This window comes from Gordionus sp. m RMFG-2023, chromosome 3 (assembly GCF_954871325.1).
Source record: "Gordionus sp. m RMFG-2023 chromosome 3, tfGorSpeb1-WG-v2, whole genome shotgun sequence".
Classification (NCBI taxonomy): domain Eukaryota; kingdom Metazoa; phylum Nematomorpha; class Gordioida; order Chordodea; family Parachordodidae; genus Gordionus; species Gordionus sp. m RMFG-2023.
Window position 1 is genome coordinate 45,606,493 of NC_088777.1, and position 60,948 is coordinate 45,667,440.

The following is a 60,948-nucleotide window of genomic DNA, read 5'->3' on the forward strand; positions in this document are numbered from 1 at the left end:
ATTTATATTTTTCTTTGTTTGTACAATATTCGCATATTACCATTTATATTTTTCTTTGTTCACTTACACCGAGCCTGTTTTGATTTCATCATCAAAACTGGTTCTAGCCAGTTTTCAAGATGGACAAGGATGAAATTAATATTTGTTTATTATCGTTTAATTGAAAGAAATGGGACTATATAAAGACCTCAGAAAAATGAATTGGAGGATTAAAATATTTGATTTTGTTTTGCTGTTAAAAATATGACATGAAATTGATGTTTTACTGTTTGATTACCAATGAAAATAAATTCGTGTTCCATTATTTTCCCGTCTTAGTTACTGGGATTTCATGACTAAAATGATATCCAAATCCCGTCCCCCCGTTCCCATTATCGACCCTCCCGGACCCCCAACTCGGACAATATCTTCCTTTCCCTGACGGTGGGACCTGTCTGTTCCTTAATAATAACAGTAATAAAAAGAAAATAAATTTGAATTAAAGACTCCCACCGTAGCTTTCCCCGGAATACACTCTGATCTTACATTAATTTTTTATAAATAATGAACCTTTTCCTGAAAACAATTATAAACATTCTTATGATAAATTACATGTGATATGCAATCTTATTAATTACAATTCTCGTTTTTTAAATATTTTATATCTTAAAAAATAGATCCCGACAAACGTGCCCTAATTTTAGAAAAGAGATTTAATATTAAAAAAAATTTTTTATCATTAATTTTTTCCCATAAATTAGGACATTTTAGGGGTCTTTGTGGGTAATTTTATACAGTGTCTTTATATTTTGGGCACTTTTATCCAAATTTATTCTCATGAAATTTTTGGTACGGGATTTGTATTACCTATTGATAATTATTAGGAGTTTTCATTATAGAAAAATGGTAATTATAAACTAGTTCAAAGGCTTAACCAATATTTTCCTAAAGGGGGATTAATAAATTTATGGGATCTTCGCCCACAGGCCAACTTTTACATTATTTTTTAAAAATTATATACATGGATTTTTGGGGGATGATGGCGAGGAAAGGGAGACTAAAGAGCATGGGCATCGCTAGCCTTTACAATCTCAGGGGGCTCAACTAAAAAAAATTTTATGGGGGGCGAATTTGCGGGCCTTCGGCCAGGTTTTATATTAATATATTATACTTTTTAAAATTAGTTAACTCTGAACAATTATTCTTATTTCCATATTTTGTCATTTATTATATTATGCATACAAAATAAACTGGCATATAAATAACCTCATAATGCAATAATATAAATCTTAGCAACTTACATTGACCAAAGGTTATCAAAGTAGTATAACTCTCTGTTACCATTTTAGATAATTTATTATACAATAAACTAATAAGGAAAAATTTTATAGGCCTCTTCCAAATCAACAATTTTTGAAGAAAAGTGTATAAACGACCAATCCAAATCATAAAACTATATGGTGATTAGAGCTTCCTTTTAGATGACATGATGGAAGCTAGATAAGTAATCGATAAAATTATCGTGAGATATTAAATTTCTAAAAGATTATCTTCCATTTTAAATGATATATAAACGACTACACAGTTGACCATTATTGTTTATCTAAAATATGCAATCATATTCTCTCAGCCGTTGTTGTAATAATCTTAAATTACATCGCAACATAAATAATATACACTGGTTAATTTGCAGAAATAGCCATGACACTCACGATGTAAACTTATATCAGAATTTATTATGTTGGATAAATTGATAAAATAAAAACATTAAAAATCTTTGAAATAAATAATTATGCAAATATATTGCAACCTGGAGTTATTTACACACAGCAATGCCATAGAAATGAAACATTTTCTAACTATAAAATAAAGACAGATTGATATGATGAAACAGATTTTATATATTGTCGATATTATATTTTAAAATAATAGTAGTTTGTAATAATATCAAAAATATACTTGTATTAAAAATTTAATTCAAAACTGTTTTTCGAAAAAGAAAAAAATAGAAAAGAGAAGAAAAGATATCAAATTTATTACATCTATTGCAGGATGAATAATAAAATGTTTAATTTTTAAAATTATTTATATCTAAATAAATGGCGTTAAATACTTGTATGCATATTGTTACTATATTTAATATCAAAACCATTTATTAGTAAAATTTATTATAATATTAACTGTAATATATTATATAGTTGTCAAATAAGTCTATAAAAGTGGCATTTTATCTACTATTTTATAACCAACTGTATATAATAGAGGATTATAAACTGTATCTCTATTTATTAACTTTTTATAAAGTAATATCTTATACTTATTTGGATCTTGAAAATATTTTTAGGAATAGGTATGATAATTAAATTTAAAAATATATATACAGTTGATTAGTCATTTTGAACTCGGCTAATTACAATATTAAATTTGTTAATTTTGAAATAATATATGATTATTATTTAATTAGGGTTATATAATAATTTAAATAATAAAAGTCAATTAAACTTCAACTGTTAAAGCTAAATTAATATTTAGTGAGTTCTTGATATTATATTTTTAATACAGAATTTGATTGCAAGCTGACTTAGTGAAAATATAATTTATCTATATTATAATTTTCCGATGTCCTCACTACGCATCGTGACGTCATGACATCGTTACGTCATGTTATTACGTATTTTTTTTTATTTGTTGATTTTATTTATTTATTTTATACAAACAGATGATCCTGTAACTTATTTTTTTATACAACTGTAGGAGGCCATATTAAAACCAATTGTCAAAGTAATACATTATTTACTAAATATTACAAATTCTTAATATTTTACATAGAAATTCAATTTTCTTGTGAGGTGGGCTTGAGAAAATCTTTTTATTATTAAGATCTTGGATGCTTGGAAAAAGTAATACATTATTTACAAAATATTACAAGTTATTAATATTGATTGGGATTTTGAATGTTAAATGTTAGTCTTATGCATAGGCGTAGCCAGGATTTTCATAAAGGGGGGGGGGGGGGGAATTAAAAAATTACTTTTCAGCCTTCGGCCGGGTTACTTAAGTCTATATATAGTCATAAAATATTTTTAAAAATTTTAATAAAAAAAATAAGCCTGGAACAAATATGAAATATATTTTTATTAGTTTATAAAATAAAAATATAATAAATTACTTGTATTGTATATACCTTAATATAAAAGCATGGTAATAATTTATTCCAAACAATTATAAGAAATTTATTTATAAAAAGTAAGTAGACATATAGTTGATTTTACTCTATTATATAGAATTAGTTATAAAATACTAGGTAAAATTCCACTTTTACAGACATATTTGACAGTTAGAGAATATATTACAGTTAATAATTTAACAAATCTTCATATTATTCATCCCACAATGTATTTAAAAGATATTTTCTGACTTATCAATATTTTATAGTTTTTTAAATTATAATTCGCTATATTGGTAAAAATTACTTGATTGTCATTTGATAATTAGATATACTGTAAATCTACGACATATAACATTCCACTGTTTGTATTGTGCTTTAATATTTTTTTAATTTATGATTTAATTTTATCAATAGTTTTATAATTTTATTTTACTTCTATTAAGATAAATAAATTAAAATTACTCACTTTATAAAAAATTATATTTGATATATTATATTATTTAGTAATTTTATGGATCTATATTATTAATAATTATAACACATTTCACTTCTGTCTTAAGACTTATCTTTGGCTTATATTTCATTTATTAAAAAATATTTTTGGTTCATTTTATAAATATTTATAAATTTATTTTCCCCAAAATCTATAAATTATGATAAATAGTTTTATAAATAATATCAATTTTTACATTCTTTTTTTCAAATTATTATTTAAGATATATGCATACATATTTGAGGGTCAGGGAGTGGGGGGAGGACTAAGGGGGATATTTTTTATTAGCTAAAAATGATATTTACAAAAAGTGATAAATTTCTGAAGGGAGGGGGATTTCCTCTGCCCCCCCCTGGCTACGCCTATGGTCTTATGTTAATATACATTAAATATATCTATTTACATAATATTACAAATTATTAATATTTTATATAGAAATTCAATTTAACTTGTACTTCAGAGATTTTTTATCCATAACTTATTTTTTGGAGTTATCTCCAATAATACGAGGTAATATTTTTTATTTCTTATAATAATATTAGGGCAGACCTTATTTTGTAATGATTCTCTAATAAGTGGTTTGCCCAGGCTTTTTTCTCATTCATTAATTATAAATTTAATATCTCTGGGCTTGGGAAAATTTTGTCAAAATTATTATGGGTTGGACTGGGCTTAAAAAATATTTCTAAAAATTAATAATGGCTTGATTTTAAAAATTATTAGGGATTGAAATGGGCTTGAAAAAATCTTTTTAAATTATTAAGATCTTGAATGCTTGGAAATTTTTTCCAAATATTGTGGGCTTGAACCTAGATTGGGATTTTTGATGTTAAATGTTAGTCTTATGTTAATATTTTTATAAATAAATATATTTTACCCGTAGACTAATTGGTAAATCAGAGATTTCCCCTTCATTAATTATAAATTTAATATATCTGGGCTTGGTTAATATTGACCCATCTACTGGTTTGCATTATTTTTATGTTTGTTTAATTTCAACAATAATTTATTTAAATTTTTGCCTGATTTCTTTATTTGCCTAGGCTAACCCAAACTTAATCCCTCACATTGCTACAAAACATGATGAATCTATTAAAGATAAGCAAATAAAATATTGAAGAATAAACAAACGCCTTGCCCGTTCTAGAGTTACTGGTAGCCAAAATAATAAAGAACTACGCTTGAAATTAACTCTGAAGGTTTATTTTATTTTTTTATCTTATGTTTTATATTTATATTTATATGTTTATTTTATTTTCACCCAGTTGCCTCCAAATGATATTTCTATCACCACTATCAGGGTTGGGCAGTATCGCGGATATTTGTATCTTTTTTAAAATTTTGGAAAGTATCTTGTATCCAGTATCTAACTTCCACCTGTTACAAATCCCTTTTTTTTTATTATTAGTCGTTTTTAAATCCGCTCTGAACCAGCGGTGCGGCGAATACCGTTTTAGTTATTTTATTGACTTAAGGTAGGGATTACCTTTGTTTTTAAATCCGCTCTAAACCAGCGGTGCGGCGAATGCCGTTTTAGTTATTTTATTGACTTAAGGTAGGGTTTACCTTTGTTTTTAAATCCGCTCTAAACCAGCGGTGCGGCGAATGCCGTTTTAGTTATTTTATTGACTTAAGGTAGGGTTTACCTTTGTTTTTAAATCCGCTCTAAACCAGCGGTGCGGCGAATGCCGTTTTGGTTTATTTATGGTAGGAATTAAAAATGAAATCGGCGCCGACGGCCGGGTAGCCATATTTAAGAGGGGAGGAGTGTTATGTTCTATCCCCCCTTATTTCTTTTATTTTTGTTTCTCCTTGTTTCTTTTGTTTTCCCATCTTCTTTTATTTTGTTATGAAATTAATATATTATACCTTATTTTTATATTGCATTTGAAACTGGTTCTTACCAGTTTCATGAATGATTATATCGCGATTAAATAACAACTTTTTCTTTCCCCCTTTGTTTTAAAAATTATAAAGGTGGAAAACAAAACACCATTAATCATTAAATATTTTTTTTTGTAATAGAATTTCATTTTTTTAATTGTAATTTCTCTGATTCGAATAAACTTTAAAACTTACGTTGTCCAAGTGATTCCATGACTAAAAGGGGAATAATACAGTCCGTGATCGGGGGTCCGGGATGGTCAATGACTGGATCCAGGGGGCCGGGTTTTATCGATTTAGTCATGGAATCACTTGGACAACGTAAGTTTTAAAGTTTATTCGAATCAGAGAAATTACAATTAAAAAAAAGAAATTCTATTACAAAAAAAAATATTTAATGATTAATGGTGTTTTGTTTTCCACCTTTATAATTTTTAAAACAAAGGGGGAAAGAAAAAGTTGTTATTTAATCGCGATATAATCATTCATGAAACTGGTAAGAACCAGTTTCAAATGCAATATAAAAATAAGGTATAATATATTAATTTCATTACAAAATAAAAGAAGATGGGAAAACAAAAGAAACAAGGAGAAACAAAAATAAAAGAAATAAGGGGGGGGATAGAACATAACACTAAGATACATATTATTTAAAAGTATTTGTATCTTAACCAACTTTGTATTCAAAAAGATACAGATACTTTAAAAAAAATTATATTGGTTAATTTAAATAGTATTAAAATTTAAAATGATATTGTTTTAAGATTTAAAAGAAAAAATTTAGATATTTTAAGATAATTTTTGATATATGACGTTGGTCGTCATATAGCAATTTGCTAACAATTAAAACTACCATATTTGAATCTTTTTATATCTGTCTATTTTAAAATTATGGAAGAAGAAAATAGAATAATATGTTTATCTTCGTCTTCAGATGATTCTTTAACCGAAAATTGTAACAATAAATTTAAACTAAGCATACTTAATGGCAAATTTTTTGAAGTACTTCAAGATGATCATAATAAAGAAATTCAACGTGACTTTGGTATTGACGAAAAAGTTATAGCAACTGTTACAGATAACGGCTCTAACTTTAAGAAAGCTTTCAAGGAGTTTGGATATTCTATGGAAGCTGTAGAGAATGACTTTGACATCAATGATGATGAATGTATAGAATTCGAAATCATTGAAAGTATTATTTAATACTTCTTTAAAATTTATTATGATATTGTAAATTTTGTAAAAAATTTTATTCAAATAAAATTATTCATTTGTTTATTTAAGGGTCTAAAGAAGCCTCAATAACATTGCCTCAACACATTCGTTGTTTGTGCCATACGATAAAATTGCCACAACAGATGTCGAGAGAGCTATTAAGGATTCTCCTAACATTTCTAACATCCTGCAATAGCTAAATGTACTAAGCTATGGAATGCAAATAATAGGCCTAAAACTGCAGAACTTATCAAAGCAGTTTTAGGAAAACAATTAGTTACACCTTGTTGCACTAGATGGAATTGTTTGTATGATAGTCTTCATAGTTTATTAAAATTTAAAGGCGAACTTCCTAAATTATGTCAAAAATTAGAATTTCCTAAATTAAGAGATATTGAAATTCAATATTTAGAAGAATATTGCAATATAATGGCCCCATTGGCTATAGCGATTGACAAAATACAGAGTGAAATCAACTGCTATTATGGAGAATCAGCTCCAATTTTAAATGTCGTTAAAATAAAATTACAAATTTAATTCAAACCAATCTACAATTTTGCAAACTATTAGCTGTTGCCATAGAAAATTTTTTAAATAAAAGATTTAAAAATATATATGATTTTGATAACAATGTTAAAAGTGCATTTTTGGCAACTATTTCTCATCCCTATTTTAAAAATCGTTGGATTGATGGTGAAAAAGAAAAAAATACCTTCAGGATTTGTTATTACATGAAGTTTTAATTGTTTTTAGAAATAATATTGAAATTAATACTTCAACAAAATCTTCAATTGATGAAGATGATGATTACTTTTGCCTTAAAAGTACCACATCCAATTCTAATAATTCAATAAATGATATTGAAATAGAGGTACTAAATTATATGAAAGATGACATGCGGAGTATAAATATATTAAATAGTTATAAATATATAAAAGAAATATTTTATTAAATATAACACAATATTACCCTCCTCAGCCCCCGTTGAAAGATTATTTAGCTTTGCTAATATGGTTAATAGATCAAATCGTCAAAGATTGAACGATAAATCATTTGAAAAATTAATAATATTAAAAAATAATGCTGATTTATGATGCTGATTTATGATGCTGATTTATGATGCTGATTTATTATTATTTACTAATTATATAATTATTAAATGGAATATCGCATTATCTTTTATAATAAATTTGTTATTTTCAACAATTTATTTTAAATATTTTTTTTATAAATTTATATTATAGATAAGAAATAAAGCTTTATACATTTTGATTTTGACTATTTAAAGTTTTTTAAAAAAGTATCTTGTATCTTAGATACTTTTTTTAAAAAAAATACAAGTATCTTGTATCTTATATCTTATTGAAATTTTTCTAAAGTATCTAGTATCTTGTATCTTAAATACAAAATTTTATAAAGTATCTGTATCTGTATCCGAATACAATTTTCTGAAATTTGCCCAACCCTGACCACTATCACAATCCCTATGCCACCTCTGCCTATTTTTTAACAAATATAAGCATTCAATTCCATACTATCATTCACTTTACTAGGAGTTAGTATAAATATTACTTTATCCGATTCTCTGAGAAACTTTCATGAATATTTAGAGGAATGTTCAAACTTGAATGTGCAGTACGGTTATTTTCATCAACTTTATTAATGGAAAAATATGCAGTAGTTCTGTCGTGGCCTTTATAACAATTCTTACTACCTTTTTATGGTTGAGTTAACATTATCGTTCATGATTCTATTTTAGAGGGGGGTACCAATGCTGACATTGACAGAAATATCATTTTGCGTTCTTCTTTTACCAGTATCCCAACCCCAAGGCATAGGCATATGCCTCATCTTTATCAGGACGTAAAGTATTTTGTACACTGCTTGGTAATCCGTCATTAATTTCATCTACAACCCTAAATGATATGAAATTGTACATTTATTATTTCCTCCATAGACGACCGCCCAGATTGATTTTGTCGCTTTTTCCATCAAAAATAAAAATGTCAACAAGGATTTTCTCTTAATTTTATCAAATAGACAACATAATAATTATTCCTCATTATTTTTTAAAAAAAATAGCCTAAATTTATATGTCAATAAAAAATATATAAATAATTTGCATATAAGTTTCATTAGTGTTTAATGGCATTTTTGTAATTTAAATAGATAGCATTTTTTTTAACTTAACATAAAAATATAGACAAATAATTTGGGAAATGCAAGACATACATTAAATTTATCCGAAAAGCTACAATAACCCTATATAATAAACAATAATTTTTTTATATATAATTTTATTTGTTCATATTACCAAAAAGTATAAGAGTCGGTTATTTTTATTTTATTTGTCATGATTCTCTAATAAGTGGTTTGCCCAGGCCTTCCCAGTTTCCCTTAATAGGGAATTCACATGTTTTTTTTAACATCTTAAACTAATTGGTAAATCAGATATTTCCCCTTCATGTGATGATAAATCAATTAAAAATTTAATCTCCGAGGTGGGAAAAATTTTTCAAAATTATATTGGATACGACTGGGCTTGGAACTCAGAATTAATATTAGCTTGCACTTGACATGGGAATATCTTTTACAAATTATTAAGGGTTGAGCTGGGCTTGATAAACTTTTTTATAATTATATGCTTCCAAATATTGTGAGCTTGGACCTGGCATGACATCTATCGTAAAAAATGAATAAAAATCTTATTCCCCGTCATTTTTGACGGGCTTTCTACTAGTATGTATTAATCTACTAATATCGAAAATAGTATTCATTTAATAAAAATTTAAATTATTAATTTCTAAATAATAAAAAAGAAATCATTCAGGGCGCTATCAAAAAAATTCATTTTTAGTTAAAGGGGATATTAAGGAGCCATTAAAAAAAATATTTTTGCCTCAAGGGACTCTTCAAATTTTTCAGGGGGCTCAAGCCCCTGCGCACCCCCTCCTCCTAGCGACGCCACTACTAAAGAGGATGTTTTTTATTAGGTTAAATTGATATTCCCAAAAGATGATATATTTATGAAGGCGTGAAATTCCACCCCCTCCATATCGGCATATATGAACTACTCATTATAATGAGGTAATTAATAACGGACACTTAAAACCAAATTGATTTTGTTATATTTTAAAGAAAAAAAAATATCAGTGGAATATTTCTTTAAATAAATTGTCTCATATAACCATTTATTTCCTCCTATTTTGTAAAAATATATATTGTGTAAAATTTGAATATAATAAATAATATATTGTTTAAACCTAATCACTTATGATAATATTTAAGATAATTGTGCCTTTTAGAAATTATTAATATTTTCAATATATAAAAGTCTTATATAGTTTATTGGTCTGATTTATTTTTTTTACTTTTCCGACATTTTTTCATACATAAATGGAACGTGAAGTATTTATTCTCAGTTTGTATAATATTGTTTTGTTATTAGCAAAAAGACCGTGAAATATACTGCAAATTATTTGTTGGAAATCTAAAATTTTCTACAACTACAGATGACTTGAAAGAATTTTACTCTAAATTTGGTGAGATAGTGGATTGTGTAGTGATGAAAGATGGGACTGGAAAATCTCGCGGTTTCGGTTTTGTAACATATCAGGATCCTGATAGTGTTGATGAAGCACAAAAGAATAGACCACATTATATTGGTGGGCGTAAAACGGAACCTAAACGAGCTATACCAAGAGGGGTAATTATTTTAAGATGTTAGCTAATAATAATAAATATATAGGAAGCAGATAAACCTGAAGCGCAGCAAAATATTAATAAAATTTTTATTGGAGGGCTACTTGAGGAAGTAAATGAGCCTGAGTTAGAAGATTATTTTTCAAAATACGGCAAAGTAGTTAATACAAATGTTATAAGAGATAACGTTACTGGTAAAAAACGTGGATTTTCATATTTAACATTTGAGGATTATGATACTGTTGACAAAATAGTTTGTAAGATTTTAGTTTTTTTTACACAGTTTATCAAATATAATAGTGGAAAAATATCACACTATACATGGCAAGACATCTGAAGTAAGAAAAGCACTATCTAAGGAAGAAATGAAAGTTCATCAAAGAAAAACTTTTAGAAGAAGATATGATGATAGGGGAGATGGTATTTCTTATAATTTTTTATTAGATGTTATGATTTTGTCTTAGATGACTATAGAGGTGGTGGAGGAGGAAATAATATGATGATGCCTGGAAATTTTCTGGGTGGTCCTATGGGAGGTGGTATGATGGATGATCTTAGTTCTAATGGAATGATGATGGGTGGAACTACTCCATTTGATATGTTAGCTAATATGGGAATGATGAGCACTATGATGGGAAATATGATGGGTATGGGAAATAATCCAATGGCATCTATGATGGGAATGGGCCAAGGTGCTAATGGTAATCCAAATAGCTTTAATGGTGGTGGAGGTACTGGTCAAAACATGAATGCTTTACAAGGTGGTCAAATGGGAGCAGTACAGCCTATGGGAGGACAAATGGGAAATTTACAAGGTATGGGTGGACAAATGGGAACTGGTCAAAACATGGGTGGACAAATGAATGGTACAGGTGGAAACATGCCAGATGGTAATGCTGCAAGTGCTATGATGTCTGGCATGATGGGGATGATGGGAACTGGCATGAATGATGGTGGTATGGGTAGCTTCAATTCTGGATTTAACAACTCAAATTTTCCTAGAAGTATTTAATTAATATAGATTTTTTTAAAATATATTTATATTAGATCAAAGCCAAGGGTTTGCTAATATGGCTGGCCCTATGAGAGGCAGATCAAATACAGCATTTAGAAATAAACCCTATAATAGTAAAAAATATTTCCCTAAAATAGTATAATTATATAAAATGTAGGTGATGGACCAAGAGGTGGAAATGATAGAGGCTTCTCTGCTAAACGTGGTGGACGTTTTTAAATTACACAGGCCCAGGTTTTAAATTTGTAAGCACAAAAATAATGATGTGGAGCTAAAAAAATTGTAATCATTTATATTTTGCAGGTACATAAGATTTCCCCAGTTCAATTAGATTATATGAATTAGATAAGATTGATAAAGGAGAATCAATTAACAAGTTTTCAAATATGAGAAATACGTTTATATCAGATTAGCAAACAAACCTGGGCAGATATACATATTTTCCAAATCTTCATTATTTATATATATTAAATAAAATATACATAAGTATAATTGTATTGTAATTTAAGAATTATATATATTTTTTATATTTATTAGATATAACATTAATTTTTTTTATACATTCATATATTGTAAGAGTTTATAAAATTGTATATTCAATGGTGTAAATAAAGATATTATAGATAAGTGAGTACATATAAATCTAAAACAATGAATAATAAAAAAATTACATGAGTATTGTGTAAAATAAAATAAGACCTTAAGAAAGTGGAATTCTCAATAAAGGTAAGTTGTTCAACTTGAAAGATTAGATAAGGTACACATTTTGTCATATATTTAATTTAAATTTATTTTAGAAAGTCAATGGTATTGGTATATGGAGGGGATGATATTATTTTGTTAACGAAAAAATTGAATTCCTGGTTGGAAATTTTATTATAACTTGCAGCACCATGTGATTTATTGGATTCTATTTTTTGAAGAAACTACTATAAAAAGTATAATTATAATTTACTAATGATGATCATAAATTCTGCCATATGAGTCATTATATGAAATGAAATTATATTCTGATATTTTTAAAATGAATACTTATATATGTAAAACTTTTATTAGGTAATTTCAAATGCCAGAAGAGGATTTAACCAATAAAGGTATTACAATATATATCAAATGATGATTGTAATTTGCGTATGATTTCTATGATGACTAACTATCACTGATTAACCTTATTGTCATATTTATTTAAAATATTTTAGGATTTAAATTGTTTCAAAATTTGATCTTCAAAGACATCACCATGGCATACTTAGGTTAAAAAAGATATTAAAATATATCAAAATATTATTTGATGTATGATTAGTAGGATTGTGAATTATTACTTATAGATGATACTCATTTTTATATATTTATTATATATTTCATTTGTGAAGAAAATTAATAAAGTAATGAAATTGATGTTAAATGTGTATTATTATTTATTTACATTCACTATCTGTTTTTTATTTGATTTTTAAAATATATTACATAAATTATATTTTTTTAAGGATATTTAAAGTTTTTATCTAAAATAAAAAATTTTCAGGAAAATATAAATTTGCATTTTTATGAAACTTGATATTTTATTTATTACCCATATTTTTAAAAGCTTTCTAAATTTATATTTATCCAGTTAATCATATAACTAATATGAAAACATTTATAAAGTATTAAATTATAAAAATCCTGTATTATTATAGCCTGAATTTTTTAATAACTTGGTAATTTTAAATAAACTTGTATGGGCAAAGTTTACTTTTGATTGTTTTTTTAAATATTCAATAATTGTTATCAGTTAATATTTTAATATTAATTTTGAGAGCTATAAATTAATTATAATTTATGAAAAATCAAAGCTTAATTGAATAGCTATCTGTTAACTTGAAACTGCTTTATAAGTTAGTGAGGTACAATCAATAAATAAGAAAAACACGTAAGAGATCATAAGTGATCTAAGATTTTAATAAAAAGAAATGTCATAATTTGTAACAATCACCTTAAACCTTGAAAGGTTATATGAAATAAAAATAGAAGAAAATTTGATTTTTGACTGTTAAAAAATACCCTACAAAAAAGGCTAATATAAATTTTTTATGGAAAATAAATAAAAATTTCTTATTTTTTTTATAGCGGCAATATTTTAATTAATAAATCTTGTGGAAAATGTTTAATCAATGCCATTTTAGGCGCATACCTAATAACGTTAATGAATGAAGCTTATATCAGTATATTTGATACCAAAAATTTATAAATAGTTTTTCGACTAATGCCGCTCCCTTATTTATGTTTTTAAGGAAAAATGGATAGATAATGAAGCAAGAGTAATTAATAAATATAAGAAACATCATTTTTAAGGCATAATCCGAAAAGGCCAATGATTCTAGCTGCTGACGCGTAGCAACATGAAATAGGATATTTTATCTCATTAACGAGTAAAAGCCTGTTAGATTCACTTCTCGAACATTAAATGTCGCATCGAAATTACAGTCAGTTATAGAACGTGGGGCTTCAATCATTTAGATTGATTAAATTTAAACAATATTTCACTAATTTCATTGATCATAAACAATTTATATTTACTTAACTCACATAAAAAACAACAGATATGTCGTTAAGATTAGTAAGATGGTCATTATTACTTGCAAACTGATGACGAATTGCAATTTCGAGAAACGAAAAATAATAGCAATATGGATATGTTTATAAGCTACCAAATTGACGGTAAACCTACTCGGGATGAGTTAGAGAATAATTTAACAATATTGGATGCTTTACAATTTATTTCAGCATTGTTATGAAATCACACAAGGAATGACCCGGTACTATCAAAAGTTTCACGCTGCATTACAAGGGTGGCCAAAAATAATAAAGGAAAATTTAAAACCGTTTTTCCAATGCCTAAATATTTTGTCTATTTTACATATGGGGCATCAGGGTTCTACTAAAACAAAATTATTGGCCTAAGAATGTTTGGTGGTCTAATATTAACGGGTACATCACATATCACGGTAAGAATTGTGAATTATGTCAAACAAATAACCCTAACCGTAAAACGATCATAGGGAAATGATCCTCAGCAAATAAACAATGGAAGAATTTATTTGGATTATGCTGGATAATTAACGGAGATATATATCTAGTAATAATTGATAGTTATAGTAAATGGCCTGAAATACAAAAACTTTGGACAACTAATTATCTCCCCAATAAATCAAAAATCAAAGTATTGACCCCCCCCCCCCTGTCACCCCTGTCACCCCATTAAATCAAAGTAGTAATTTTTCATCAATTCAACATTTTAAAATGGGATATGAATGCTTGAGGCTATCCTTAGCTCCAACCTTGGTTTGCTTCTTTCCAATGAAGAACTTCGGATAGGAATAGGTTTTCGTTTAGGCTGTTATATCGTCACACCTTCATCTTGCAAACAGTGTCAGCTCCTTATCGACAGTCTAGGGCATCACCCTTTTCACTGCTGTTTCTCTAAAGGCCGCTATCCACGACACCAAGCAAAAATTTAATTATTGCTAGAACTCTCCGTTCAGCTAATATTACATCAACTTTGGAACCTCTAGGTCTTAATTTCGGGGACAATATCAGGCCTGACGGAATGACTCTTATCCCACGGAGCAGAGGAATCCCGCAGCCTGGGATTATACATGAGATGATCGCTTTGCACCATCCTTTTGCTCTAATTCTTGAGTTAGAGCGGAATTTAGAAAAGATCAATAAATACATTACCATTTCCAATATTACTCTAACCCCCATTGTTTCTGACACAATCGGTGCTTTTGGACCTAGATCATTAGAATTTTTCAAGGCACTCGGCCAAAAAATGCGCTGTTCCTTCTCTTTTTTTTTTATATTACATCACAGTATTTTATTACCTTTTTTTTTAAAATAATATAGATTTTATATTTTTATATAGCTTATCCTTTTATTGTAAATTGTATACGTTTTTAAATCGGAATATTATTCCAATTATAGATATGTATATTTGAAATTTTTTATATAGCTTATCCTTTTATTGTAAATTGTATACGTTTTTAAATCGGAATATTATTCCAATTATAGATATGTATATTTGAAATTTTTTAATAAAAAAATTTCACGTTAAAAAAAATGAAATTAATTACAAAGATATAATAAAATGGTTCATTGTTTCACGATAGTTCAATATATTTTGCTCAAAGCAATTTTTATAATTTTAGGATAAAAAACGATTTTTTAGCAAATTAAACCAGGAAAGTTTATCAAAAGATAAACAGGTAAAAAAAATTTGTTATAAAAATACAACATCCCACCAACTTTAAGATCTTTATGCTCAAGTAAAAGTTATTCACGTTAACATTGTTACTCTCTCAATCGCTTTATCCCGGTCTCCTCTATCTGACATAAAGGCATCAAACTAGTTTAAACCATATCTCTTCAGAATATAATATTTTATTTCCAATGATAAATAATATTGCTTCTATTTTTTTATTAGCAATGAGAAAAAACGGATATTTTGTAAAAATATAAAGTAAAAATTAAATTATTTTTTTTATTATATATGTAAAAAATTTTTTTTGTAAACATTGGAGAAGAAATTTAGAATAGAAGAGAATATAAAAACTGTTAGCAAGTAAGAAACATTAATAAGTAAGGGTTTGAAAGACCCTTCAGCATATAAATTTTAAAGTTGCTAAAATAATACCAATTAAATTCATGTATAATAATTTACTGATCCTTTATTGTTGTATTGCCGTAAAACATGATATAATAAAAAAGTAGAAAATTAAAAAGTTATTGTAAAAAAAGTACAAGAAAAAATTAAAGAATCGTAATCTCCAAAAAAAAATACTTTCTTCAAAATTAATATTTCTCTTTTTCCTTAAAAATATTCTCATTTAAATAGTCTATAATTTGAAATTTTCTAATAATAGAAAAACACCCGATTTAATATAATAATTCTTCTAATTATATCTTGGATCCATATAATTTGCATAAGAATAATATCTATATAAAAAAATAGGCTATCAATTAAAAAACAATTTCTGAGTGCATTATGCATACACAACAATATACAATTTGTTTCTTAAATATAACATAACAATTATTAGCCCATTAATAATATTTTTACCTTATTTAATTTTATCTTCCAATTTATTTCCAAAAATATGAAATCAAATATATTTTGTTCATTTTATAATAATACGAATAAATTTGATTCGTGTTATGTTTGCTTAATAAAAATAGATAAATTTTCTCATAAATAATAATGTAAATATTATTTAAAATTCTTGCAATGGAAAGAATAAGAACCTGGCATTTGTTGCCATGGATTTTATTTATTTTTCCTAATTTTAAAATCAAGGAAAAATTTTTGTCCCTTTCACTCGGATTTTTCGAGATATTTTTATATAGAAATAATATTGATTGGTAATCGAGATTTATTTAATCAAATTCTTTTGTTTTATAATTCTGCGCTTAGTGTGAAAATTTTTTTTATAGGATTATTATTATAAACATTTTATTGTTAAAAATAGGGTAATAAATTTGTATTTTGTTTTCATTTGGATAGGTACTGCGAAATTTATTTATAATATATATTTAAAAAATCGCGATTTATGTAAAGTGTTTGGGACCTAGTTGGCCACAGCCTCGCTTCCAATCCGATGGTTCTGGGTTTGAATACTAGTTAAGATTACTTTTTTTTCTTAATCCAACTTGATCGTTACGTTCTAAAGGGGTTTTATTATGTTTTAATAAATTTTGGTGGGTATTTAGCAAATTAGGTAGCTATTTAGAAAATTTTCTATGTTGACTTGGCAGTATGCATCATTAATAAATATATAAATGAAGTGAATTTGATTTAGTAAAATAGTATCCATCATTAATAAATATATAAATGAAGTGAATTTGATTTAGTAAAATTACATATTCTACGAGGTAAGAATTATATAACTTATATTATATGTCGTAAAAATTGAAAATTTCTTCTGGTTTGCATGAATTTATTGTGAAGGAATATAGAAGTTATATAATAGATATTAAATTTTATTCATTTAGGATAAATCAGATTCAAATGGATATGATATATTAAATCTTTAGAATATTTATGATGCAAAACATATTTTAGCACTAATCTCTCACATGAACATTGCAGACCGTTTAAGCTCCAATTCAGTAAAAATTAGATTTAACTTTTCCAAACCCATACCAAAGACTCCCTTTTATCCTTTTAACGCCCATATATGTTTAAGCATAAAGTTAGTCTATATTTAATCACTGGTAACTGCAGACTACCCAAAAATTGATGGATAATTCTTGTAATTTTAAATTTACCCCCTATATATTTTGTTTATCCAATTTGATAGGCGTCTTAAGAATCACGTACATTTATTGTTTTTAACAACATGAAAGGGCGATACGCTTAAAGAATGACGAATAATAAGCTTCTAAAATACTTAAATTATATACGTTTTTAAAAATTCGATTTATTTTTCCAAATGTTTAAATTTATAACATCAGGTCCGTGAAGTTGGCAGAGGATTAAATGCTTGAACTTATGCCAAATCTTAATTGATCCTAAAGGATCTTTAAACTAGACACCAGCGAAATTAAATTATAAGCAAAATAAAAAGAGTATGAAATCTTAAACCTTGCGAACGATTCAAGGATAGATTACCTAAAGTTATACCATTGTGTAGAGTTAATTGATCCTCAAAGGGACAATTTAATAATTATAAAATGGATTAACACCTTAAAACGACGCGATAGTAAAATATGTAACAAGGAAAAGAATTTATACTAAAAAATGTAAAATTACTTAATTTATTTTGGCTGAAACCAGTTTAGCATCTGTAAAAGTTCTTGCGATTTATAATGGGTCCCTGATTTCAACAACTTCGCGTTTATAAAATGGCTACCGGTTAGTGATACGGATATCCGATTTAGAGAATATTAAAGCTCTAATTAAGTGTTATATGTAGCACTTATAGAATATGATTTTCTTATTTTCGGTTAAAATATATAAATTCACCAACTTTTCAAAGTAGTCAGTTACCCAATTTATCAAGACATTTTTTAAAAGTAGTTGATAGGAATTCGAAATTTTGGTCAAATTAGTGAGATACCTAAATTAGATAAGTTTGACTGTGATGGACTTTGAAAATTTAAATTGCTGCTTATACTAGGGGTGCACCGATACCACTTTTTGGAGACCGGTCCGATATTTAATTGATATAGGTCGATTACCGATCCGATATCATATCTAATTTTGTATTCTGTAAAGATACAAATGGTTCTAATTTTTATTATACTTTTTATTAGTATAACATAAATAATCTAACTATACCATAACTTATGTCATTTAAATATATTATAATTTTCATTTATAGTTTATATTCAATTGAATCGCCATTCTTATATAAAAATTTTTTATTGTTAAATTTCTTTTATATAATAATTAATAATATTAATCTATATACATAATAAGTAATAAACATATATATGAAATTTGAAATAAATATTTAACATTAATATATCGAAGATTTCTTTTTAGAAATACTAAAATCAGAGGTCAGCCTGTAGCGATGTTAACTGTCAATATCACCAGCTTCACTACAAACAGATTTTGAAGAGATTATCGCACATTTTTAAAACAGAATGCGCAAAAAAAATAACAATATGGCAGAATGTTTATTAATTATTATTATTAAAAAAATAAACATAAAATGGATTTTGATTTTATTTATAAATATAAATGATTTTAGATAAAACTTTTTTTTGTTAAAAACGCTATTTTTTATCGGATCGCAAAATTTTATAATATTGGCCGATAACTGATATTTAAAAATGGGTGAAATATCGGCCCGATTTGATACAAATATCGGTATATCCCTAGCTTATACATTTCAATTTCCCTTCGAAACGATATGCGAACTAATTTAAAATAAATATCAATATCATAAAATAATCAAAAATAAAAATCTCGGCCAGGGTTGATAAAAAAAATCCCAAACCTGGCCAGGCTCAAAATTTTTACCTCTGCAAGTCACTCATCTAGATCCATATCTCCTCCCATGAAAATATTTGATTTCTCGTTTTTTTAAAAGAAAAGTTTTATTTAACCCATTTTTTTTTGTATGTCGCAATGTTTCGAAATAATTTACTATTCGCATGCCACACTTTCACCGTTAGCGCAAATTCGCGGCGATGTATACAAAAATGAATGGAAAATTATTTATTATATTTATATTACATTTTGTATTTACTTTACCACGAACACTAATTAATTGTGATAGGGTAATGTTATGCTTTTTTCCAAAATTTTAAATCTTAAAATTAATATTTTATAAGCCTCCTACATATTATTATAGGTTCCTATTTAAAAAAATATATATGGAGTCATTAGACAATTTTTTCCTGGTCACACCACGAAAATTAGGTTTGGTGTAAGAGCTCTAATATTTGTATAAAATGGTGCAACAATAGAAGATATCAATTAAAAACATTTTTTTAGATTTACAAATGATGATGATTTATTAATAATGAACAAAGTATTTTATTTGTTCATCAAAATAATCCTATTTTTTAAATTACACATATAAATATAATTATTATATAAAAATTAATACAACAATTTATGTATATTCTTCGGCGGATAAGGATGAATCAGAATCATAACCTAGCCAAAATAAAAATTATTATATAAGATATAAATGACTTGACTTAATAAAAATATTAATTACCGGATATATTCTGTAAAGCGCCTTTAACCTTTTTCTCATCACAGTGAGGTACGGATATAACCTCCTCTTTCATATTGTCTAAACAAAAATGATTATGGAACAATATAAAAAAAATAACTTGAAATCTTTTTCCTTTTCATCAATGAAGGTATAATAGTAGGCTTTTTAAATTCAAAATCGGTCGTCTTACTGAATGAGATTGTTCTAAATCATATGTGTATTGATTAAAGTGTTAAAAGCCAAATGTTAATAAACTTGTTCGATGAATATGGCATCGTATTTAATAGGGGCTTGGGTTGAGTTTCATCTGTGTTTTTCTAATAACATTTTTTAATAAAAAAATATATTATGATTCAATAACCTGATTTTTTTTCTTTTCAAAACGTAACAGCAAAAAAAGTAATTTCAAATATACAAGAAAAAAAAACTCTCGGAAAGACCACACCTAAGCTAAATAATTTTAGATGATTGATTTCAGATATATCGTAATGGGCCATTACTGCTTCTATAAAAGGTAATATAAATAGCCCTCAAGTGTTAATAATTGATTGCCTCGTAAACCACATTTTTTGATATAATGGTATCGATACAAACATGATATCGATATATGTCCAATTTTTTTATAAAAAGTATAATCTAAAAAAAATTAACTGACAAACTTACTTCATAAAATTACAATTTCTTATATCAAATATCGGTAAGTGTCAATTTCGAACTGAAAATGTCTTTCAATATGAAACTTGTAGTCGTAATTTATTTATTTGTAAAAAATTAGCAACGTTTTTCTTAAAATATGAGGAGTAATAATTATTTTGGGTTTCGGTCATTGGAATCAGTTTAAATTGAAATTTCACCCGATACCAAAATATCGGGTTTGGAACATATCTGTTAAAAGTATATGCAATGCTTAATTTAAAACAAAAACTTAATATTTCTTTTCCTTTTGTTCTTTTAAAATCTCAATATTTTTTGAAGTTTCACAAACCCTAAATTTATAAGTATAATAATAAAAATGTATATATATTAAGAGCAAACCTTTGTTATAATTTTTTTGATAGTATTATTAGGGCCTAAGATAATGGCTTGATCCTTATTGGACGGCATTTGTTCAAAATCGTTATCTTCGGAGTCACTCAATGTTGAACATTTAGTAGGCGAATATCTTTCCTTTATATTTTCATCACAAATTACTTACAGGGGTAAATTTGGTTGGTTTTATTTTTTACAATTTAAATAAATTATATATTATGTAGATGAATTTTTATTTTACTTCTGTCAAATATGTAAATTAGGTCTCATTTATATTAAACGCGTTATGTTCAAGTGATGCGTTATTTACAAAATTAAGCGAATAAATAAGTATAATTTATAAATATGGGGTGTTATGATGATAATGCTATGATAAAACTTGAAAAACATAGGTAGGGACGTATATTTTAAAAATAATTAACGTTATGAAGAATCAGCTGTGATCACGATAGCTTTAAAAAACGCAACACTTGAAAAGCGATTACTATAAATAAGGCCTTAGGCATGATAATTTCAGTTATGAAATTATCGATAATCATAAAAATTAATAATATTTATATGTTTTAGCTTTAAGCATGACAATATATTTTTAATGAATTATAATGAGATTCGCAAAATAATAATTGCAAGAAAAAGAAGCGAATGCTATTTCTAAATATTCTATTTTAATCAAAAAAAGTTTTTATTTTGTAACATTTTACATAATATTTAAAATTTATAATTAAACAACTAGGAATTGCCGCCCCACCACCTTATTATACTTATCTGGATAAAACATGGTTATCTCGGCTTCCTTGCAAAAAAAACAGTCGCGATTACTCGAGGAGGGGCCTTGCATAAATGACGGGAATTCTTAAAGGACAGGTCGTAGATCAAGGTACAAAATATGAATGATCAATATTGTTACCTTGATTATTTTGAGCCAAAGAGAGAGGTGGAATGTACAAAGGATATGTTAATGCGTTTGAAGTGGATGGATTTGTTCGCGATTGGGACAGATTTGGCACATTACTCGGGTTCATTGTACTATGAAAATTATTTACTAAATAATTAAATGTACGAAATTTGATTTAAAACATATGCATGTAAATAAAAAATTGTTCGTGCTTTAACCTTATTAAATATATATTGTTTTTTATATTATAAAAAAACAAAAAAAAAATCTTAGAAATGAGTCAAAATAGTTTACTCAAACAATTTATTACCTACTTTCCTAGGATTTTATTGGATAATTTATTTGATATCTCTATGACTGAATCTTATAATTTTTTTTGCAAAACTATATTATTTTTAGATAAATCAATTTTCAATATTGAATTTTTCTTCATCACCAATTAAAATATTAAACATATAACATATAATTCTTTATTTTCATTATCATGCTCTCATCTCCTATCTAAAATAAAAAAAATGCTTTCTCGAAAAATTATTTTAAAAAATGAATTTAGAACATTGCAATATTCAGCAGACGATTTATAAATTTAATCTAAAGGAATACATGATATATGTATCTAATTTATTATTATGACTTTTATTTAAATAACGTTAATGAGTATGAATGAAATTAAGGATTGTTATTTTGATTTATGTGGCTTTATGATTTATATATCTTTATTTACTTTTTGGTGTATTTCAACTATCGGTCTGCTATGCCGGCCCCATGGGTCGGATAACATCTGAAAAATATAATTTTGGCCTGGCCGGGCTAAATAAATTAACGTAATAGAGGATGACAATACAATCTACAAGATTATCAGGTTTTTAAATCATATTTTTTATTATAGTCTTGAATTTAAATTTAATCTCAAATAGTCAAATCATCATTGACAGACTATGTAATGTATTAGGCATATTGATGAATTCTGATATTTCATGATAATCCATAAAGTATACTGTTTTTAATTTAACTACTAACCAATTATTATAAATTGTTGTTTATATAAGTGTTCAACTACATATGTTTAGGAGGCCTTGGATTTAAAAAAAAGTCTAATCTGACTGAGCAAAAACTAAATCCAAACTAAGCAATGCCCGAAAAATTTGGCATTTGTAGACCTACAATTTCAACATTGAAATATAACTATTTTCAAATAAAGCATATAAGAGAATGTAATATATGTGAACAGAGTAAAGCTATAATAATATATTTCATGTTTATGAAAAATAAATATAATAAATAAAATGTCCAATAATTAGTGCTGTTATATATTTTTAGTCCCTCAGTGAATTGATGACAGAAAAGCTAAAAAAAACTTCAGATCTCTTTTAAATATTTTTTATAGGGATTATTAAGTATAAAAACGATACATAACAAAAAACAAATGTCCATATTTAACTTGCCAGCTACTTGAAACCCAAAGTATTCTTCAAAAATTCTTATTATTGTCAGTTAAGCCGATACTAATACTGAGCTCACATTGTTAACCGGCTCGATTTTTAAAAATAGCTAGCCCAATATTTTAGCCAAAAAATATCATGCAAGCCTTGAAAAGTTAAATACATTGGAAGAAAAGTTTAGAACATCTTTCAAGGAAATCTCGAGGCTTGCGTAAAATTATTTTGACCAAGATCTTAATTTAAAATTGACGAAATCGAGGCGTTTAACAATATTATACTGGCCGACAAAGAAAGTATCAATCCCATATCTCTTTAAATAATATAATGGTGGAGACAAAATATTATCACATCGAAAAATTTAAATTATTGAAGAGTTTCAATACTGCGCAGACGATTTTTTAAACTTTACCAAAATTTCCTAAACTAATTTGAAGAATAAAAAAAAAGATGTTAATTTGATTTTGTGCGAATATTATTGACCATACTTGATAAAATTTAATTGACCTTATACCTCAGGACAAAATCTAAATTAATTTTAAAATATTTATATTATCATATAGATCATGTGTTCCTATTAATAAAATTTAAAAAAAAACTTGAAAAATAGGTTAAAATGGTTTGAGTATAACTATTTTCACTTAATATTTAAACTATATAATCATTTATATATAACATAATAATCAGAAATATTTATTTACAATACGAAGGAAATTGAGGAAGAACAAAAGAGTTGAAGCAATTATTTATCGGCATCCTATTAGCAAGGTGAAGAGGAAATCCAGGTGGCAGGGTTAAGTTCTGGAAGTTTTGAAGGTTATTGAAAGGCAAAGGGCTGGTTAGAGATTGTTGGTAAATCGTGTATTTCGTTTGAACCTTATTTTTTTAAGGTCAAATTTTTGCATCAAAAATTATAAATAAGGCTATGTCTAAACCCTTTTCCCCCAATCAATAATACATTAAAATACGCCTCATTGATTGAATAGAATGTTGCATGACAAAAGTTTAAAAAGAGGTTTGTATGGCCAATCATATTTCTAAAAATATTAAAACAATGAAATAGGACAAAGTTAAGAGTTTTTTTAAAAAATAATTAATTTTTGAATAGTAGCCAATAAAAAGAATAAAAAAAATTGGGTAAAAATTTTTAAAAAACATAAATATCTTGATTTACATTGATTCAAAAATAAAACTGCACATATCGGATCGGTGAAAAAATGATGAATCAGCATAATCCTAATTATGATATGTAGGTCTACAAAACCTGGTCTACTTATTACAGAAAGAAATGAAGTGTATTTATTAAAAAAGCAAAGGTAAAATACAACTATTTAAAATTTATTTAAAAAATCAAAAAAATTAATAAGAGCACTTTATTTCATATCAATTAAAATTTTTAGTACAATAAAAACGTCTTTTGTCTAACTTAGACATTGTCCAATTTATTAAGACATTTTCCAAAACAGAGTTGCCAAAACTATCAAGAGCCCAAGACAAGTTATATTGTATTGGCAAACTACTGAAACTGTAAGCATTGGCATGATGCCAATTCCATATATATATTTTAATTTAAAATAATTATCAGTTTTACTGTTTCAATCAGACTTTGAGCTAATTTTTTTGCTAATTCTAAACCATCTTTGGTGTTGTGCCTAATTATATAATAGTTTATATATATTATTCATAATCTACAGAATAAATTGAATAAAATAATTTTATTTTGATTAATAAAATATAATAAATATATTTGGGGTACTTAGAATTATCACCCATCATCAATAAGAGTTAAAAAATAAATTAAATCAAAATAAATGATAACTATAGGTATTTAATAATTTCAAATTATTAAAATTTTGAGATAATTTTAATTCAAAATTTATGTATATTATGATAAATATTTTTTACATGACATGTATATGAAGTGGCTCCCAAGCTTCTTTTCCAGATGCTGGTTCTAGAAACCCAGAGCCTTTACCTCTGACTGTAATAATAGCATTACTTTGCCTTCTTATATGGTCTAAATATGAATTCTAAAAGTGAAATATTGAGAACAATGTTAATTAGGAGTAGACAAATTTATTTTTGGACTATGTTGTTTTTAAATGCCCTGGTTATATAAATGTGTATATCCAAGAATTGGCAGAAGATAGACAGTAATTTATTAATAAATAACCAGATTAACAAAACTTTAAAAGAAGTTACCATACAAAAATATTTTAAGGGAGTTCTTTTTACAAATATAATCAGCCTATGATTTAAGGTTATGAGAATTTTTTGCCATTTAATAAATATTTGATTGACCAAATTCTAATACCTTTTAAAATAACTTTGTTTTTATAACATATTATATCAATATTCCAACATGAGCTGCCAATTTTAAGTAATACATTTATAATCAGGTCATTTGTGAATATTAGTATGGCCCTATTTAATTTAGTTTTAAGATGTAATATTTAAAAATAATATGTCACTAATTCTATTTACATTAGGTCCTTGAATATTTTCTTTAACTTGAAAAGAGGGATTTGCATGATCAAGTCCAATAAAAATTTTATCTTGTAAATAATGACCCTAATAGAATAAATAAATTCATTAATAAAATTTAAAGATTTTATATACAATTGGATATTGAGGGATTGCAGGTTTATTTAGCAAAAAATTTAGGTAACTTTTTGCTAATAAATTTGAAGGTTCTTTTATTAGGCTAACTATGCTAGCAGATTTAGGAGTCAACTGTTTGTTAACATAATTTATAATTTGGTTAAATTTTTGAATAGATGCTTAAAAACAATATAATTAGTTAGTATAAAATGGGAATATCTTTTACATAATAATTTATCCTTGTTTGTAGATATAATTTTAATTAGACAAAATTCTGAACTTGAGATTTCACTCTTATCAATACTAAAACAAAAATTAAATTTAAATCAAAAGTTGGAATACCTTTTCTGAGAATTGTTTATATTTAGAAAGTTAAATTGAACAAAATATTTCTCTTTAATCTATAAATAGGTATAATTAAGTTTATAATAGAAAATTAAAACTTCTTTAATAATTTCTTCATATGTGAGAATTTTTTTAGCCGCTAAATTCATATAACTTATATCTACATTACAAGAATATTGTTTTGTGAAATCTTCATAATTTATATCAGGTAAAAAATTATCCGATTCCTTTATTAATAAAAAAATATGAGAAATTAAAAAATTAATAACTTGATTCGTTTGATTTAACCTTCCTTTAGCTATTAATAAAGCATTAATTTTAGTAGCTACTTCAGTTGCAGTATTTATTTTTTTTAAATGATCATTTTCCATTTCATTAAGATTTAATAGAAAAATGCATTCATTCGAAAAAATTTGATCGTCTTGTTGGACGGCATAAATTTTTGTAATTTTTTTATAACATTCTTCTTATCTTCTAATCAAGCATAACCAAATCAAAAATGATTTTATTATCTATACATTAATGGCAAATAGTTTGGAAAAATGCAAATACCTCTTTTTAAATATTAATGTAAAAAATAGAAATAGATATTTATTTAAGTAAATAAAAAAAATATTAAATAACTTTGGCATTGGCGCTTAAACGACTCGATTAAATTTTAGTCACATTAACATTATGTTAGCCAGAAGATTTTGTTTCCTGAATGTTTGGACCTCTATTTGCCTTGTAATATTATAAAAGATTATAAAGACAAACCTATTTTACAACATTGGCAATTTCCGATGTTTACATAATATTATTTTGACTAAATCAGTCATGTCATTTTTATAAATCGACCATTAATCAGGCCGTTTTAAAATAATTATAGACAAGGACTACTTAACTTTATAATTTGCTCTATTATAAATAATTATTGTGATTATTATTTGTATCTTAAGTTTATAACAAATTCTTGAACAATTGTTTGTGAAAATTTATAAATTGATTAAAAATCTAATTTTAAAATTATTTAATATGAGTTTATAATTGATTGCGAATCTGGCGAGTCTTTAATTTCGATCAAACGAATTCGGCCTTAAATTCATAGATAAAAAATTTAAAATTCATATGGGGAATCAATTGACTTCAACAGCCCCTACACAACTATTTTCTATTGATAATTATTTAAATGACTTCCCAGATATTGAATTTGAGGATTTATTAGGTAGTTCAAGATTTTTTAAAGTAGCTAAAGCTAAACACAATGAAGGATTAATAACAATAAAAATATTTGTTGTCCAAAATTCTTTGATATCATTAAAGAAATACAAAGATGAAATAGATAAATTAAAAGTGATTGAATTTAATTCATTAATTTTTATTTCAAAATTTTAGACTAAGTTAGAAAATGTTCCTTGGTGCTTACCATTTCATCAAACTGTAATAGTTGAAAACAAAGCAGGATATTTAATTCGTCAATATACTAAATATAATCTATATGATCGCTTAAATACTCGGCCATTTTTATCCATATTTGAAAAAAAATGGATTACATTTCAAATATTATCTGCATTAGAATATTTACATACTCTAGGAATTTGTCATGGTGATTTAAAATGTGAAAATGTATGTTTTACAACTTTATATTTCATTATTATGTAAAGTTTATCTATCTTGATTATAAGGTTTTTTTAATTTAATTTCTTGAAATTTTTTTTATAAATTTTATTTTATACTTCTTTTTAAAAATATTATCAGAGACTTGCAGAAATTAAGCCTTGACCTGAAAAATATATTTTTTTTTTATATTCCCTTTGCCCCAATTTTATGCTTTCTTATTTTAAATATTTTTTGCCGTATTTTGTTAAATTCTTCTAAGATATATTAAAAATATAAATGGTATGAATTAGAGAGGTGCAAAAGTAGGCCCAGCCCATACATAGGGTTTTGGGTGGGCCAGGCCTAATATTTTTTTTAAAAAATTTGGGCCAGGTTGGGTCTTGAAATTTTTGTTAAATATATCTAAATTTTGTTGGATTTTTTATGTAAAATAAAAATATTTTATTTTATTTATAGAAACTAGATGCCATATAACATATATCATATATTTTTATTTAAATAAATTTGGAGTGGGGCCAGGAAATTTTCTTAAAATATATTTTGGGATCAGGCCAGGCTGGTAAATTTTTTATAAAACTTGGGCTCGGGCCGGGCCAGCAAAAATTTTTTAAAATAATTTTGGGCCAGGTCATGCTTGAAAAATTAGACCTAATGAGGATCACTAAAATAAATATTGGTGTAATTAAAGTTAAATCAGCCCAGAGTTTGTGAATTTTTTTAGTCTCACAGATTTTTCTAAATTATACCATTTTTAACTCAGGGTATATGACTAGGTTGGATATATGGCATAGGCCTGTGGGTCTCTGAAATATACTCCAGTATATAATTTAAAATTAAAAAGAGAAAGTATCAATAATAATAATAATAATTTAAATGAATAAACCTTTAATTTTTTTGTTTATTTATTAGTTAATTTAGTAACATTTATTCAATCAATCCAGTAAAAATGTACTACTTTTAATTCACATTCTTTATAATATATATGTACATATAAGAGTTTGAAATCTTCAAAAAAATTTTAAGCAAAAATCTTTGAAGAAGAGATATTTAAAAATTTTTTTATAGGCTGGTCCAGGGTATATTTAAAAAAAATTAAAATATGTCTTGACTAGCCTGTCTCTGTCTCTGATATAAATTTAAATATATCCAGGATAGATGAGTTTCACTCCATATAAAACCCTTATTTAACCATTGATAACACAATTTTCTAGGTGCTTTTGACAAGCTGGAATTGGGTTTTGATAACCGATTTTGCTCATTTTAAGCCCCTATGTCTGCCAGATGATAACCCTTCCGATTTTTCCTATTTCTTTGATGCGTCACGCCGTCGTACTTGCTACTTAGCCCCAGAACGATTCTTGTCCCCTTCAAAGCTGGGTAATAACAATAACAGTGTTTCTTACCTTGCCTCAATTTCCACTATTCAATCGCCGGATCTTGATTATGCTAATCATCTTGACTGTGTCATCAATAATGGTACCAAATATTATCGCCAAAGCTCAAGTGATGGACGAGTAATTTCATCGGTAAAAGGAATAAATTATCCATCAAACATCGCTAGACAAGCTATGTTTTGTAGTCATTTAATGATTAATTGACTAAAAATCGAGATTTTTTACCATTCTTATGAAACTTCATAGTTGGTTATATAAAGTCCAACTTAAATAATTATAAATTTTAAAGCTCAAGTTCAAATGGATCAGGAGTTATATGCTCTCATAATCCAATAAGGTGCGATCTCACTTTTCTGACAAACATTTAGTTCATATTTATAAATTATAATAATATTTTAACATTATATTTCTGATAAAATTAAAAATGAGTTATTTTTAGCAAGCTTCACTTTGGTATGATCGCTAGATATGTTTACTACCAATCCAATATATTTACGTAAGTATCAGTACGGAGAATTTTTTTTTTTTATAATTTTGGCAATAGTAAAAATAAATCTACATATAGAAGGCTCAATTTTCTTTTTAAGTATTAGTATCCTTTTTATGTATAATCATTCAATATTAAATCGGTTAAATATAGCTGAGGCCTGTAGAGGTAAACATTTAAACCCGATATGGCCGTGATTTATGAATATTTATATATTTCAAACCTGGTTTGACCCGGGTATATGAAAAATAACATGGACATTGAACTGAGCGTTCCGGACACTTTACGAGAACGAAATCTGGTAAAATTATCGAACGCGGACGATGATCCCGGAAACGTTTTCAAAACATTTCTGGAACATTCCGAAAAATGATACTAATTTTTTTTTGAACATAATTATATACAATGGTTCATTAAATATTCCTTTTTTTTTATTTCATAATTCTAGTTTACTTCACATAACAATATATAGTATTATTATGTGATTTTAAGAAAATTAAAATTATAGCTGTTTTTTTTGACACTTGAAATTTATATTAAACATCATCATACAAATATTGATATTTTTTTTTTTACAAAATGTCTTAGTGTAAAAAATTGTTGTAAAAATATAATATATAAAAAAATATATATTTTTTTAGGAATTCGTTTCCCAACGTTCCAAAACATGGAATAGGAACAGAATGCTATTTTTTGGCCATCGGGTCTCCGAAAAATAATATTTTAAACCCTATCTTCATAACAATTTATATTGATGTCCAAATAATTCTTAAAAGAGTAAATTTTTTAAAACATTGGTATCGGGTGTACACATTCTTGTGCTCATAATAGATAGCCTCGGAAAATTGTAATAAATACGTTTACAATATTGAATTGCTATAAAAAGAAAAAGAAAATTATTTTATATAATGATTATTTTACAATATAAAATGCCTATTTTTATGTAAAATTTTTTTTTAATTCCCACATATTTCTTAATGATAGTGCCCTCCAAAAATGAAATAATACTTTTTTTAAAACTTAAATATTTAAATATATTGATAAATAACCCTTATCCGGTGAGTGTTTCCATCCCCCATTAAGGGGCTATCTTAAAATAACTCATTTTTTAAATTTAACTGATCCGACATCGAAGAATTTTTTTAGCTCGTTTTGAGTCGATTTTTAAAAACAGCTAATAGTGCGCACAAACCTAGCGTTTCAAAACGCAAATAATACATTTTACATTCATTCGTTTAAATTGGACTCATTTTTTTTTTGTTTTAAATTTAGACGTTTCATATTAAAAAAAATTTAATGATTCAGACTGAATTCATAGTAAAGAGCGATTGCGATTTCGCCGTGATCGATCGCAGTGATTTTCATTCATAGTGCAAAGCGATATTATAAATTCAAAGTGGTAGCAATTTTCTATTTATTATTTTTTTACAGAATGATCTTAAAGAGAAGAAGATTAAACCCAGTTAATATTAATAAAACAAAAGAGGGCGAATTTTACGTCCTCTTCCCTAAACTATTGAATAATGAGCCTAAATTTTATAACTACATGAGAATGACCAAAGTAATTTTATTCTATTTTATCTATAATTCATTTTATTAGGAAACTTTTTATATATAGTAAAACATGTTAAACCTTTTTTACATACCAAATCTACAAATTTTATAAAACGTCCTATAAGTGTTGAAGAACAGCTTATGGTTTGTTTAAGGTAAAAATAAAGCTATTTATTATTTAAATATATTTATAATTTCGATATTTAGCAACAGGCTGTAGGTATCCTACCTTGGCCTATTCTTTCAAAATGGGTATATCTACTATCCAACAAATTATTAAGAGAACTCATTTTGAAAGAATAGGCCAAGGTAGGATACCTACAGCCTGTTGCTAAATATTTAAATAAAAAATATATTTAAATAATAAATAGCTTTATTTTTACCTTAAACAAACCATAAGCTGTTCTTCAACACTTATAGGACGTATAAAATTTGTAGATTTGGTAGTGGTAACGTAAGAAAGGTTTAACATGTTTTAGTATATAATAAAAAGTTTCCTAATAAAATGAATTTTAGATAAAATAGAATAAAATTACTCTGGTCATTCTCACTTAGTTATAAAATTTAGGCTCATTATTCAGTAGTTTAGGAAAGAGGACGTAAAATTCGCCCTCTTTTGTTTTATTATTATTAACTGGGTTTAATCTTCTTCTCTTTAAGATCATTCTGTAAAAAAATAATAATTTGAGAATTGCTACCTTTTTGAATTTATAATATCGCTTGCACTATGAATGAAAATCGCTGCGAAACGCAATCGCTCTTCACTATGAATTCAGGGTTAGTCATTTTTAAAAATCGGCTCAAATTCTAGCCGTTTAACAGCACTAATTTGTACTAAATATTTATCGAGCAATTTAAGATTCTTAAAACAGAGAAAGCTCTTATATATGACCTTGAGAGTCTATCCCACATTTGGGCTAGAGCTTTAAAATTTTGATTTATAATTGGACAACATATATAACCAACGCACCCAGTTAAACAATAAAAAAAATGGGGGTTGGTTCAAATCGATGGTCGATTTGACGTGGAATCACTCTTTGACAAATTGGTTCAAAATTTTATTTATAAAACTACAATTTTTTGATCCCCAATAGCTTTTCTTTGTATTATATTTTTTTATTAGTTCAAATTCGTTTTAGGAGACCAAGCCAAATATTAGTTTCCTTAAAATTTGTTGCTTCATTTTGATATTGGTTCTGCTTCTAACCCCAACTTACTTTGCATTCATAGTTAGCGCGAGTTCGCGGCGAATTATATAGAAATACAACATCCTTGGTATACTTCACCTGGAATTCGTGCTAACCGTGTATAAAAGGGAACCCCTCACTCACCGTTAGCTAGAATTCGTGGCAAATACAGCGTTATGCATCTAACAATCAATGAGGGGTAGGTAGAAAGAGAGAGAAAGAAAGTTCTAGATCAATTTTACAGAGGTGCCATATTTAAAAATAAACACGCTCATCTGGTTAACATTTTATTATAATAACGACTCCAGAAAAAGACATTTGTTTAAAAGTGTATCTTTGAGGTGTTTTTAAAAATGAAATTTCTTCTGTTCAAGCCGTGCAAAATCCGATATCGGACCAGACTTAGCTCAAAGAATGCACCGATATCAATTTTTGAAATTCTGTTCTGTTCTTTACAATATCAGCCAAAAGTGCAGCAGTTAGATTAGAACTCGAATACTACTCCATTTTGTTTGAATTTCGACCATTGAAAATTTTTTTATATTTTTGATGCATTTAAAAATTCCAAAAAAATATAAAACTTCTTGGTTTAAAATTTTTCACCTTACAAGGACTAAGACTATATGAAGATGACATATAATTTTGAATGGATGTTTAAATTAAAGATGGCATATCTATTAAATATAAAATACAATTTATAACTAACCCCTAGCACAGAAATACCTAGTTTGAATTGGTATCGTAACTTTAGAATATTTTGGGAAGGACAGCTTTGGGAAAGTGTTGACAGCTATAATTTACAATTACGGGTCACCCCCGTAATTTTACTTGATTAAATATTTAAATATTTAAATATTGCTTATTTTTCAAAAATTATATTAAATATAATCTAATAATTTACGTTAAACTCTTAAAAATAATAATTATATATTTTAATAACATAATAAAACTTTTATTTTTTATTAAAATGATTCCTAGTAAAATATAACAAACTAAAATATACTGTAATACGATTATATTTTATATAGTCGAGGCAAAGTAAATAACAAGAAAAAATTTTTATCCAGATCTTAACATTAGTTGCTTCATGTTCTTGGTTATAATTAATAAATTTATGGGAATGAATCTTATCAAACTAGTAAATCTAAAGAAGAAAGATCATACCTGAAAAAATATTTAGGAGAAGATTGTGATCTTTAAAAAATTAAATTTCTACCAAAAATGTCATCCTAAAGATTCGATTATTTAAATGAAATTTTTTAAATAATTTATCAATAAGTTTTTAAAGTTGGGCTCTTTCCTATTTTTCCTCTTAGATTCGATGAACACATTTTTAAGTCAGCCCTGCCCAGAATATCACATACTTCTATTTGAAATATAGCTTCTTTTTTTTCTAAAAAATATCGAAGAAGACTTCACACCAAGGTCGGTTTAATAAAATTCACAAGGAAATAACGCCTTCCATGGACGTATTTTCTGCTGGATGCCTCCTTATAGAATTCTTCTGTGATGGTACCCCACCTTTTCACCTTAGCCAATTGCTTTCGTATAGGACAGGGGATTTCTATCCTTCGCGGGTATTTTTATTTTTTTTATATTTATATAAATTAGTTATGAAATACATTATTGAACCATAAAAAATGTTTTAAAAACGTTTTCTAACAAAATCACGATCATAAAAATTTTTGGAAATATGACATGATGGACCAGGTTCTAAGCAAGATCCCGGACGCTTCATTACGCGAGACCCTGACCAAAATGATAAATATCGACGCCTCGTTAAGGCCTTCCGCCGAAGATTGTCGGAGACAATTGACAGAATCAGCATATTTCCCGAAATCTTTCTCATTTTTTGCCGATTATTTTAACGCTTTCAATCATTACATAGGGGACGTCAACGTTGCGCGATTAAAAAAGGATTTTTTGACCAATGATGGAAAGTTGTTAAAAGACTATAACAGGTTTCATTTAAAAAAAATATGAGATGAATTTACTAATCAACCGGGCCATCTAACTATTTTATTTATTATTATTATAATAATACATTGTTAATGCAATAATGGCGGTATAAAATATGTTCGCGGATTTATACAATTATATTTATTTTTATATGTATATGGTATGATTGACGTCTGAGGGAAAATTTTTGGGTGACAAGGGTCAAGGGGTAAAGCAATTTATTTCGTGTAATAATAAAATAATCGAAAAACAATTGTTTACAACTTGGCTTACCTATTTATAGGTATAGGACTTTATTTCTCCAGTCTCTGGGTTATGAGCTGGACTTGCACCCATTACAAGAACTTTTCCCCCTTAGACGTTTGACGTAGTTTAGCTGAATAGCTACCAAGGAGGGGTATTGCCTGTCCTTGTATAATTCTTCCTCCCCTTCTAGTAATTGACATATTAGTCTCAGGGGAGGGTTTTTGGTGGCTATTTAAGCTAATAATTTAAACGGTTTTTCGATGAATAATGAACAATTTATTTATTTATAATGTGTTAGTAATAATATTAGAAGAAAGGGTAAAAATATATGCGAGGGTCAATGTTCCTCGGGGCCGAACGTTCTTTGTTCCTCGTTGGCTAATAGGACAGACGATGCTATTGTTTCATCTGTATCCGTGAGGTTAAGGGTGTCCTCGAACATAGCGGGGTCGAAGTCCTGTTCCAGTGCCTCAATATTTGATACCTCCGGGAAAGCGAAAGGTTGGCCATCGATTTCTTCGTCCAATCTAATTGGGGTGGAGGCTCTCATGAACGGGAAAGCCTGATCAATTGGGGGTAGACCCTCCACATTGATATCGTGTAAAACGTTGTGGGCTTCCTCATTTCCTGTCCATGACCTGCTTGGTTGGTCCGCTAAGTTTTCTTCAGACGCTATCCAAGTCAGGTTTCGTGCTAGGTGGACGAAGTTTAGGAATCCGATGGCTAGCATGATTTTCGTCACTAGGAATTCGCAGGCCGGGGATCTCGATCCTCCTTTCTTGATGATTGTGTAGGCGACCTGGCTGTCAGTGACCAGGGCTGGGATTGTGCCGTATTTGTTTAGTGCATATTTACATCCCACCCATATGGCCAGGAGTTCTTTTTGGTTAATGTGATGGGTTATTTGGTCCGGTATTTCCAACGCATGTTTTGCCTCTTCAAAGGTAAAGGAAAATCGGTCTTCCACTCCGTCTGCGATTCCAATATGAGTTGATGAGGCATCCACGTGTATGATGGCGTTGATTGGGAAGGTAAACGGAAACGGCTTCATCAAGGCTTTTATTGCTGCTACTGCTTTGGGGTAGGCCTTGATATAGTCGATGGGTGGTGCCTCCTCTGTATTTAGCATCGTGTGGTAATAAGGCGCAAAGACTCTGGATAGCCCCGTTATCGAGTAGGTATAATGGTTTAGAATACCTAGTACTTCCAGTGCTATGTCACGTTCGATTGACATTGCCTGAAGGGTGTGCTTGTAGAGTACTAGTTGGCAAAACCTAAGTCTTGTTTTGTTGTCTTTGTCCACCGCCGCGGTCTTTTGCTGGAAATCTATGTCGATTCGCAGATAGCATATCTTTTCCGTCGGGATGGTGATGGATTTGGTGTGGTTCACTGTGAGGCCCCATTCCACTGCCAAGTTGAGGAAGGCTATGGTGTCTTGGAAGATGATATGTTCGTCGGCATGGAATATTATTACGTCATCTAGGTAGACTGAGTAGTTTGCTGTTTTGACTGATTTTGCGCAGAGGTCCAGAACGATATTTTGAAGCGCATATGGGGAAAAACCCGCTCCCATCGGTAGGGTTTTGTATCTATACTTGTTGTTAGCTGTAGCGAATCCGAAGAATCGACGTCTACTTTGGGCTAAAGGAATGGAGTAGAACGCAGATTTTAGGTCTATTTTGGTGGCTTTTCTTGCCCCTGCCAACATAGGCGCGATCATCGGGATTGTCTTCAGCTTGAAGGGATATTTGATGAAATTTTTGGAGACATTGGAGAAGTCGGAAATGACCCTCGGGGTCCCGTCTGCTTTGGGAATTAGAAACAGCGGTGAACAGAAGGTCGTATCCGTTTGCTCTATGACTCCCCCTTCTACTAGCTGGTTGACGATCGGCATGTATTTGGTGGCTAGCCTGATAAATCTGTTTCTAAAGAAGCCTCCATTTCCTGCTATAGCTTGATTATCGAACTTTGGGCAGAAACCCCTAATAGCGATCTTTCTAGTGAAGGAGGATTGGAGGGGGTGCGGCTTCAATGTGACCATGGACAGGTCCAATCGGGCTTGGAGATTGAGCTCGGCTCCATCCGTTGTGTCTATGCCCATGAGTCTAAGCAGCCTGTGAAACCGGCCGATCGTAGCGCTATCTACCGTCGGCGCAGACGGGGGAAGAATAGCTGCACTGTAAGGCGATATCCTATTTGAGAATATATTGGCCATTATGATCGGCTCTCCGTTAACGTCGAATTGCTCGGTTATGGGTAAGTCGACGCTAGAAGTTTCACTATTGTCCTCCTCCAATTCATCCCCATCAGCTGGTTCCGCGTCGGATATCGCCCCTCCTGGCGAAAACTTCTGGCGCCTCACGTCCCGGATCCAACGTTTGATTTGTTGTTCGCCGATTTCCGAGATGCAGGTATCCGCCCAGGGCGCTAGAGCCTCCGCGATCCCGAAATCTAGTGCTGATGGTGGCAGGTTATTCATAATTTCACCGACGGTTGGACGGCTTCTTCCCTCGTTGAGGGAAGCCGCCCTTTGAGACCGTATCGGAAATCTCAATGACGTCATCATCGTGCGTTGCGGCGAACTTGTCTCTCCCGGTTCCCCCTGCCTTTCTGCCGCTTGATGAGGCGGGGGTAGTACGAAAGGGCTGGAGGTTGGGCATTGGTGGCATTCCTCCTACGAATTTACATAAATTGTTTTGTGATTCGAAACGGATTTGTTCCCAACCCCATGCACATGACTTTGCGTAGATTTGCGCTTTTGCCGCAACGTCTCTTAGGAATTCAATTGATGAGTTGAGGCTCATTTCTTTGACGTATAGCTTGAGCGAGGGGAATTCGTGGGCATCTCTTCCTTTCAGCTGATAGCCGGGGGCTCTTTCGGCAAGGGATATGGCATTTCGGAAGTGACGGGCAATCCTTATTAATTTAGCCTTGTCTGTTTCTGCCATGATATTGAGGGTTTTGATCTCCTCTTCCGATAATAGGAATTCCACAGAATTTTCAGGTCCATCCAATGGCACTTGCGGTACATCTACCATTGTAAATTTATTAATGTTACTTGGTCCTGCTGTATTTAAATTGTGATTGGGCGATCCTCCGATGATGGGAGTCTTAGAATCTCGGTTGGAGTCCATCAGACTTAGGAGCCTTGTAATGTGGTCCGTGGCACTGGTTAGTTGCGCCTTTATGTTGGCCATTTCATTAGCATTAGCTCTCTGGCCGTCTAGCATTAGATTTTTGACCCAGCAATAAAAGCCTTGATGAAGCCGTTTCCGTTTACCTTCCCAATCAACGCCATCATACACGTGGATGCCTCATCAACTCATATTGGAATCGCAGACGGAGTGGAAGACCGATTTTCCTTTACCTTTGAAGAGGCAAAACATGCGTTGGAAATACCGGACCAAACCACCCATCACATTAACCAAAAAGAACTCCTGGCCATATGGGTGGGATGTAAATATGCACTAAACAAATACGGCACAATCCCAGCCCTGGTCACTGACAGCCAGGTCGCCTACACAATCATCAAGAAAGGAGGATCGAGATCCCCGGCCTGCGAATTCCTAGTGACGAAAATCATGCTAGCCATCGGATTCCTAAACTTCGTCCACCTAGCACGAAACCTGACTTGGATAGCGTCTGAAGAAAACTTAGCGGACCAACCAAGCAGGTCATGGACAGGAAATGAGGAAGCCCACAACGTTTTACACGATATCAATGTGGAGGGTCTACCCCCAATTGATCAGGCTTTCCCGTTCATGAGAGCCTCCACCCCAATTAGATTGGACGAAGAAATCGATGGCCAACCTTTCGCTTTCCCGGAGGTATCAAATATTGAGGCACTGGAACAGGACTTCGACCCCGCTATGTTCGAGGACACCCTTAACCTCACGGATACAGATGAAACAATAGCATCGTCTGTCCTATTAGCCAACGAGGAACAAAGAACGTTCGGCCCCGAGGAACATTGACCCTCGCATATAATTTTACCCTTTCTTCTAATATTATTACTAACACATTATAAATAAATAAATTGTTCATTATTCATCGAAAAACCGTTTAAATTATTAGCTTAAATAGCCACCAAAAACCCTCCCCTGAGACTAATATGTCAATTACTAGAAGGGGAGGAAGAATTATACAAGGACAGGCAATACCCCTCCTTGGTAGCTATTCAGCTAAACTACGTCAAACGTCTAAGGGGGAAAAGTTCTTGTAATGGGTGCAAGTCCAGCTCATAACCCAGAGACTGGAGAAATAAAGTACAAGAACAGGCACAGCCCCTTCCTTGGTAGCTATTCAGCTAAACTACGTCAAACGTCTAAGGGGGAAAAGTTCTGTAATGGGTGCAAGTCCAGCTCATAACCCAGAGACTGGAGAAATAAAGTCCTATACCTATAAATAGGTAAGCCAAGTTGTAAACAATTGTTTTTCGATTATTTTATTATTACACGAAATAAATTGCTTTACCCCTTGACCCTTGTCACCCAAAAATTTTCCCTCAGACGTCAATCATACCCTATACATATAAAAATAAATATAATTGTATAAATCCGCGAACATATTTTATACCGCCATTATTGCATTAACAATGTATTATTATAATAATAATAAATAAAATAGTTAGATGGCCCGGCGTGGCCTCAGGGCTCTCCAGCACTTTTAAACATCAGGGGTCATAACTTTTAGGGTAGAATTTCCACGACCTTCCAAATAAATTTCGCCCCTAAATAAATTCAAGTAATTAAATGAAAGAGTACTGTTGACATATACAATACGTCCAGATTATATTAAAAAACAGTAATATAACACTCATTCTTGATATATTATATTGACCTTAACCTACTTTGCCATTCTAATCCTTACCTTTTTTGATGAGATTGATTTCAGAAGTTAAAAAATATACCGAAATGGGATCGAACCAGCGTGACGTTATTGTTCCCAGGGTATCTAACCTCTGAGCCCTTCTTAAATTGTAAACGTCCAAAATAATTTATTATCTTTTTTTCCTGTTTCTCTCAATTCAATCACTCAAAGTTTGACACCGAATGCCGCTCTGACAGAATGTGAAATAATTCTATTGACTCAGTATCTGCTTTCCACTTTGGATCCTCCTTTCCTGAACAATAAAGATTTTTGCGATATCGATCTCCCCGAAAAGCATTCCTCGTTCTGTTTGGGGGGCCTCAAGTTTCAACAATCTTATCTCGATGCTCTGGATATAATGACACATTTACTCTGCGATACCCCGCTTCTCTCGGACACAAACGTTGACGTTAATAACCAAAATGATTCAGATAATAAGAGTAAAACTGATGATTCCGCAACTATCATTTTGTTAGAAGAAAGCAAATCTAACGAAAATATGGATCGAACATACCTCATATACGATAGAGTGATACCTAACTTGCTCCATTTGATAACCGCTACGGGTTCTAGCGATAAGGTCAGAATCAGGGCTCTCGAGGCTATGGCTAAGATCCTCGAATTGTTGAGCACTTTAAATGGTGAATTTTTTATATATTACTTACATAAACCCTTGATTATCTCGTACGATCCTTATTTTATTTATTTCGTATTTTAGACCGACCCGAAAGCCACGTAAATGGGGATTTGGAGAATGCCAACATTTTTTTGGACTACATTTTACCAAAACTGAGCTTCGCTATGAGCTCCAGTATGCATTTACCTTAATTTTAATAATTGTAATAATTAGAATAGAAGTTTTTTTTATTATCAATGAAAATATTGATTACATCACATCAACCGACTTATATAGTGAGCGAGGCTGTGGGATGCTATAGATATCCTCGAGGGAAGATATTTGCCACCCTTTTAGTTCCCCAAAAAGCTGAGATATGCGGTGAATCTCTTCATAATCCCCCCGTTAATTTTATTGAAGCTTCCCCCCCCCCTCCCTCCATAAGAAAATGTTAGATACGTCTATGCTTACAAGCAATAATTATAATTGAATAAATAATGGTTGCCCAATCAATATGTAAATATAAACTAGATTCAAACTTGGGCCACGATACAATAATTTCCCTCAAAATGGCAATGGTGAAACACATATCCACTTTTTCTCAAGTGGCATCCTCCCTCTGGGATAACTTTTACCTCAACGATAATAGTGAGTTTTCCAATAGGGACGCCCACCGCGGATTTCGCAAGAGTACAGAGTCTAATAATGTGTCATCTAAAATTAGCTGGGAAATTTATAACAAAGTAATAAACTCGTATATTTTATAAAATGTTATCACATTTTTCTTTTTTAAAAAAAAGCTCAATTCACTTCTCGTAGATCGTTTCAGAGATCTCCTAGTGCACAGGCTTTTAGAAGATCAGCCACCCATTCTTCCCCTTCCTTTTTCATCCCTCCCTAGCCCAGCTGCTCTGGTTAAACGTTCTCTGTTGATTTATTCCATCCCTGGTCTTTCTACATTTTTTGGACATAAAGGTTCTAGAGAGGTAATTTTATAATAACGTTATCTTTGAAAAAAAATAATATGTTTGATAAGTTTTGAAAACAAGATATTGAGGGAAGAAAGAATAGAAAGAAAAACTTTCTATTTATTGGATTATGATGTGCTTGCCTTTAGTAATATATATATGCTACAGTTAATATTCAAATTTACCTATTTTACAAACTAGCTAGCTACAGGTTTAGTAAGTTTGCAATAAAACTAGCAAGCTTAACAAACTAGCGTGCTATTTACAAACTTGTTAGCTAATTTTTTTAATTTTTTTTATGACCCCCTCCCCCTCATATTTTTGGAGTATTTTATATATATTTTTAATTTTTTTCCCTCTCTTTCTATTAATATACCTCTGTATATAATTGATCTTCCCAAATTTTTATTACATTATTTTAAAATACGTCATATGGAAAGTGATATCATTTTATGGTGGTTAAACATGGGCAATGAAAGTTGGTACACGAACTAAATTGGAAAGAACGGGGATGAGAATGGTTATATGAATGTGTAAAGGTATTTATAAGAGAGAGAAAAACAAAGGAATTGGGAGTAAGGATTGGAAACAGGGACCTAGCCCTAAGCCCAGGTACACAGATCGGGGCGTATTTAAATTTTTTTTAAATATACCCGGGTCGGGCCATATATTTTAAATCTCCATTATTAGCTATAAAAATTAAAAATAAATGTAATATAAAAAAATTCAGGTGTCAAAAAATTTTTTTGAAAAAAAAATCCTTGCTGGGATAACCCAGGTCAGGCCGGAAAATTTTTTTTTCAAAAATAGTAAGGCTGGGTCGAACAAATACCTTTGTAGGCCTCTGATTGGAATAGAAGAGATGGAATGGTGATGAGAAGATATTTACTGAGATGGTTAGGGCATGTTGAACAAAGGATGACGGAGATGCACCACGATGAAGTAAGTGGGATGATCAAGGCATCGGAAAAGATCCAAGACGCCTTAGAAGAAAATGACTACGGAGGACGTAAGAAAAATGGACCCTTAAATATGATACCCTGGACCGTAAAATATGGAGAAGGGGGGGGGTCAGAGGAGTAACTGGTTTGTCTGAGTAAATTTGGTACACCACCATACATAGTAAGAAGGAAATTTTGATATTTAATTTAACTGAATTTATTTTTCATCTGTTTTAATGTAGATAGATCATAATAAGTCATCTCGTAACAAATTTTTAGAGCCACCTTGAGCCATCTTAAGGCTATAAAATCATTTCTTTTTTACAATTAATGCTAACTCATTTCTTGGTTTACTCTTTATTTATTACTAAATCGGGAATTCAAATTCAAACAAAATGAAAATACAAATTGTTACATAAATTTTTTTTAAAAAAAATGTGATAAAACGAAAACTCGAAAATTATTTGAAAATTAAGTTAAATTTTTTTTAGCGGAAATGAATATAGTCCTTAGAGGTCTGCATTGGATGGGTTTTTGGACCAAAAGCCACCCATCCAATATTTAAAAAAATATAACCCGCCCACCCAGCCCACCCATAGTTTTCAAAAAATATATACCCGCCCGCCCCGCCCATTTTTCTAAAATTTCTAACCCGCCCGACCGCCCTTTAGTCTAAAATTTTTTACCCGCCCGTCCATTATTTTTAAAAAATTTTTAACCCAAGCCCGCTAATAAAATTTAATTATGGTTATTCTTTCATGCTTCTAATAAAAATATTTCAGCATTACACCTTACAAAAAGTTTATAATTTAGAAAATTAATATAAGTATAAAAATAATCAATGTAAATTATGGACAACTTATTTGATCAAATTGAATATTTATGAAAAAATATAAATGTAAAATTAATATTGATTATAATGCAAAAATAATAATGAATCGACATTTTCTGGATTCAAACACGTTCTTCTTTGTTCTAAAAATCTTCCTGCAATGCTAAATCCGCGTTCGGAAGAAGCACTAGTTGCAGAAATCGCCAATATTTTTCTTGCTCATCTTGATAGCTTTGGCAAATCTCTTTCATGTCGTTTCCACCAAAGTAGGATATCCGTTTGAAGTATATCCTCTTCCTCAAACCCTTTCGGTCGCGGTAGTGCAAATATAAAACCACCTTTTAACCTTTATATCTTTTAAAGGAGTTGATCATATAAAATAAAACCACCACGAATATATATTAAAAGATATTCTTTTTCATATGTTTGTGGAGGAGTTATTTTTTAATTTTTTTTTTCGCGCCTTTATTTCAAAATACGTTTTTTACGGTGATTTTTCTTAAAATTCCAATTTTAATTATAAGTAATTATATTTATCAAATATTTTTAAATATATATATTCCTCACTATTTTATCTATCTTTCTAATATTTATTTTTGCTCAAATAAATAATATTTATATATTATTTTGATCTTTTTAATGTGGTATATTAAACTAACCACTGCCACTTAACAACAATATTTTTAATATTTATTTTTTTAAATAATTGATAAATTTTGCCAACTCATTTCGCAATAATTTTAGCTTGTTATATATATGGATGATTATCTGGACATTCCATCTGAAGGTTCTTCGTTAGACAACTCATCCACTGATTCCGAAGATGATTATGAATCGGATACACGTTACCAAATTGATAGTGATGATTATGAATCGGATACACCTTATCAAATTGAAATTGATGACAATTCTGAACAAGATGCGTATGATCAATCTGCTACAAACCATAATAATCCTATCTGGTCCAAGAAATATTCTTCACAACCAGCATTAGAATTTGATAAAATATCAGGTCCAATATCATCTTTAAAAACGGACCCATTGTATCCATCAGATATATATAAGAAATTTATTAATGATTCTCTAATAAATACAATTACATTCAATACCAATTTATATGCCCAACAAAAAAATATTAAATATCAACCAACTAATCCTACAGAAATAAGAAAATTTTTATGTCTTCATATACTCTTTGGAATTAAAACTATGGCAAATTACAAAGATTATTGGAGTTCTAAACCAGAATTCCATGACAATTTTGTTTCATCCATAATGAAAGTAAAACGTTTTATTTGGCTTATGGCCCACATCCATATAAATGACAATATCTTAGAACCATCGAGAAATGATGAAAATTATGATAAATTATACAAAATAAGACCATTCATTGATAATATCCGTTCCTCTTGCTTGAAATATTTTCTTCCCTCGGAATATCAAGCAATTGACGAAGGAATGATTAGGTTCAAAGGCCGTATAGGATTTAGGCAATACATGCCTAAGAAACCCACGAAACGCGGTTTCAAGGTAATGTGTAAATTTTGTCATTATTTATTTCGGCTAAACTATATTTTTAGGTTTGGATGAGATGCGATAATTCAGGATATATGAATGATTTTAATATCTATGTTGGGAAAAATAAAGAGGTTGAAAGTAATCTTGGTTATAATGTTGTAACAAAGTTTTGTGAAGGACTTCAAAATCATAAAATATTTTTCGATAATTATTTTACGAGTTATACTCTAATGGCCGATTTAAAAAAGAAAGGTATATATGCTAGCGGAACACTAAACAAAAATAGGAGATACTTGCCCATAAAGAATATGGAAACAAAATTAAAAAGAGGTGAGTTTGACTGGAGAAGTGACAAAAATAATATAAGTATAATTAAATGGCGAGATAATCGTGACGTATTTATAATGTCCAATTATATTGATCCGAGATCAGTGGATACTGTGAAGAGAAAAAATAAAAAAGGGGAAGTTTTTGACGTAAAATGTCCAATAATGATAAAGATGTATAATAAATATATGGGGTCTGTTGACCATTTCGACCATTTAAAGTCTTTATATGAAATTTCGCGAAAGTGGCGAAAATGGTGGCTACCAATATTCTTTTGGCTGATAGATGCGGCGATTATCAATTCATTCATAATATACAATATTCTTACAGATAATAAACTCTCATCGAAAGAATTCCGAAGACAAATAATTGCTAGCGAATTGGCATACTGTAAAAATGTTAATAGGGATGATAATATTCATAATGATAATAATTATATATCAATGCAAAGAAAAAATAATAAACCTTATATCCTTCCAGAAATTAGACTAAAAAATTCAGCTCATCAACCTCAGGCAGGAACCTCACGAAGGTGTACCTTCTGTAGTACAAAGTTAAATCCCAGAAGAACAAGGTGGTCGTGCAAATCATGCAACGTACCACTCTGTCTAAATAAAAATAGAAATTGTTTTGAAAGTTTCCATAAGGTGTCAATGATATGAATTTAAAACCACCAGGGAGAGCCGCCATTTTGAATTTAAAAAACTTTTTTTGTGTGTTTTATATTATATTATATTAGAATCAATAAAAAAATTAGTAAATATCGTGTTGCATCATATTAATTTTATGAGGGAACCTAAAGGGTTAAATAAAAGTGAAACCAATAATAATAAATTTAATAAAGTAATTTAAAATTTAAATTAATTATAATAAATTTTGCTAAATTATACATATCAAAACTGGTTACTTTAAGATATTACATTCCCATAAAAGGAAATTTTTAATAGACAAAAATGTTTATTTATTCTAAGAAAAAAGTTTTATTGTTGTGTTTATTACATAATATAGTTAGGTAAATATTCTTCATTTAAAAAAAAACGATTGGTACAATAAAAAAGAAATATTGTTATAGATCATTTAAATAATTATTTTTTAGTTTGTTTTTGAACAAAAATGTTAAATTTCCTTAACCCGCCCGCCCGCCCGCCCGTTGTTTAAATTACTTAACCCGCCCGCCCACCCCGCCCATAGTTTCAAATTTTTTAACCCGCCCGCCTGCCCATCAAAAATTTTTTTACCCGCCCATCCGCCCGCCCAATGCAGACCTCTAATAGTTCTATCAAAATGAAGATAGATAGGTTTAAAAAAAATACAAAAATTAAGAAAAAAAATGATATTCTTTTTCGTCGTTTAGTGACTCTTTCCCAGGTTTACTCTTCTGTTCTCCATTTTACACGATCTTGGAACATCGTCCCCAGGTCAAACCTAAGGTTTTCAAGTCATACTATATCTCTTTCATCTAACTTGTCTTTGGTTGCCCTCTGCAATAAATAAGTAATTCCTCTAACTAGTTTATGAATTAGTCAGTCTAACTTTTAAAATACCCGAGCCCACTTTTGTATATTAGCTATAACATGTATATGTCGTACGTAGGGTATATTGGGATCTTTATACATTGAAATCATTTACAACGCCCATTTTGTAATTTTCAAGACACCCTGATTTTTTTTTCTTCTAAAATCAAATTACATGACAAAATTTTGCGAAATTCATAAAGTAAGTTATTCTATACACATGAAGATGAATTGAATACAATTCCGGCACTAGTATGCAAAATCGCTCCATTCGAGCCGATTTAAAAAAAGGGCTAACTCAGTATTTTAGCCAAAAAATATTACGCAAGCCTGATGATTTTTCTCATAAATGGCACGAAGTTTTGGACATCAACCAATCTCGAGGCTTCGGCAATATTTTTCTGGCTAAAATATTGAGTTAGCCGTTTTTAAAAATCCGCTCAAACGGAAAGATTTTGTATCACACTATCCGGCACATTCAAGTTTTAAGTTTTTTTTTAAAAATCACTATAAATGATCGAAATGTTAAAAATTCTAATATTCCCTGAAATTCAATATTCTTATAAGTTGGATTGCTAAATTGGGGATGAGGTGATGACAAATTTTTTAAAATTTGAACAAATGATGAATAATGTAAAAATAAAATAAACAATTTTAAATCTTAAGATTGTTTTCCTGTCTACCTTAAACTTTCATTCTTATTAAAAAAATAATATACAGGTTCTCTTATCCCATTCTGTCACGTTTCTCAATGACAAAGCTGGGCCGTCATTGAGGGCTCAATTTTTCTCCTCCCTTCCCTCTCTCTTTCTGGGTTCGGCTAGTTTTCACAGCAAGGGGGGAGAAATAGCTCCGGCACTCGTTAGGCAAGGTACCAGAGACCCGGAGGAGAGCGTCCTTATCAAAGCTATCGAAGCGGCCAACACGCTTATAAGAATCCGTATCTTAGAAGTAATATATGGCGTGCGCCATTTTTTATATCAGAGAAAGAGAAGCACCTATGCCATCCTGTTAACTCCAATACCAACACGGTATCGGCTCAGATACTTGTGTACAGATATAGATAAACTTTGATAGGCCGATATCTATACCGATATTAAAAATAATAATTGTAGTATATTTATTAAATCGGTTAAAATTTAAAGTATAACATATCGATAATCTCTTTATTATATACATCTAATGAGGGGGGGGGGGTAGGTAAAGAAATATTTTGAAATTATCGTCTGCTAGAATTTATTCTTAAATATGAAGGACTTCATTTTTCAAAATTTCGGCGGAAATAAATTGCGTGTCAACGCTTTCTGCATTTAAAATATATATAATATTTATTATTTAGTAAGTATTAATTGTGAAAAATCATTATTCATTTTTTTTTTCAAAAAAAATCTCATATTTTGTATCAGCCTAAACTAGCATTTCACTTAATTCCCGACCTCTTACCCTTCTTGTTACACCCGAACCTACGCGTCAGAAGGGGCGTGTGCGGTTGTATCGAGAGCTTGGTGAAAACCTGCGAACTCGTTGATGTTTACGTCAAATTGATCCCTCTACTTAACCCTTATCTTAAACGATGTTCTTTGAAGGTTTTGTTTTATTTTTATATGTACAAATATATTAGTACATTATATTCATTTAACAGATAAAATTTTGGCAGCTTTTTTTCCTGTTTATATCATATTTAAACTTATTTTAGGGGATAGAAGAATAATTTACCTTTTTTTCATATTAATCTCTGTAATTTAAAATAAAATTACAAAATTATCACTATTTCGCGAAATGATATTTTATAATAGATTTTAAAAGTTACCTTTTTGGTTCATCATGTTTTAAAATTGTATTAGCGCACAAAATTAGGATTATTTCGCGGAAGGTTGGGCCAGGCTTTATGGGATAAGTTCTAAATTACTAAAACAAAAATCGCTAAAAATTGGGAAATATCTCCTAGAAAATTTTTAAAGTAAATTTGAAATTAATATTAATTCAAATTGGGAGCAATGATAATATTTCCTCTATACTCAATTTAAATACGAGTGTTTACTCCCCTAGCATCTATTAATATTAATTTCAAATTTACTTTAAAAATTTCCTAGAAGATGTATGCAAGATTCTCAATTTTTAGCGATTTATAACGGGAACCGGCCTTATATAACACATTTTATTTTTCAAGCTTAATTATATTTGAAAAATTGAAAAGCTCGAATCAGAGGAGTTAATTTTCAAGAATTTAAAAGAACCAATCACGAGAAGCTTATTCAATTTCGTTCTTCAGAGCCGCGACAAGGCAACCCTATTTGCTTCCATTGAAAGGGACGTGCAATTATTTTATAAAATCGAAAACGAAGTGAATGGTAAAAAAATCTAATTTGTCAAATTTTCAGAGTTGTTAAGTATCTAGATACAAAATGTCGCATGTGTATTTAGATACACGGATATATATCTAGATACTATCTTAGAGGTATCTGTTATTAGATACTTTCTAAGATACATTTTGATTTAAAATAATTTTATCGCTAACTTTTAATGAATAAATTATGAGCTTAATGTAAAAAAAATTTTAAAAAATAAATGCTCGTTTTAAATGAGAATTTGTTTGAAAGAACGATAGAAATAGGGGTATTTGCATTTTTTTATATGGTCTTCGAATTGAATGTGGACAAAATATTAAAATATTATTTACTTATTTTGTGCTCTCATAATAAGAATTTATATTTGAGAACAACATCGAACCCTGTATGTAAGTATGATATTTTGTATCTTTATCTAGATAAGTTTTAAACGATGTATCTGTATCTAGATCATTTTAGACGATGCATCTCTATCTAGATCCATTTAAAAAGTATTTTTTTAACAACTGTTAATTTTAATACCATTTTTAAGAGTCAAGTTTATTCGACCTTCTTTAAAGGAAATGAAAGGAGGGAAGCAAGAATAAAAGAATTAAGTTTGGTAATTGTATTTAATAACAAACTCTCCGAAGATGCTACTAAATTGGATGGGTAAATTTGGACTCTGAATAGAGGTCTCAAACGCGTGACGGAGAAAATCCGTTAACATTAAGGCGTTTTAATTTATATTAGTTTCTTTCAAATTTGAGCTGCTATATTTTTTAAAAAAAAACCGAGCCCGAAGAAGTGAAAGTTTTCTGGTAAAAAGTATGTTGACCGATTTTTTAACTTGTAAAAATTGGTTAAAAATATAGTAATTACCCAACTACACTAGAGGAAACATAAAATAATGTATTCAGGATTTTTTTTCCTTCAGTTTGGAACTTAGTATTTTTTAAATATTGATTTCAATTTTTTACCTTCATAGATTCTTTATTGGCTCGAATGGCCTGCATCTTGTTATCCCACTTAGATGCTACTTGTTACGACGCTTATTACAGGTGGAGAATGGACTATTTTGGGGACAAGGAGTTAAGTGACGAGAATTGTAGATGGCGTAAAATAAAGGCCATAGATGCCGACCAGGTAATGTCAAAATTGTTTGTTTATAATACCTATTAAAAAAAATTTTACTCTAATATTGACTTCCAATAGTCTAAATTTCACTTTTTCCGTTGCATTTAAAAATTCATCCACGACCTTGAATGTTTAAACGAGAAAATCGAGTAAAATTTAGTGGGCATTTTAAAATGGCTGATTGAACCAACCCTCAGAGCAGACGAATTGCTACGATCGAGAAAAGTCTTATTAATTCTGTCATTTAATTTAGATTACGAAAATCAAAGTACTATGACTTACGATATGTAAGGACTTTCAGTAAGAAAATAATTTGGCACTGCACTGACGAGCTCTCGCAATTTTTTTGTTTATTAGATCCTATGGACGATATTATACCACTAATCCCGAACCGGTTTATCAGAAGCCCAGATCGGTTTTTTTAAAATAATATTGTTTTACCACCTGGGCCGAATTTCGGGCACAGGCCTCAAGTTGAACGTACTTTAGGGAGTTAACGAATTCTTTAAATAATTAATGATTCTCGCATATATATATTATGCCCCCAAACTCGATTTACTAAATTTCAATAATAAATTATTTTTTAAAATTTTAACTTTGGGCGCACGCACCACCCTAAATACTTGGTAAAAATTTTAAATTTTTTTTCACCTTCCCCCAGACCATTTCGAAACTAATGGCAATGGGTTATCGGCCCGAGGATGGGCCGAAGCTATTGCTCTTAGAGTCTAGCATCGTCAAAATAAGTGATTACTATTGCCCATCCCTGATTACCCCCAAAACGCACGCGTTACGCAAAAATGAAAACGTAGAAGCCTCCTCTAATCTGGTTCATTTATCGCATAACAAAAGCGTCCACAAATTGAACATCGATAAAAAACCTGGAACTAACGTCAAAAAGGGTTATATAAATTATTTTAATAAACGTAATTAATAACTTTATTTCATAGTTTTCTATTATTATATTTTTTTTTCTAAGAGATGACTTTGAGTGACTTGTTACGAATTCCTATACACATGTCAGTCCTGGTGTGATATGTTCATTAATTAGGATTTTTTTTAAAAAAAAGATCTGGGTGAAGGATCATTTGAAAATATTTATTTAATTCATAACTTGATTTATTTAGGACTTAATTATAAAAAAAAGAAAAAATTCTATAGGGATTCAAATAAATCACATGATTAATCTTTTAAAATAGTATTGAAACCCAAAACGAACCAAGTTTATCAAATAATAATAATAATAATAAACTATACGCGTATTCATATTTAAATGATATTTTATGAGTATAAAAGTAATTTAACGAATATGAATACATTTTACTTTTTTCCCTTAATGCTAAAAATATTGTATCGTTTTCGATAAATTCTTGTTATATGCCACTGAGAGTAATTATTATACCCCCATTAATTTTAAATTTAATAAAAGTTTACTTAATAAAATAGCAATATATCGAATAATGGCGAAAATTTAATTATTTGCCAGTTCGCTCTCCCGGTCAAGATTATTTATCAAATGAATGAAAGCTTAGTCCATACTCTTTTTTTCAAATAGTATCGTTTTTTTCAATGAAATACACCATATGATTAAAAAACAAGTTATATTATATATACAGTATTAATAACTTTAATTGTGATACTGGCACAGAAGAAAGTGTATCACCCAACTGTATCCGGTCGATAAACCAAACTTCCGACAAGGCACCTATTTTCAACGCAAATATATACGTTCCTCTTTTAAAAAACGGTTTTAATATTTTTTTCTCTCTTTCCTTTCTTTAAATTATTATTGTATGGAGCAGAGCAAATCGATTAATTAAATTCAAAATCATTTTTGATAATATCACTATATTAAAGCATGATTAATTCTAAAAATCCTGACAAGTTTCTCCCGTAGAATCTGCCAAGATTTGATTTACTAAATTGTAAGTAAATCGTCACTTTTTTTTAATAGCTGGATTGGTTCTAAAAATTTGTTTTATCCTGAAGGTCTCAGGTTTGAGTTAAGATTTAAGCAATTTTTTGTTGTTGCGAAACCAATTTGATATTATACGCAGAGTCCACTCAGTAAATTCCTAACTCATCGTTTAAAACACTCGATGCATAAGATGGCTAGCTGGCAGACGCTATTCTCTTACAGTCAAAATACCCCCCCCCCCCCCACCTCCTACTTCCTTATTTCGAAATATTTTAATTCTTTGAAGCAGCTTCCAAGATAAATAACGAGATAAAGCTCACGACCATCAATCCAAATTACGAAACATCGTTTATCAAAGAACCCGCCGACCCATCGGCTGTTTGCGATATTTGTAACGCCTCCTATAAACTCGCGAATTTCGATTATTCTTGCAATACTAAACCCACTTTTTACCTGAAGTCTCCCGCCACGCCCGGTCCACCTACAAATGGCGATTGGAAAAGTGACGTTAAAAACGTAACTAATTACGCCGATAATAACTGTTGTTGGCACGCGTGCTATTCGAGGGGACCAGTACTAAGGTTCTTTAAAAACATTTTCCTCTAAAATATATGAGTCTTATATCAATTGAACTTTCCCAACTTTTCTTCCTCTTAATATATTAGGCTTTAGGCTACGCGCAAACTTAATTTTTTTTGCTGCTTAGTATACAGCTGTCTTAACTTGATTGACGCTTTTCAAATATTTTAGATGTGAAATTAGCATCTTGAAATGTGGAAGTTTCTTTTTTTACCCTTAATTTTACAGAATAAACTTCTCTTGTTCGCTGGCCTGTACTAAACAGTAATTTTTTTTCAGAAGCATAAAAACAAAAATGAAATTCGACATTCAAAAAATAATGATTTTTTGTTCCTCATTGTTATTCGATCATAGTTATAATAATTTACTAGAAGAAAAAAATATATGTTATCAAGTTTGATGTATCCTTAAAATATGGATGTATCTTTAAAATGGATCAGTGTATGAAACTTTTGAAATCTCATTTTAATATATTTCTAAAATAATCACATTTTTTTTATTTCAAGATGCCACACTCTCAATTCTTCCGATCATTGCGACAATTATGATGAAAGGCTATTTGTGTCCAGCGCTCAAGTAACCAAAAATTATGAAAATGACCTGGAGGAAACTCGCGACCAAAACTTATATATTTCTAATCAACCCGAATCACTTCCGTTAGTTGAAAAATCGTCTTCGAGCGCGAAGTACAATCAGGAATGGCAACAGATGTTTGGTTCCGACGAGTTGATCAGGGACGCAATGGACGACGTATTTATTACATTTTTATAATTTAAAACTACCCTATTATATAGGATTTTTAATTCTGTTTTTTTATATCTATAAAAAAATACAACATTTAATGGCTACCTAAAAGGTACAAAAAAATGTGAAAACCCATAATTGAATAGTTGTCATAGTCTTGATAGGCTGATGCTGAGTATCAGGATCAAGATGGAAGAAGTAGTGATCTGCATCTGGCTCAATTTACCCCGGCCTGGCTTAAATTAAAAAAAAAATTAGGCTGGATCTATAGAAAAAAAGAGTTATCGGAGGAAACAGTAGGCCAGTTTAAGGGTCCCTATATTATTTAAGCTCGTGTACTATGCAATTACATATATGAAATTTCATGGGGTTACCGAGGGGATACCATTTTAGTCAACTTAAACAGTTAATATCCATTTTATATTTAAGTCATCGGGGGGGGGGGCATAAACATCAATTGGCAGATAGTCTAGAGGACATTGTATAATGGTAATGAGTATTTTTTAATAACAAGTGATAAATTATTATTTTTGACAACAAATTCAGGTTACCGATCATGATGTTACCAAACGTTTGCTCTTTCCTGAAAACCTTCTAGAAATTAATAAACTTTCAATAAATAAAAACAGCCCAGAAAAACTTTCTTCATTCGATACGAACTCCAATTATCTAAGTATTTTTTTAAAAATTGAATAAAATTTTCTTAATAATTGAAATAAATTACTAGATGTATTGACCAAACGTCCGTCCTGGACGGGAAGAATGCGTGCTGTCTTAGCGACCTGGGGCACCTGCGCCCCATCCTGAAAAAATAAGAGATGGGTGGGGCAAACATTTAACTAACTTTAACTAAATGGCTGATTCATCATAAATTTTATATTTAAAAAATTAAATAAGATACATCTCATAGTAACCACGATGATGATAATGCTAAAGAACAGAATACTATTTACTTTAATGACGACTATAAAACGGCATTTACTGCCAACTTAAATATGAACTGGGAAATTACTAACCAAGAGTTTTACAACGATTTAGATATACATCCCTCGTTTGAATATAATAAACATGTCGATAAAACTTTGATAGCCATCCCTTCCCAATGCAGGATTCGACTTAAAAAATTATTAGCAAGTCGGAACGCTTCCTGCGATGATATATTATTTGGTAATAAGGGAATTCAATCCGATCCCAACTTTTATAACAATCTAAGAAAAAATCAACATCCTACGACGGTTAGTTAATTATTAAAAAACTTAATATCTATTTTTTTAAATCGTTTCACTTGATATTTTTACATTTCTTGGCTCGTGTCCTAATTTTAACATTTACAAATATTCAACTATCTTTCTAAAATAAAATGTATATTATTTAATTAGGAATATGCATTAAAATATTGGGTCCCATCAGAAGCATTTATCGTTTTAAAACTGGATTGATTCAGTTTTTTGGATGATATTATAAATATATAAATTGCATGTTTTTTTATTTTATACCTAAGATTCTAATAATAAATTTTAAATTGGTTCTCAAGGTATAAAATGCAAGTGTTACAATACTAAAAGGAGGTGACTTTATACTTAATTAAAAAAAATGTTTTCTACAGATACCGCACAACGACTCCAACTCCAGACTTATCCTTACCACTCTGATAGAGGAAGCCGGCAGGGATTTAAACGAGCCCTCTTCTTTAGCCAACAAAAATACCTTTCGACAACAACAGATAAAACTAAAACGAGCTAGTCAAAATGTCTTTCCTTCCGATTATACGCTGGGGCCCGTAGGTTGGAGACCTCAAGGTATTTTAGTGGCCGATATATCGGAGCACGAAGGCAGTCCTGTCAATCGACTCAGGGTTCTCATAAATATTTAAATGGCGTCTGAAATATTTTAATAATTCTACATTTTACTATAAAGCAACACTAGTTTATTTCACTGGATTTATAAGATAAATTTTAAAAAGACTAATCATAGTTTACACATTTAAGTTGATCTACGATCTGTCCTTTAAAAACTCGCTTGAGCTCGCATAATCATACCAGTTTTTTTCGCAAGGAAACCCGCAAAACCTTATTGCCCAGATAAGAGAGGGAGTACACCAAATGGAATATTTAGAAATGACATTTCCTTCTTTTTCTTACAATTATTATTATAAGAAATTATCGCAATTATTATTCTCCAACCACATTATAATTCTTTAAAAATATATTGTCTGGCTTAAAGTTAAAAACATGTTTAAAAATATGCCTATTTTTTTTTTCATTTTAAAAGAGAGACGATTTAATGAACCCAATTAATTAAATTATGGTATAATTTTAGAAAAATAAGCAGACGATATTTAATTTAAAAAAAATAGGATATAGATAAATTCCATCCATGGTGTCATTATAGTGTATTTCGTTCGTAGGCCATTTAGTAATTCAGTGCATTAATTAATTGACTTGGGAATTTTTTTAAAATTAATTAACTAAATTATTTAAAAACCTTGAAAAACAATATTCAGACATCCCCAAACAAATCCGTATTTGCATCCTGTTCCGATAGAGGGGACATAAGAGTTTGGGACTTAGCCAACATTAATACCGATATCGTACCCTTAAAGTAATTTTCCTATTCGTTTTATTCAAAAACTAAATTTTTTTGGGAATAATTTATAAAATTATTAATTTTTCATAAAATTCTATATGTAAGTACATATAATATCTATCTAATTTCAGATCAAAAATCTTTAGTTTTTTTTTATTATTGGCATTCTTACGTATAACCGTCAATGTTTAATAATTTTGTGATCAACGAAAAAATTAGATTTTTTTAAAAAACGGGTAAGGGCTAATTTTAGGCGGTGCTGTATTTAACGCTGCGTTATTTACAAAATCAAACCAATAATTAGGTATCATTTATAAATATAGAACGAAATGATATTAAAGCTGTGATAAATTTAAAAAATATATGTAAGGATTTATATTTCAAAAGTTATTATTACTGTGAAGAATCAGTTGCGGTCTCGATAGCGTTAAATACCGCACCGGTCGAATAAAATGCGTTTACTTTAAATTCAGCTTAATTCTTCAATAAAAATTTTTTTTTTTTAAAAATCAGATCAAAATTTTGTAAAATTTTTCCCAACCTTCAATGTAAAAGTTTGATTTGGATGGATGAGTCAATCTTAGTAGCGGGATACAATAAGAGAACCATCAAAAGTTTTCATTTAGATCATCACAGACCGGGCATAGGTATCAAAGTTTTGGAATGGTTTGAACACGTTCCTAATTCCGAAGGAGACGTAATAGTCGACATGGCACCGATTAGCCACAAAGGTTAAGATAATATGACAATATTAATATGAGATAGAAACAGGTGATATCAAATTATATAAGTTTAAAAAATAGGAATGCGAGATTATTTACTAATAGCATAAAAGGGGTATAATTTAATTTACTATGTATTCGTGTATGAGTTGACTGGATCGTTATATGTTAATTTTATATTATCCTTTTATTATTAATAGTTCTTATAGCCCTTACTCACACCAATAAATTGCTAGGCCTGGACCTTAGGGCACCTCCCTTTCCTATTATGTACCATGACACGTCTAATTTGTTGCATCCTTCAAAAATTCCGCTCTTCTCTGGCTGCGGCACTTGTATGGCGGTAGATTCCCAATCTTTTTTCCTAGTCAACGGAACTTCCGAAGGGTATCACATATGTTGGGATACCAGGTTTCGGATACCAGTTGCTGTTATACAACACCCTAACGGTATTTTATTTTTTTTAGGAAAAATCGACCAATTTTCAAGTTTATTAGATTAAAATAATTGTTAGTTTATATCAATCCCATTAAATTTGTAGGGCTTTAGGGGCAGACGTCAGGACACTCTAAAATGGAGAGGGGGGGTACGATACAATTACGCTATTGAATTTGGTGGGGGGGGGCACTAGCTTAGTGAACATAAATGGTCAATCAATGTACATTTATAATTGAATAATATATTTTCATCATCAGGGGGGGGGGATTTAGTTTCAATCGCTGGATGAGCAGAGGCTTGTCTAGTTGGCTCTGGGAAACCGGATATGCTCTTTGTTTAATTTTTTTTAAAATAATCATATAAATGAAACGCTAAAAAAGGAAGTTAAAACTTATAAAATTTTTAGTGTTATTGTTACATTTATACTAAAATTAATACAAATCAATCTTTATTTTACATCTCTTAATCTTACCGAATACTACTCCCGACTTAAGGCTGCTCTATTTCCCGACCTGTGGTCATCTTCACCGGCATCCCCTCTACCACCATATGAAGGCAGCTAGTGTTATTATAAATGTTTGTTTTTAATGACTTATATCCTTGAAAAAAATAAGCTTCCCATATACGTCGCGTTTACATTCACCCTTCGAAGCCTTCCAAATTTTATTCTTGCTCTAATCACGACAACGAAATAGCCCAATGGGATGTGTATAGCGGAATCAGGGAAAAGATATTGTGGGCCAGTCCAAACCCGCCTCTTTCTACTGTTTCTAATTGGCCTCATTTTACATCAGACCTTATCTTAGGACCAAGAGCGCCGAATCATAGGATTGGCAAAGCATCAGGGGAATACATTATATCTGCAGGTATCATGTTTTTGTTTGTTTGTTTTTGAAATATCAGAATAGGTTTATTTTAGAAATAATTATAACATTTTTCAAAATTTATTAATTTAGATCTTATATATTATTATGAAACTTAAATATTATAATCGAGTATGAAAGAGGAAGATTGAACGATATACAAAGTTTCCTTATCAAAAAAAGGAAAAATAATCATTTTCAAAAAAGCAAAAGGTCAATCAAAAATGAAAATAATCCAATCATAAACGGTTCTAAAAAGGAAAAATTCATATTCAAGAAAGGAATTTTTTTTTAAAGACCTTAATTAAAATATCATTTTCTCAGTTGAATATTTCAGTTACAAACATTATGATTAAATTGGTCCATCACAAAAATTGTTTATCGTATTATTTTCTCGAGTGAGATCATTATTTACAAAAATTTTTAAAGTAAGTTTTTTTAAAATAGACCCTTAAAAAAAGAATAATATTAAATGAAACGTAAGATACAAATTAAGGAAATTGAGAAAAATATAGATTTTAAAAATGACATAAAATTAAAATTTCAAGTTAAAAAAAAATGAGAAAGATTAAAAAACAATTATATTTTAGGATTATCAAAATGACAACAAAATAGCAATTATTTTTGAAATATATAAAAAAATTAATAACTGTTTTCATTTTTTTGAGTGAGAATTTCCCTTATTTGTTTAGGACCTTTTTTTTCTTATGTGACTTTTATTTATTTTGATTGAACCTTTTCCTTCACTTTTGCCTTTTCATTTAATTTTTCCTATGTTTTGTGTATTTTTCCATTTTTTGATTGGACTTTTTCATTTTTAAAAAATTGGAAACCCTGTAACATAAAGAAGGAAGGAAAATAAAAAGATATAATAAATGACAGAAAAGTTAAATATTTCTAAACCCCCTTCCCGGAATTTCCAAAGGCTCTGATTCAGTTATAAGATACTGGGACCTCAGCTCACCTACCACATCATACCCTGTAATACACGATCGATCATTGTATTCTCATAATCAATCGCAATATAATCTACCAATCAAATACGAGACACGTCTGATCGAAGGGGTAGCCATGATTGTTGAAACTTCCACCAATCCAAAAGCTCTACGTAGCCATGCCAACCACCGTGATATTATCAATTGCTTGACATATATAGGTTTTTTTTAATTATATAATATAATCAATAATAATATTTTCTGAATAATAAAGTTTATTACGAAAAGCGTTTTTTTTACTCAGTGTAAAAAAAAGATATGAAACATAAAAGCTGTTTTTTATTATGCAAAAACGTGAAAAAAATAGGCTTAAGAATTATTTTTACAAAACTTTTAAAACTTCAAAAATTAAATTTAAAATAAATTTCTTGTATGAAAAATAACTCAATTTAACAAAATAATTAATATATAAAATAATATGATTGTTATAATGAAAATTTCTAATAAAACAAAATATTGGTAGATTATATTTCCCATGGGGATTGTAACAAAAAAACAAATAGTTTTTTCCCTAAAAAACTGTTTTTTTCATCCCATGTCCTTTTTCATTCTTATAAGAGCATGGAAAATTATAAATGGAATCTTTGATTCAAATCTAGTTAAAACGAAAGCCATTTTTTATTTATTTATAAAACATTTGACCTATGATTTTTTTTTATTTTCTAATCTAAAAAAATAACACTTAAAATATTTAACCCATGAATTATTTATTAATAATAAATATATTAATATTGTAAGAGGGGTTAATCTTTTTTCATTTTAAATTTATCTCTTCTAAGGTGATAATAGCAGCAATAACTTATCGGGAACGTGGAATAGCAATTTACTGATCTCCGGATCTTACGACGGGTTTATCAAAATATGGAAATGAGAAGGATAACAATTAAAATCGATAATTAAATATTTCCCGCGTTAATCGACTAATGAGTTAGTTGATTTTGATGGAATACCTAACATTCCTTTATATTAAAAATAAAAATTCGCAATATTAAAATAATAATGATGTACAAAATTAGTGTAAATGTTAAGTAAAAAAAATTTTTCGCTTTATTATAAGTAACAAAAAATTGGACAAATTACATCTTGATAGAAAAAATATGCGGGTTTTTTTAGTTTCAAGAGTAACAGATTTCTTTCAAATTATTATTTTTTTAAATTTTGTATTTTTTTTACTTTCTAAGAAGCCCGAATATCGTTATTTTAAAAAAAAAATTAATAGGGTGCTTATTGATTTCAGATTTCATAGTCACTTTTTCACACGCCATATTTATTTACAGTTCTTATTTTGTTTTATGTCATCGATTTTATATTATTTATACATTTTTAAAGCATAATTTAAGTCGTATTTATTCATAAAAAAATATTATTTATTTTATATTGTTTTAAAAACCTAAAAATATATTATGCATTTATATTTAATAATCAGAAAATTTAATTTAGTTTTCCCTTAGGACAAAATATTCTAAGGTATAAAGTATATTACCTGGATAATTTGTATTTGATAATCTATGATACAAGTTTTCCAGAAGAAAAGGTTATAAAAATGATATATTTGTAATTATGGTTATATAAATACTAGTGTAACTTATAGGAAGGTTAAAATGTTCCCGAAAGGATTCAAATTATTTTGAAATAGTTCCACCTGATACAATTACAAGATATTTATCCTTCATTTATGCCAGACCTGTAATATTGTTTATAATTTTTTCACTAATCAATTATTATAGATAACAATTTAGTATATAATCAGTTATGTTAAATAAAAGTTAATGAAATATAAGTTAGAAAAACATGTCGTTATAAAATTTAGTCATAGCTCTTAATCAAACTTGTCCCTTTTCACAATTTACAATCCATTGTGGGATTGTGTACTTTAGTAAATAATATAATTCATTTTCCACCAGGTTTTTTTAAAAGTCCGATCCACTCTATCCAAGTTTTTTCTCAACAAGGTCCACCAGTTTGACCCGAAAATAAAATTTTTATAATTAGGTTTGGCCCAGTTAAATTTTGTTTAAAAATTGTATATTTTTATTTTATATAAAGATCTAACACAAATCTAAAAAAATAGAGCAGCGTCTACATGACAGGATTTTCACTGGATGCAAACCCCCTTAAAAACCTTTGCCTACCCCCTTGTCTCTTTAT

The 60,948-nt window shown here is 29.3% G+C and overlaps 4 protein-coding genes across 11 annotated transcripts; 3 read left to right on the forward strand and 1 right to left on the reverse strand.

Moving 5' to 3' along the window:
* The first annotated feature begins 10,083 nt into the window (after positions 1–10,083).
* On the forward strand, positions 10,084–12,557 carry LOC135927126 (heterogeneous nuclear ribonucleoprotein A1-like 3). Of its 8 annotated transcripts, none has more exons than XR_010571951.1 (9): positions 10,084–10,148; positions 10,189–10,446; positions 10,489–10,699; positions 10,743–10,862; positions 10,907–11,446; positions 11,490–11,570; positions 11,615–11,702; positions 12,255–12,395; positions 12,514–12,557. XR_010571951.1 is itself a non-coding variant. In XM_065463063.1 (8 exons), the coding sequence occupies exons 1-7, from the start codon at positions 10,137–10,139 to the stop codon at positions 11,674–11,676; spliced, it is 1,284 nt and encodes a 427-aa protein (XP_065319135.1). In that variant the 5' UTR covers positions 10,084–10,136; the 3' UTR covers positions 11,677–11,691; positions 11,761–12,070. The 8 variants fall into 8 exon arrangements, 4 of the variants coding, with proteins under 4 accessions (XP_065319135.1, XP_065319134.1, XP_065319137.1 ...); XR_010571952.1 differs by having other exon boundaries at positions 11,615–11,691; positions 12,514–12,551; XR_010571953.1 differs by lacking the exon at positions 11,490–11,570 and having other exon boundaries at positions 12,514–12,551.
* Positions 12,558–19,993: 7,436 nt separating this feature from the next.
* On the reverse strand, positions 19,994–26,851 carry LOC135927037 (KH homology domain-containing protein 4-like). The gene is made up of 15 exons (XM_065462973.1): positions 26,750–26,851; positions 26,579–26,707; positions 26,478–26,536; positions 26,362–26,438; positions 26,154–26,314; positions 26,019–26,105; positions 25,440–25,564; positions 25,126–25,186; positions 24,236–24,410; positions 22,108–22,242; positions 21,207–21,361; positions 20,427–20,488; positions 20,290–20,375; positions 20,172–20,249; positions 19,994–20,107 (listed from the first exon to the last, which is right to left on the reverse strand). Exons 1-15 carry the CDS (start codon positions 26,849–26,851, stop codon positions 20,064–20,066), a joined length of 1,536 nt encoding a protein of 511 aa, XP_065319045.1. The 3' UTR covers positions 19,994–20,063.
* Positions 26,852–27,584: 733 nt separating this feature from the next.
* On the forward strand, positions 27,585–60,044 carry LOC135927124 (phosphoinositide 3-kinase regulatory subunit 4-like). Its single transcript, XM_065463060.1, has 26 exons — positions 27,585–27,812; positions 27,855–28,085; positions 29,291–29,605; positions 34,111–34,278; positions 34,412–34,662; positions 39,947–40,416; positions 40,494–40,586; positions 40,923–41,134; positions 41,192–41,377; positions 47,212–47,442; positions 47,898–48,077; positions 48,689–48,842; positions 49,807–49,964; positions 50,617–50,857; positions 51,604–51,702; positions 52,160–52,454; positions 52,959–53,202; positions 53,743–53,869; positions 54,094–54,431; positions 54,803–55,051; positions 55,700–55,797; positions 56,296–56,513; positions 56,705–56,953; positions 57,557–57,808; positions 58,731–58,961; positions 59,580–60,044. The coding sequence occupies exons 1-26, from the start codon at positions 27,588–27,590 to the stop codon at positions 59,669–59,671; spliced, it is 5,607 nt and encodes a 1,868-aa protein (XP_065319132.1). The 5' UTR covers positions 27,585–27,587; the 3' UTR covers positions 59,672–60,044.
* On the forward strand, positions 43,536–45,734 carry LOC135927125 (piggyBac transposable element-derived protein 3-like). Its single transcript, XM_065463061.1, has 3 exons — positions 43,536–43,655; positions 43,877–44,662; positions 44,713–45,734. Exons 2-3 carry the CDS (start codon positions 43,889–43,891, stop codon positions 45,637–45,639), a joined length of 1,701 nt encoding a protein of 566 aa, XP_065319133.1. The 5' UTR covers positions 43,536–43,655; positions 43,877–43,888; the 3' UTR covers positions 45,640–45,734.
* Positions 60,045–60,948: the final 904 nt, after the last annotated feature.

Coding starts and splice junctions, on each gene's coding strand:
- LOC135927126 (XM_065463063.1), top strand. Junction 10,700..10,742: donor TACTGTTGACAAAATAGTTT/GTAAGATTTTAG, acceptor CAAATATAATAG/TGGAAAAATATCACACTATA. Junction 11,571..11,614: donor TAGAAATAAACCCTATAATA/GTAAAAAATATT, acceptor TATAAAATGTAG/GTGATGGACCAAGAGGTGGA.
- LOC135927037 (XM_065462973.1), bottom strand. CDS start 26,851: ATGGAAAATGATCATTTAAAAAAAATAAATACTGCAACTGAAGTAGCT. Junction 26,439..26,477: donor ATAAACAATTCTCAGAAAAG/GTATTCCAACTT, acceptor TTTTTGTTTTAG/TATTGATAAGAGTGAAATCT. Junction 26,315..26,361: donor AAACAAGGATAAATTATTAT/GTAAAAGATATT, acceptor ATTGTTTTTAAG/CATCTATTCAAAAATTTAAC.
- LOC135927124 (XM_065463060.1), top strand. CDS start 27,588: ATGGGGAATCAATTGACTTCAACAGCCCCTACACAACTATTTTCTATT. Junction 51,703..52,159: donor CGTTCCTCTTTTAAAAAACG/GTTTTAATATTT, acceptor AATTCTTTGAAG/CAGCTTCCAAGATAAATAAC. Junction 55,798..56,295: donor ACCGATATCGTACCCTTAAA/GTAATTTTCCTA, acceptor TTTAAAAATCAG/ATCAAAATTTTGTAAAATTT.
- LOC135927125 (XM_065463061.1), top strand. CDS start 43,889: ATGGATGATTATCTGGACATTCCATCTGAAGGTTCTTCGTTAGACAAC. Junction 44,663..44,712: donor CCACGAAACGCGGTTTCAAG/GTAATGTGTAAA, acceptor CTATATTTTTAG/GTTTGGATGAGATGCGATAA.